General features: G+C 46.4%; 6 protein-coding genes and 1 long non-coding RNA gene across 20 annotated transcripts in view; 3 read left to right on the top strand and 4 right to left on the bottom strand.

The window, feature by feature from the left end:
* The window catches only part of LOC308403444 (rap guanine nucleotide exchange factor 1-like), a 36,800-nt gene extending 32,072 nt beyond the window's left edge, over nt 1-4,728 (top strand). The window contains exon 23 of the mRNA XM_080892859.1: nt 1-4,728. This exon is cut by the window's left edge and continues 126 nt beyond it. Coding sequence (XP_080748985.1) covers nt 1-10 — 10 coding nt within the window. The 3' untranslated portion in view covers nt 11-4,728.
* Nucleotides 4,729-15,088: 10,360 nt separating this feature from the next.
* LOC308403453 (uncharacterized protein) lies at nt 15,089-22,251 on the bottom strand. 5 transcript variants are annotated; one of them, XM_080892883.1, is made up of 4 exons: nt 22,113-22,251; nt 17,376-17,506; nt 16,876-16,938; nt 15,089-16,615 (listed from the first exon to the last, which is right to left on the bottom strand). In XM_080892883.1, the coding sequence occupies exon 4, from the start codon at nt 15,998-16,000 to the stop codon at nt 15,542-15,544; it is 459 nt and encodes a 152-aa protein (XP_080749009.1). In that variant the 5' UTR covers nt 16,001-16,615; nt 16,876-16,938; nt 17,376-17,506; nt 22,113-22,251; the 3' UTR covers nt 15,089-15,541. The 5 variants fall into 5 exon arrangements, with proteins under 5 accessions (XP_080749009.1, XP_080749010.1, XP_080749011.1 ...); XM_080892884.1 differs by lacking the exon at nt 22,113-22,251 and adding an exon at nt 17,597-20,485; XM_080892885.1 differs by lacking the exon at nt 22,113-22,251 and adding an exon at nt 18,084-20,485.
* A 4,478-nt stretch (nt 22,252-26,729) lies between these two features.
* entr1 (endosome associated trafficking regulator 1) lies at nt 26,730-31,913 on the bottom strand. Of its 6 annotated transcripts, none has more exons than XM_080892871.1 (9): nt 31,774-31,913; nt 31,569-31,696; nt 29,286-29,380; nt 29,047-29,188; nt 28,890-28,963; nt 28,699-28,810; nt 28,549-28,611; nt 28,324-28,463; nt 26,730-28,149 (listed from the first exon to the last, which is right to left on the bottom strand). In XM_080892871.1, the coding sequence occupies exons 1-9, from the start codon at nt 31,814-31,816 to the stop codon at nt 28,059-28,061; spliced, it is 888 nt and encodes a 295-aa protein (XP_080748997.1). In that variant the 5' UTR covers nt 31,817-31,913; the 3' UTR covers nt 26,730-28,058. The 6 variants fall into 6 exon arrangements, with proteins under 6 accessions (XP_080748997.1, XP_080748998.1, XP_080748999.1 ...); XM_080892872.1 differs by having other exon boundaries at nt 29,286-29,377; XM_080892873.1 differs by having other exon boundaries at nt 31,590-31,696.
* A 98-nt stretch (nt 31,914-32,011) lies between these two features.
* On the top strand, nt 32,012-41,818 carry chek2 (checkpoint kinase 2). Its single transcript, XM_080892866.1, has 16 exons — nt 32,012-32,186; nt 32,358-32,628; nt 33,147-33,271; nt 33,376-33,508; nt 33,592-33,682; nt 33,748-33,844; nt 34,222-34,275; nt 34,388-34,452; nt 35,360-35,459; nt 35,553-35,639; nt 35,790-35,953; nt 40,431-40,546; nt 40,839-40,924; nt 41,124-41,198; nt 41,277-41,414; nt 41,797-41,818. The coding sequence occupies exons 2-15, from the start codon at nt 32,367-32,369 to the stop codon at nt 41,385-41,387; spliced, it is 1,566 nt and encodes a 521-aa protein (XP_080748992.1). The 5' UTR covers nt 32,012-32,186; nt 32,358-32,366; the 3' UTR covers nt 41,388-41,414; nt 41,797-41,818.
* Nucleotides 41,524-46,642, bottom strand: gstt2 (glutathione S-transferase theta 2). Its single transcript, XM_080892881.1, has 5 exons — nt 46,382-46,642; nt 45,753-45,840; nt 42,928-43,078; nt 42,569-42,745; nt 41,524-41,946 (listed from the first exon to the last, which is right to left on the bottom strand). The coding sequence occupies exons 1-5, from the start codon at nt 46,503-46,505 to the stop codon at nt 41,800-41,802; spliced, it is 687 nt and encodes a 228-aa protein (XP_080749007.1). The 5' UTR covers nt 46,506-46,642; the 3' UTR covers nt 41,524-41,799.
* Nucleotides 46,643-47,527: 885 nt separating this feature from the next.
* On the top strand, nt 47,528-53,167 carry LOC308403455. Of its 2 annotated transcripts, XR_013972907.1 has the most exons (4): nt 47,528-48,105; nt 50,745-50,837; nt 51,728-51,790; nt 51,914-53,167. It is a non-coding gene; the product is annotated as an uncharacterized lncRNA (long non-coding RNA). The 2 variants fall into 2 exon arrangements; XR_013972908.1 differs by having other exon boundaries at nt 51,728-53,167.
* A 4,905-nt stretch (nt 53,168-58,072) lies between these two features.
* plpp7a (phospholipid phosphatase 7a (inactive)) overlaps nt 58,073-68,968 on the bottom strand; it is an 11,098-nt gene continuing 202 nt past the window's right edge. Inside the window, exons 1-5 of one of the 4 annotated variants that reach the window (XM_080892867.1) lie at nt 68,413-68,968; nt 62,465-68,076; nt 61,675-62,000; nt 60,009-60,190; nt 58,073-59,924 (exon numbers count right to left, since the gene is read on the bottom strand). The exon at nt 68,413-68,968 is cut by the window's right edge and continues 202 nt beyond it. In XM_080892867.1, coding sequence (XP_080748993.1) covers nt 59,721-59,924; nt 60,009-60,190; nt 61,675-62,000; nt 62,465-62,646 — 894 coding nt within the window. In that variant the 5' untranslated portion in view covers nt 62,647-68,076; nt 68,413-68,968 and the 3' untranslated portion in view covers nt 58,073-59,720. Of the gene's footprint in view, nt 59,925-60,008; nt 60,191-61,674; nt 62,001-62,464; nt 68,077-68,412 lie in introns of those variants that run through there. The other 3 variants (XM_080892868.1, XM_080892869.1, XM_080892870.1) reach the window with 3 other exon arrangements.

Here is a 68,968-nt window from a genome sequence, read left to right as displayed (position 1 = left end):
TCAGAGATGAGCTTTGGTGAAGGCGCAGAGGGTCACGCAGCTAATCGGCTGCACCTGTTCTGATGCTAACATGCTGTAACACAGAGAACTGAACCGGTGCCAAACTGGGGGCCGAGGCCCGAGAGCGTGACATTACTGGCACAGACACATGCAGGGTAAAACCTGCAGACATTTTACTACTGGACCTTTGCTATTTGCAGGCAGAGGTTTCCCTCCCTCGCTCCTGTTAACAGAAACATATTCAGATTCAGGTCCGGCACCCACAGATGGATCAGAGACTTCCAGATTTTGCTGAAGGAAGAAAAACTGCATCCAAACATCCATGAAACATCACTGCTGACCTGCCAGTCAACTCACCTGCCCTTACCTGATGGTGGAAACCTCACCTCAGCACCGTGTCTTCAAGGCCACAAAAATTAGTTAATCATTAAAGCTGATCCCACCTGACCATCTCGGGAATTCCAGTGGAAAGATTCCCTGCTTAGTAGGAATGATGCAAAATTTCAGCTCCTTTTAAGGGACGAGGGTCCGATTGTTTTAGATGTTTTTCTAGCACCGTTTTCTGATCTGTATTTAAACACATCACGCTCGGTCCTTCAGGTGTCCGAGAGTAACTGTGGGTCTGTGGGTCTGGACTCTGAGGGTGACTGTGGGTCTGTGGGTCTGGACTCTGAGGGTGACTGTGGGTCTACTCTGTGTCCTCTACTTTTTAATTCAGTTTTATTTATAAGGAGGCTCTGGAGGTCCCCACAGATGCACGTAAACCTGTATCAGTTCATCGACCTCAGACACACACCGTGTGGTTGAACTGAAGGCTTTGTTTCTATTGGCCACGTGAAGGTACGTTACAGCATGCAGGGGTCAAAGTTCAAGTCTGTGGCATGCGCGAGTACTCCGCTGCCGTGCTTGGTGCTTTGCTCGGCGTAGCGGTAAACCGTTATTGCGCTGCGTCCGGCCACACTTCGATGAACGCATCGAGAACAACCTTCAGTATCTTGGCACGCTGACTGGAGCAGCCAGGGATCAAACCATCATCTATGATTAGCAGATGACGTGCTCCACCTCCTGAGCTATGCCACCACCATCATGGATGATGATGAAGGAGGTGAGATCCTGTTGCTGGACTGAGGTGGAGCATGAAGGCGATCCATGAACTTGTGATGATGGTTCATGGTGTCTGAAGAACATCAGCCTGCAGCTGCATGCTGACGCGTTTGTAATGCGTGACAGTTTCAGCTGCTTTTAGAGAAGATTCAGTCGTGCTTTCTACAGACGTCCAGCTGCTACAGATCACACATCCTCCATCATCATCGTCAGTCTGAGCTCACCTGAGCTCCACATCCTCAGCAGCCAATTTACCCTCCAACACCTGAGCAGCGATGCTAAAACGTCCCGACCTTCATCCCTCAAAGTGAGAGTTTAATGTCCCACTGAGGCCAGGACACCAACCAGCCCACCTGAGTGTCAGACCACAGAGCTCTGAGGGTACAAGATGATTTCTCTAAACATACATGAATATGGAAAATCACCAGCTCACACAGTAACACTGTGGGGGTGTCACAGCTGGTCACATGATCTGTTTCCAACTCACAGCCACGGAGACGCCGTTCATCGTCCCACATCAAACACACCTGTACAGGAAACAGGAAGCATCATACAGACACACCTGTATGAATATTACACATGACTGATAAATATGTTCTTTATTTATTCTTTTTTTATTTTGCCCGTGTATATAACCAGCAGCAGCAGTGCGTCTGTTCACTTTAAATAACACAATCTTATTATAGCGCCGACCTGCCGACCATTCTCTGAATGACCAACTGATCAATGGTGAGCTGAACGAACGCCGACTAGAGCCACCGATTAATGAAACATTCATCTATAAGATGTGGTCCAGCGCTAACTTCATGGACTGTGGAGACTTTTTGTTTACATGTAATTTTGACAGAAATGAACAGTTGGCGTATTAAACAGCTGCATCAGATTCTGCTCATCATCAGCGCCTCCACAAGACGACAAAATACCGACGTGGGCAGGATCGAGAAACCCTCATTCACCTGGAAGCTGGCCCAAGAGGTCAAAGTTCACATTTCTTCACACCGCAATCGTTGCGACACCTCAGGTTCATCTGATTGACACGTGGTCGAGCAGGGGGTGGAGTCTGCAGCAGTGGCTCTCACCTCTTGGCTCAGAGAGCTGCAGGTGAGGTCGGCCGGGCGGCGGCACTGAACACTGACCGCCACAACATCTCCAAGACTCTGGACTGAAGGTCATCGAGGTCAAACTTTCAGAAAAAAGACTGATGAGATAAGTCTACATCAATCTGCATGATGAACAAAGTCACGAGATGGAAACAACGGTGTGATGAAAGCATGCTCACGTGGACGCTGTGCTCTCGTCACTGATGCTACGAACATGGTTACTGTTTGAATAAACGAGCTGTTTGTCAGGCTCAGGGAGGAAGACGGGATGAAGACATGCTGTGGAAGAGAGACAGATTAATAACAAGTATGATTCAGTGCAGAGAGGTCTGTTAGCACATAGTGAGTGAAGAAGAAACACCCAGTGCATCATGGGAATCCCCCGGCAGCCTACGTCTATTGCAGCATAACTAAGGGAGGATTCAGGGTCACCTGGTCCAGCCCTAACTATATGCTTTAGCAAAAAGGAAAGTTTGAAGCCTAATCTTGGGTTATTATAACGGTCTTTTTACTTGTCTCAACAAATCAGCTGTGGAACGCCTTCAGACTGCACAGACTTTTAACTGGCACAAACAAGAGGTCACACATTACTCCAGTTTTGACTTCTCTTCATTGGTTGCCAGGAAATTTTAGAGTTCATTTTAAAACTTTTGTCGTAACTTTTTGAGCTCTGCATGCTGAAGCTGCCCAGCGTATCTCTGAGCTGCTGAAGCCTCATGCTTCATCCCGAGCACTCGGGTCTTCAGGTCAGAGGTCACTGTTGGTCCCACGCACTGGGTTCAAACCCTGTGTGGGGATCGGTCTCCTCGGGCACCGAGGCTGTCGTCTTTACGCTGTGCACACTCCACTGTCTCCTTTAAAAAGCAGTTGAAGACATTTTTATACAAACAAGCTTTTAATCTTTTCACTGTTTTCTATTATTTTATTTATATTTCTGGATTTATTGTGAAGCACTTTGTGATTTTATTCTGTGAATTGTGCTATATAAATAAATTTTGCTCACCGTATTTTCCGCACTATAAGGCGCACCAGATTATAAGGCACATTAAGACAAACAGTCAGATAACTCGACCTTTATTAAGCTCATTCACAGTAACTCTTAACACTGTTAAGCTGTAACACATTAAATATTGAAGAATACACTCACTTTTTCCTGTACATTAACTTCCACAATTCCATCAAGTTCTTCACCTCCCGTGTCTGAGTTACGGTAAACAGCTGGGCAATTTCGGCATCAAGCATGCCCGGATCGCTCTCATCATTATCTGAATCAGTCTCGTTGCTGTTACTTAGCTGTTCAGTGATTATTCCAGCCTGAAAGCTCAGACGACACTTGAAACTGATACCTTAGCCCAAGCATCCACGATCCATTGGCAGGTAGTGGCGTAACTTGCTCCGCGTGGCCTCCCTGTCTTGGTGAATGTGTGCTCGCCTTCTGTCATCCAATGCTCCCACGCAGCTCGTAATTTAACTTTGAACAACCAATGGTTGGAGTTCTTTGGTTAATCCACCCGGAATGACAGCAAGCTCCAAATTAGTTTGCTTCACTTGGGTTTTGACAGCCTCGGTGAGATGGGCGCGCATGGAGTCGTAGATCAAAAGAGACGGAGATTTGTGGAAAAAGCCACCCGGTCTCTTGACATAAACTCAGCCACTCGCTCATCTTCTCCTCGTCCATCCAGCCCTTTGAGTTAGCCTTCACGATGACGCCGGCCGGAAACTTTTCTACTTTTCTTTTGCCAAAGTCTTCCTCTTGAAAATGACCATGGGTGGTAGTTTCTGGCCATTAGCTTGGCAGCCCAGAACTACAGTGGAGGATGACTTCTCGTTCCCTGTGGTGCATATAGATACCGTACTGGTGCCTGTTTTCTCAACAGTACGGTTCACGGGGATGTCAAAGGTGAGGAGGACCTCGTCCATGCTAGTGATGTGTTCTGGCCGGATCTTCTTTCCAGTGATCTCATTCTGGCAGTAGGTGCTGAAAATGGCCAACTTTTCTTTGGCAGTTGCTGTGAGACTTTAGTTCTTGTGCAGATTGAGAGATTATGCCTTTTCATAAAACGGAAGCACCAAGAAGGTCGCCCTCGAAAGTCGTTGATCTCCATGTCACGTGCTGCTGTAGCCTTGAGTCGAACAGAGACTGTAGAGACACTTCTGCCTGCTGTTCTCTGTTCAATAACCCACTGTTCAATTTTGTCCTCTGCCATCGCGCCGTGTTCCCTCGGAAACTCCTTTTGGTCTTCTTTACTTGTTTTAGGTCATCTTCGTGCTTCCTCCACTTGCGCACCACCGACTTATTAATGCCGAATTGCCTCGCAGCTGCTCTATTTCCATTTTCTACTGCATAACTGATTGTTTAAAATCCGCTTCGTAAGCATAACACGGTAATGTTGTGTTGAAGCACAGTACGTATTACTCCATGAGGCTCCTTGCAACGGTAACCGTAATGCTCCGAAAAAGTGGCACTAAAAGGTTTTTTTGACAGATTTTTGAGCATCGTGTACCACGTAAAATCGGTTCACGGTCAGGAAGCACAAAGCAAATTTCATACATAAGGCACACCAGATTATAAGGCGCACTGTCGATTTAAGGATTTTACGTGCGCCTTATAGTACGGTAAATACGGTACTTACTAATCTTAAAAGTAGTGTCTGTCTCCTGAATCCAAACTGGAAGCTGGTTCCACAGAAGAGAGGCCTGAAAACTGAAGGCTCTGCCTGTCACGGCCCCTCCCCTCTGTGAACAGACTGCTGTGGGAGGGGCTTCAGTCGGCCTTTTATTACATCACTTCCAGGCAGAGCGACATTTGACGGTGGAGGTTTAGTGTTTTTGGGTGAACTTTAAAGAAGTCAGATTTAAGAGGAGTCAGAGACATTGGTTCATTGATTATTGACAATCGTATTATTAGTTTCATGTAAACACTGAGGACGAGCAGACTCCCCGGCTCCTGCTTCGTTTCCTGCTCTCAGCTGAGTGAGGTGGACCCTGTAGAGCAGCAGGGTCATGTGACACACCTCAGTCTGAGCACGTCCCAGAATCCCACCCACCCGCTCACCTGTGCCGATGTCACAGCGGCTCGCGGTCCGTTTTCCCAGCATGCATCATTCACAGACACAGAACTTCAGCTGTAATGACTTCAGGTAAAACCACCTGCTGCCCCCTGCTGGCCGGAGCCTCCATTACAGTCTGCAGAGTCAGCAAAGAAAAACTGAAATAAACGTTCGGAGTCTCAAAGGCATTCAAACATGAATAAAGCCCCGCCCCCTTACGGTCACCAGGACAGTCACCGTCACCTGACCTGAAACAAAATGCAAGTACTTAAAATAAATAAGTAATGTAACTTAATTTAGAATCAGTCCTACTAACTGACAAAGTTCATCTAACATTTTCTTCTATTTCAGTTCAACTCACCATTTCTAGTATTTTCCATATTGAGTACCTGCTACTTTAAAAGCATAATTTCATTTTGTCAAGTCATCTTTGGAAGGTTTTGATTTCAGGGAAAAATTTGAACATTAAAGATATTAGTCTTTAGTGTAACTGATTCAGGTGAGAAACACAAAACAGTGAAAGTAAAATGTCTTTCATCAGTTGCTCACAGGTTGTTGCAGTGACGTCATGCACAACAGTTAACTCATTATTTTTGGTTTTGCTTCTATTTCTTTTTGAAACTTTACACAAATATTTTAAACATTTGAAAAACTAAAAACTGTGCTTTTTTTTGGAAGTCGAATTTCCCAGAGGAACCCACCCGAGGGATTAATAAAGTTCTATCTTATCTTATCTTATCTTAACTACTTGACTAAAAACAACAAATTTACTGAATTCATTCAGCTAATAAGTTAGCGCAGCCACCTGACTACGCTAGCTGACCGAGTTCACAGGTGAGGCAGACTGCTCACTTTTTAAACCACGGACAGTGTTATTTTATTTTTCCTTTTTTGACACATGCTCTCTATTGTAAGCAGACACGATGACAACGTTTTTTAAATTTAAGGGGATAGAATGAAGATTGCAAAACTGGTAAAAACTGCTGTGAGTAATTGTTAGGTAAGTGACACGAGCTGGATCAGAGAAGCTAGACAGAGAAGCTACCCTTGAGTTACACGACCTGCACGTCTGCCTAATTAGACGTTTTACAAGAACGTCTAATTAGCAGAAACCAATGTGCCGGCCTCTTCACCCACTTCACTCACAAAGATGCTGGCAGGTCAAAACTTCCCTGAGAAGAGCCAGAACTATCACGAGTTCCTCCCGTCTCCCCCTTAGTGGGTTTTTCAAATGTTGTAACATGAGTGTGAAACACACCTCTGTGGACCAACGTGAAAGGAAAATGATTGGTTCAAGTCACTCAGGTCAATGCAGCCGTTTTATAGGATGTGAGCTGGCAAGAGCAGGGCTGTGATTGGTCAACCATGTGTAGAAATTAGAGAAGTGTGAAATCACTCATAAGTTGCGTATGTGTACGTATGACATGTTCGTTTTATGTTCCATTACTGATAACTGAGTGATAATGTTTGTGATGGATTGTGAAAGTTGAATGTTTATACGTGTGTGTGTGTCTCCTGCTGCTGGGACTTCTTGATGGTTTTTACTAATAAGAAAAACAAACATAATAATACATTTTATTTGAAAGCGCCCAGAACACTCAAGGACACTGTACAAGGTAGAATAATAAAAGGAACATAAACGCAAACAGTTTACACAATCATAAAAGCATAAGACATAAAACAAATGTAAAATAGCAGAGTGGAGAGGTTATGTGGGATAAGCTGTTTTGAACAAGTGAGTTTTGAATTGGGACTTAAAGAGAGACAAGGAAGAGATATTTCTTAAATCAGGAGGTCGGGAATTCCAGAGTCGAGGAGCAGCTGAAAGCTCCCCATGGTGGCAAGACGGAGGGGACATAGAGAGAAAGGGAAGAAGAAGATCTGAGACACCGAGATGGGGCGGTGATCTGAACCAGGTCAGAGAGATATGGAGGAGAGAGATGATGAACAGCCTTAAATGTGTACAAGAGTATTTTGAAATTGATGCCATATTTGACTGGAAGCCAATGAAGCTGCTGCAGGACAGGAGTGATGTGGTGGACAGAAGGGGTCCTGGAGATGATACGGGCAGCAGAGTTCTGGACGCGTTGGAGCTTGTGGATGGATGTTTGAGTAAGACCAAAAAGAAGTGAATTACAATAATCAGTCCGGGAAGTAACAAGGCTGTGGACAAGAATGGCAGCAGCATGTGGGGAGAGGAAAGGACGGAGACGATTAATGTTGCGCAATTAAAAATATGCAGACCGAGTGTCGTTATTAATGTGTGAAGTGAAAGATAGAGTGCTGTCGAGGATGACACCCAAGCTTTTCACAGAGGAAGAAACAAAGACCGGCGAGTTATTGATAGTAACAGAGAAACTGTTGGTTCTGGATAATGTAGATTTAGTGCCGACCAAGAGGAGCTCGGATTTGTTACTGTTGAGTTTGAGAAAATAAGAAGAGAACCTGTGCTTGTCCTGCTAGACCTCAGTGCAGCGTTCGATACTGTCGACCATAATATCCTATTAGAGCGATTAGAACATGCTGTAGGTATTACAGGTACTGCACTGCAGTGGTTTGTATCATATCTATCTAATAGACTCCAGTTTGTGCATGTAAATGGAGAGTCCTCTTCACACACTGAGGTTAATTATGGAGTTCCACAGGGTTCAGTGCTAGGACCAATTCTGTTTACATTATACATGCTTCCCTTAGGCAGCATCATTAGAAGACATAGCATACATTTACACTGCTATGCAGATGACACCCAGCTCTATCTGTCCATGAAGCCAGATAACACACACCAATGAGTTAAACTGCAGGAATGTCTTAAAGACATAAAGACCTGGATGGCCGCTAACTTTCTGCTTCTTCATTCAGATCAAACTGAGGTTATTGTACTCGGCCCTGAAAAGCTTAGAAATATGGTATCTAAGCAGATTCTTACTCTGGATGGCATTACCTTGGCCTCCAGTAACACTGTGAGGAACCTTGGAGTCATTTTTGACCAGGACATGTCCTTCAACGCACATATTAAACAAATATGTAAGACTGCTTTCTTCCATTTGTGCAACATCTCTAAAGTTAGAAATATCCTGTCTCAGAGTGACGCTGAAAAACTAGTTCATGCATTTATTACTTCCAGGCTGGACGACTGTAATTCATTATTATCAGGATGTCCAAAAAACTCACTGAAAAGCCTTCAGCTGATCCAAAATGCTGCAGCAAGAGTCCTGACAGGGACTAGAAAGAGAGAGCAGATTTCTCCTGTTTTGGCTTCCTGTTAAATCCAGAATTCAAAATCCTGCTCCTCACATACAAGGTCTTAAATAATCAGGCCCCATCTTATCGTAATGACCTTGTAGTACCATATCACCCTATTAGAGCACTTCGCTCTCGCTCTGCAGGCCTACTTGTTGTTCCTAGAGTATTTAAAAGTAGAATGGGAGGCAGAGCCTTCAGTTTTCAGGCCCCTCTTCTGTGGAACCAGCTTCCAGTTTGGATTCAGGAGACAGACACTATCTCTACTTTCAAGATTAGGCTTCAAACTTTCCTTTTTGCTAAAGCATATAGTTAGGGCTGGACCAGGTGACCCTGAATCCTCCCTTAGTTATGCTGCAATAGACGTAGGCTGCCGGGGGATTCCCATGATGCATTGAGTTTTTCCTTTCCAGTCACCTTTCTCACTCACTATGTGTTAACAGACCTCTCTGCATTGAATCATATCTGTTATTAACCTCTGTCTCTCTTACACAGCATGTCTTTATCCTGTCTTCCTTCTCTCACCCCAACCGGTCGCAGCAGATGGCCCCGCCCCTCCCTGAGCCTGGTTCTGCCGGAGGTTTCTTCCTGTTAAAAGGGAGTTTTTCCTTCCCACTGTCGCCAAAGTGCTGCTCATAGGGGGTCATATGATTGTTGGGTTTTTCTCTGTATCTATGAAGCGCCTTGAGGCGACTTTTGTTGTGATTTGGCGCTATATAAATAAAATTGAATTGAATTGAATTGAATCTGTTCTTCCCGTATGCAAACTGGTGGAGATTGAATGTGGCTGGGAGTCCTCTCGAGACACTTCGAGATGACTGGAGTAAGAGCCACTGGGCAGAAATCGTTAGGCTAGCTAGACACATGAACAGGTTGGTGGTGCACCTGGGGCCTCACAGTCACCCAGCCGTCCTGTTTTCCCGGCTGCTCAGGGCCTGCCAGACATGGCTGCAGCTCACAGAGGAACACGTTCATCAGCTGGCACATTATCTGCTTACCCACAGCGATAAATCAGCTCCCCGTGTTGTGGTTGCAGTATCTAGTAGTTCCACGTATTGACAACGCTGTCTCCAGATGTTCTCGGCCTTGTTCAGAATTCCCACCTCACCAGCAGTAACCTTCATCTCCCACTGCTCTCCTCTCTTCTTAGAAACCCGCTTCTGGTGACCACTACTCCCAGTGCTTCCCTTCTATCCAAAGATCTAAACCAGTACAGAGTCCAACACTCTCTACCAGCCTAGTCCGCCTGTCACACTTTCATACTCACACATTTTATTCTGTGTGTGCTAGTCTGCTGAAACGTTAGCCCTGCTCCAGCTTCACTTTACAATGCCAGAGCACTGAGCAAAGAAATCTTTATCTTTCTTTATGTTGGTTACCCAAAATGGACAACGTGGACTTTATGAAGGAGGAAACAAGATCAGGAAAGTCCAACTCTAAAGAAAAACTGCAGTTAAACATGAATTCAGTAGATTTGTTTCATAATAAAACAAATCTACTGATTTGTTTTATTATTTCACTTTCATTTCTCATGTGAGAATTGAAAGTGGATCAGCTGTGCTGCCACAGTGCTGATCGTGCTACTTCTTTCCACTCTGTTCATTTCCTCATTTCCCAAACTTGGACTGTTTTATTAGACAGAAATGATGAACACATAAAACTTTAAACACATAATCAGTAATGTTTGAACCCTTCTTTGTTTATTTAACGCTTGTTATTTTTCCTTTTCAGTATAACTCACAATAATCATCGTCAGTCATTCCAGTACAATCCTTAATAGCTGCCCATGGTTTTTGATGACGATCAGTCACGTGTGTTGATATTGTGACTATGATCACATGTCTGCTGTGTATTTAAATGTGGATGTTTCTGTGTGAGATCAGCAGCCGTCCAGCAAACCTCATCCAGCCGACCACGTCTGCACACACGTAAGTCTGCCACCATTCACTCGGCGTCCTCATTTCACTCTTTATTTTACTCTGGTGAAAATCATCTCCCAAGACTTTGGTATCATCTTATTAATTAAAGGTGGTAATAAGCTATTTTTCCCATATGTTCCTCTGGGTTCAGTTTAATGGTTTCAGGCTCAGAGTGGAGACTGTAATATCATAAAAACACAAGGATGCTGTGATTGTGTGCAGATTGTTCTGTTGGCATTTTTTCCTTTTAAAGAGCTTCTTAGTTGGCGCTGTTGCCATTATTACATACTATCCTGATTCCCCTTGTTAAAACCTTTTTATATCTGGATTGATTCTTGATTCGTTCAACTCTGTTTGGTGCAGGAACCCATAATGTCTTTCATCGCTGAGCTCCAAGTGTCTTTGAACAAAGCCGAGGAGTTTGCGCTCCGTGAACAAGGCTTCAAGAAAATCTTTGTTAATCTGAACGAAGGAGCCGGGGGAAACTTCATCTACCTCTGGTACAAAAAAGGCGATCATGCAATTACCAGGATTCAGATTTCCTTCCACGATGAGATGTCCACGGGTCTGTCCAGTGCAGGGTTCAAAAAGATCGACAAAAACCTGAACGAGGGGGCATGTGGAGGTTCTGTCTACCTGTGGTACTACAAAGGTTCCTTAAAGTACGATGTTCCCATCAGGAAACTCGATGTCTCTGTACAAGCAGGAGATGAACCCTACAAGTATAAACTGGGCTGGGAGAGACTGGCCTGTGACCTGAACCGTGGTGCTGGAGGAAACTGGATCTATCTGTGGTTGAAGAGAGAGAACCCCACCTACATCTGTGACATCAGGGCCACTGCTAAATTTGAGGAAGATGACGACAACTTCAATGATGGCTACATCCGGGTGGATGAAGACACCAACAGGGGAGCAGGAGGGCCCTACATCTTCATCTGGTACCGTCAAACCACAGACCCCAAGGACGCCATCAGTGAGCTGGAAATCTCCTCCAGTGATGTCAAGCAAAAGAGCCTCCAAGACCAAGGCTATGAAATCGTGAACCAGGATCTGAACGAGGGCACCGAGGGAAAGGAGGTGTTCCTGTGGTACAAGAAAGACAGCGGCAGCGCTCCCATCAAGGCCGTCACCGTGCTCGCCGACCCAGCAGCTAAGCAGGCGTATGACAATGACGGGCTCAAAGTGAACCCAGAAAACCTCAACACAGGCAACCCAGGAGCTTCTCCCGTCTACCTGTGCTATCATCAGTGAGAGCGGTCATGGTAAAAGAAGTGAGCACGCTCACTGAGCAGAAACCCAGAGGTCTGATGATGTCTTTTTTCTTTAATGATGTTCAATCACTGTGATCTCAGAGGTTTGTCTGCACCAGCGATCATTGATCCTCCAACCAATCTGATTGATTAGCTGTGAATCACTTTATTCTGTTTATTGTCTCTCTTTCAATAAAGTCTGTTTAGCATCTGAAATCTCTCTGTGTCGTGTGTCAAAGCTTCATCTGTTGCTTGTTAGCAGAGTAAGGTGAGCTCAGCAGGATCAATACATGACTTCATTTAGCAGAAACCCGAGTTCACACTGAACCTCGCAGTAATCACAGCAGTAGGTACGTCCTCTTTGGACTCAGGTTCATCGTGACCAATCAAACAGTACATCTGAGGAGGGCCTTCATATGTCCTGTGTAGAAAAATGCTCAGCAGTATCTGAGCCGAAGGCACGACGGCGTCGCACAGGTGGAACCCGTTTAACAGCAGGACTATGAGCAGCAACTTGGTCAGAGAATACAGCATCCTCGACGTGTAAGTTACAGACAGATGATATGATAACACCGAAGATAATGTGGCACCCTTAACAAGCTGAATGAGATTAAAAGAGTTCACTAAGTCCCAGGAGCTTCTCTGGGTAACACAGGTGGATATTAAAATCACTGAGCAGCAGGATCTGGTCGTATCGTGATGCACAGTCAGCTAGGAAGTCACTCGGATAAAAAAAAATCCTTATTATATCTAAGAGGCCGGTAAACTACTGCACACAGCAGCGAAGGGGAGTTCACAGAAACAGAGCTGAAAGCTGGTGCATGTCGATGAGGATCGCTGCTTAAGGTTGAAGTGGGCTTTAAAAACAGCAGCTAACCCTCCGCTGCGACAAGAAGCTCTCAGAGCACTAAAAGATGCACAGCCAGCTGGCAGTTCAGAAAAGCTGCTTAACTCACCGGGTGATGTGCAGGTTTCAGTTAGACAGAGGAAATCCAATGAAAAGAAATCCTTCAAAATAAAGGTCTTATTTGCCGGGAGCTGGGTCAGAGACTTCCACGACAACCGGATCCACCGGCCGAAGGTTTGATCGATCTGCTCCCCGCCAGTGAAAGGGCGATGGTGGAGGTTCAGAGTTTTGTATGCCTAGGGGGTTCAGAGGGGAGAGGTGGATGCAGGTCTGGAGGTGGTGTGAGAGAGAGTTCAGCATCCTGACAGCCTGATGGATGAAGCTGTCTCTCAGTCTGCTGGTTCTGGCCTCGAGGCTCTTCAGTCTCCTTCCTGATGGCAGCAAACTGAAGAAGCTGTTGGACGGATGGGTGGAGTCACCTGTGATGCAGAGAGCTTTCAGGTGAGACGGGTGCAGTAGATGTCCTGGAGGGAGGGAACAGAGGTACCCACGATCCTCTCTGCTGCTCTCACTACCCGTCGTAGCTGTTTCCAGCAGCACCCAGGAGCCACACCACACAGTGATGCAGCTGGGAGGATGCTCTCCACGGTGCCTCTGTAGAAGCTGCTCATAGTGGAGGTTGATGCTCTCGCTGTCCTCAGTTTGCAGAGGAAGTAGAGTCGCTGTTGGGCTTTGCTGACCAGGAGAGATGTGCAGGAACTTGGTGCTGCCTACCCTCCACAGCAACACCATTGATGGTTAGTGGGGTGTGCAGAGTGTGAGTTCTCCTGCAGTCTGTGATGATCTCCTTAGTCTTCTCCACATTCAGGGACAGGTTGTTGTTGCTGAACCACTTGGCCAGATGTTTAACTTCAGTCCTGTAGTAGGCCTCATCGTTGTTGCTGATGTGACCTACCACAGCTGTGTCGGCTGCAAACTTGATGAAAAGGTTGGAGCTGTGTGATGGTGTGCAGTCAGTATGTGAACTGAAACGGGTCCAGGTCGGAGGGAAGAGATGTCTTAACCGTTCAAAGCTTCATGCGAGCAAATCAAAATGTATTTATACAGCACATTTAAAAACAATGTCGATCAAAGTGCTTCACAAACTAAGAGCGAGTAAAATAATTTACCATTTCACTCGCTGGGCCCACGCCCTCATTTTAGGTTTGACAGCGTTTTAGTAGGTAATGCTTTGACATCAATTGAGCTGCGGTTTGGGGAAGGCCTCGATGGGGACTGGCGACGGCTCCTGGGCCTGGCAGATCCCCGTGTTACAGAATTGAGAACAAGGAGGGAGGTGCACAGCTTGCAGAACTGGGGGCACCTATATAGATGACAACCGGAAGGAGCACGTTTGGAGGCGTGGCCCTGCTCCTGAGATTCCCATACATAACCTCCAACACAAACATAGCAGCTTGCCAAATGATGATCAACTAACTTAAGTCAAGGCCAAAGTAAAAAGAAGAGTCTTTAAAAGACTGAATAGACTCAGAAGAGCGAATGGCAGTAAGATTGTTCCACAGTCTAGGTGCTGCAATAGCAAAGGCACGATCACCTCTGTTTCAGCCTAGACTTAGGCTGCATTAAGAGCATCTGATTAGAGGATCTTAGTGCTAAAACCGGAGTCATGTGATCATGCATTCTGGCAGCTGATAAAAGGCGTGCAGCAGCGTTCTGTACTAATGCAAACGGTAGAGAGAGGAGTGACGGAGGCCAAAAAAGGGAGTTACAGCAGTCTAGTCTCGAAGTAACGAATGCACGAATCAGCTTCTCAAGGTCCTTGGGGGAAAGCAAAGGTTTGGCTTTAGAAATCTGACATAGCTGATAGAAACTTGATTTAACCACTGTGGATACTTGTTTCTCTCATTTGAAGGAGCTATCCAAGAGTCCCCCTGAGTCTCTAGAGAGGTAGCTAGCAGAGGGCCAAGGGTATCAGTTGGTTCAGAGGGATACGGCTGTAGATTTATGGCTGTCAAAGACAATAACTTCAGCTTTACTCTCATTCAAAGTGAGAGAGTTTTGAGATTACCAGACTCTGACATCATGAAGACAATTAAACAATGTGTGCAATGGATCTGTGACATTCAAGCTCAAAGGGAAATATATTTGAATGTCATTGGCAAAGCAATGGAAAGAAATATTACATTTTCTGTATATAGTGACGGAGGCGAGTGCGACCGGACGGTAGTCGTTAAAGCAGGAGTGAGACGACTTCTTCGGTACAGGAATGATTTGAGGGATGTGGGAACGACAGCCTGGCTCACTGATGTACGACCATGCAGCGTTTAAAGCGTGGAAGTAATCACATTACTTTGAGTTTGATTCCGTAAAAATAACAGAAACAGCGTCCGCTGTTCACTCTGTGGGAAGAAAACTTCTTTCTACAGCAAAAAATTAAACTTCTAATCTGAGCGAGCAGCGAGCACGCTGCCACGGGAATGTGACATTCACAGAGAAACCCACGGATCCTCCCACTGACATGACCGCTGTGGGCAGACCTCCACCCGCCCCACTCCTGCTAAACAGCTGACAATAGATTTAAGAGCTGCTGAGTCTTTGATTTCATTCATTTCTTCTGTTTTACTTGCATCTGTTTGACAGAGCAGGTTCCAAAACACATGATTTTATTTTATGCTGGAATATGCAGAACACAGGTTTCAGTGTTAAACACACTTCTTCAGTCAGAATTTAGTTTTTGCTGGATGCATCAAGTTAACAGAGTAAAACAAGTTTTAAAAAGAGACTTTTATATGATGATTATGCAGAATAAATAGAACTGGGCTGAAGGGTCTGTTGCTTTACTACATATTCAGGTGGAGCATCATGTTTTTTAAAAGTAACTAAGTATTAACGTAACTAATTACTTTTGAAAGTAAGTAATCAGGAAAGTAACAGGATTACATTCTTGAAGAAGTAATTAATAATTAGTAACTAATTACTTTTTTCAAGTAACTTGACCAACACTGTATATATGAGATACAGATATACATAATTACTCCCAGCACGCCCCTGCGGGCGGTTTATCCTTCAAGCTCGGGTCCTCTACCAGAGGCCTGGGAGCTTGAGGGTCCTGCAGTATCTTAGCTGTTCCCAGGACTGCGCTCTTCTGGACAGAGATCTCCGATGTTATTCCCGGGATCTGCTGGAGCCACTCGCCTAGCTTGGGAGTCACCGCACCTAGTGCTCCGATTACCACGGGGACCACCGTTACCTTCACCCTCCACATCCTCTCGAGCTCTTCTCTGAGCCCTTGGTATTTCTCCAGCTTCTCGTGTTCCTTCTTCCTGATATTGCTGTCATTCGGAACCGCTACATCGATCACTACGGCCGTCTTCTTCTGTTTGTCTACCACCACTATGTCCGGTTGGTTAGCCACCACCATTTTGTCCGTCTGTATCTGGAAGTCCCACAGGATCTTAGCTCGGTCATTCTCCACCACCCTTGGGGGCATCTCCCATAACCATTTAATATGGAGGGCCAGGAGTCCCAAAATGAATCAAACACATCATTAAATAATCTTTTAAATGTGTCATGAATTTAAATTGTAAATCAGTAATTTATTCAATGTTCAGTTCATTTTTATTTCGAACATATACATTCACCAACAGTCCATAACATCATCCATTCAGCTGTTTGAAAAGCAGTAGGCAGAAGTATACACTTATGTTTATACTTATTTAGCCCCCCTCAGGTTTACGTCTTAATCATTTCCTCGCCAGTCTATTTAAATTTGAACAAGTGTGTCAAATTAATAGAACTGTAATTTAATCATTCATATATTTAATAATTTATTTCCAGTTTTTTCATTCCCATGCATAAATAAATATACTGAACATTAGTTTGCAGAGTTTTGATCAGTGTGAGATTTGCTGCATTTGGCTGTTTAAAAACATTTAAACAGCAAATTAAAAACAAATTGTCCCAAACTGGCTAGAACGACACAGCTGGGAGAGTCTGGATCAGAGCTCACAGACCGCAGAGGCGCGTGATCAGAACTCCTCCTCTTTACTGCGGCACAGCCACAGACCATCCCGACACCGCGCTCACACAGGACGCCGTCAGGAAACTGCAGAAGAAGAAAAACAGGAAGTTTGCTGAACATGGGAATAAAACTGTCACGGTCACGTGACCCAACCTGCTCAGTCAGCTGTCTGGTCACGTGACGTTCTGGGATCAGACGAACGCTTCGGTCGATCTTTGTCACGGCGCCCCGCTCTGAGAACACACTGCCTGGCGGGGGCGCTACAATTCGGCCTTTTGTTCACATCATCTCCCAGAAGACCCGCCCACCCTGCGACATCACCACACACTCACATCAAACCTCACCTTTGTGGCTGAGGCGCCACCGATGACATCACAGCTCAGGATCAAATCAGAGAGCAGAGCCACCTGCAAGAACACAAACTGATGGTTAGATTGTAGCCGTGGACTCCGTGGAAGTCGTGGACGCCACGTGCCGCCTGGATCAGAGTACGCTTCAGTCCGGTTTTGTCACGGCCCCTCCCCTCTGTGAACAGACTGCTGTGGGAGGGGCTTCAGTCGGCCTTTTATTACATCACTTCCAGGCAGAGCGACATTTGACGGTGGAGGTTTAGTGTTTTTGGGTGAACTTTAAAGAAGTCAGATTTAAGAGGAGTCAGAGACATTGGTTCATTGATTATTGACAATCGTATTATTAGTTTCATGTAAACACTGAGGACGAGCAGACTCCCCGGCTCCTGCTTCGTTTCCTGCTCTCAGCTGAGTGAGGTGGACCCTGTAGAGCAGCAGGATCATGTGACACACCTCAGTCTGAGCACGTCCCAGAATCCCACCCACCCGCTCACCTGTGCCGATGTCACAGCGGCTCTCGGTCCGTTTTCCCAGCATGCATCATTCACAGACACAGAACTTCAGCTGTAATGACTTCAGGTAAAACCACCTGCTGCCCCCTGCTGGCCGGAGCCTCCATTACAGTCTGCAGAGTCAGCAAAGAAAAACTGAAATAAACGTTCGGAGTCTCAAAGGCATTCAAACATGAATAAAGCCCCGCCCCCTATTTTCTTACTAGTCTTCATTTTGAGCTTCAGCTTCAGCAGGTTTCCAGAGTGGCTTTTCATTCGTTTGTCTTTTTTCCAATATCACTGTATTTATGACAAACGCCAGATTTATAAAACGCAGCAAAGATATTCGAACACAATAAACACGCCCATAAAGGAATTTTATCAAATTAACAAATAAAAACAATAAATGTAGTTTAGCTGAGTCCACAATATGGTTTCAGTTGTTAGGGAGCTACAGTGTTTGTGTTTGTGAGGGCCTGAGACGCTGAGGCAGAACTGCACCTGACAGCAGCTCCACAGCCACACCTGCTGGACACCTTCGCTACTGTCACATCTGGATTACAGTACACTGTGACACAGAGACCCACGGGGTCCTTTTTACATCTGTAACCATCAATAATTCTGATCAGCAGTCTCCAAAACACCTGCTGAAGGCTGAGCCTCAGTGAAGTGCGGTAACATCGCAAGGCTGATCTCTTTTAGGAAACTCGCCTCTCCGTCAGCCTCCACTCAAGCCATCTGCCTCCCGGCACCGGACGGTAATCTGGCATACCAGGCAGATTACCCGCTGTGAGCCGGACAGCCCGTTGGTTCATTTCCATTACTGACGCTGGACTGAAGGACAGAGATCAGGGCGGGAGAAGCGACGGACAAACAACGCTGAACTGTGACAGTAGGGCTGGGCCAGCTCTGTTCTAGGAGGCCCTCTGGACCCAGTGGAGGTGGTGAGTGACAGGAGAACGGCGGCTAAGCTGTCATCCCTGATGGACAACATCTCCCACCCCATGCAGCAGACTGTGACAGCACTGAGCAGCTCCTTCAGTGGGAGACTGCGGCACCCACGGTGTGGGACGGAGAGATTTCGCAGGTCTTTCCTCCCCACTGCTGTCAGACTCCACAACAAAGACTTTAACTGATCAAACACATCCACACATGTGCAATACTTTTCTGTCATCGTTGTATTTTTACTCAGTTGTATATAGCATTTGTATTCTATTTTTATCTTATTGTATATTTTATTCTATTTTATTCTAATGTATATAGTATTTATTCTATTCTATTCTGTACAGTTGTGTACTGTATTTATTCTTATTGTATTCTAATTTTTGCTTCATAACTTTTGCACTGTCCACTTCCTGCTGTGACAAAACAAATTTCCCACGTGTGGGACTAATAAAGGTTATCTTATCTTATCATACCGCTCACGGTAGCACCGGTGTAATGTTGGGCAATGATAGGAAAATGAAACATGGCGATAGAATATGGGTAAAACGTGCATGCGCAGTGCCTTTGTTTTCATACGCACACGGCGGAAAAATCATGGCGGCGACGCAGAATGAGGAGGACGAAAGTGGATCGTTGAATGAAACGGATGAACCAGAACTGGTTTGTAAAAATGCTGCAGCTTCACTGGTGTGGAACTGGTTTAGCTTTCGTCCGTCAGATACACAACAAAGCACTATTTTTGGTAGCGCATGCTAGCGGGCCGTCGTTATTACCGCGTTGTTTGGAAAATACGGCGCACTTAAAATCATCCTTTGATTTGTCTGAAAGTCGACAGAGCCCCTTATAATCCCGTGTGCCTTATGTATGAACTCTGGTTGTGTTACTGACCTGGAAACGATTTTATGTGCACGGCGCTCGAAAATCTGTCAGATGTTTCAGTACGACTTTGCTGAGCTACGAAGCCGCACCGCTTGATGGATTGTTGGAGCGTTACGGCTATCGTAGGCGGAGCCTCGCGGAGTGATACGTAGTGTGCTTCAACATAATATAGACTATGTGCACGTTAGCATATGCTACTTCCGGTGTGGAAACTCCTGTGGGGAGCTTTGTTTCCGGTGTCCTATTCGCGCCTTGTTTACGGTCCAAAACAAGTTAAGCAAATGAATCAAGCGGCGATTTACATTTCTATAGACGTCTCGGGCATTTACCCAACATATCTGTAAATGATGTTCATCGACTTGTCGATATTTTCCCCCGCGCCTCAGAGCAAAAGAGAAAATGGATTCAAATGTTATATTTCTCAGCGGTCCCTCGTTTATCGCGGGTGTTATGTTCTAAAAATAACCAGCGAGAGGTGAAATCAAGCAGCCGATTTTATTTTTGACGGTGCAAAACGTTTGGTGGACATCGTGGACATACAGCACTGCACTGCAGAGTCACACTGCTAGCATCGATGCAGCGATTCTGGACTGTACAGGAGAGACGGAGGAGATCGTCTGCAGCGATCAGGACGCAGGACACAATGTGACATAAAAAAAAAGCAGCAAACTTGCACTAAAAAAATCTGAAACAGCGAGGTGAAAGGTGAAGCGCGTTATAGCGAGGGACCGCTGTAATTTTGAAGGTAAGTCACAACATACCCTTCGTACATACTAATGTATAGAAACCATTACCAGCAATCATTCGTTTTTTGTGTGGCTTTTTTCACGGTTTGTTAACATGCTGTGTATCAGAATCAGAATCAGAATACTTTATTCATCCCGAGGGAAATTAGGGTTACAGCAGGCAGCACGCTAATGGCGCATGCGCACTCACAAAGGAACCTTCTGACCAACTTTACACAAACATCACATTGGGCAGACATGTCAGAAGGTAGGCTGATAGGAAAAAAACAACGAAAATACACTACATGAGGTAAGAGGAGGAGAAAAAAAAACTCCACTCAGACTGAGCTCCTGGTGGGAGAACAGTTTGATAAAAGAAAAAACACCTCAGCACAAAAGCACATGACTATCAATACACCATAGAAACACGAGACAAGCAACAGGGGCGGGTAAAGGGTAAGAGAGAGCCGGCGTAGACAGCGCATCCGGTCCTGCAGCATCTGTGCTGGTCCAGTTGACTGCTATCATCCCCGGTAGGGCACAAGCATCGAAGGCGTTGGAAAGGGAGGGGGGATGAGTGAGTGCTTATCAGTGTATATGTGTGTGTGTGTCCATAGTTTAGCTGAGACAGTGTCCTTCGGCCTATCAGGCTAAGTAAACAGTCCTCCAGCCAATCCAGGTGTCCTTCATGGGGCGGGAAGAATAGTCATCACACAGTCGTTATCAGGGAGTTGTTTTGGTGGGCTCCAGCCTTGGGCCTGCAGCTGGGGCCGTGGTGTCCAAATGTTGAATATTGTTGATTTCTCCTTTGTGAGCAGCTCGAATTCTAGCACTCCGAGGCTGGTCTCTCGATCTCCCGTTGAAGAGCTGCGAGCCTCCCCATGATGGTATCAAACTTCTGTTCCGTGGTGTTGTCAGTCTTTTGATCAAATCCATAATTCTCTTTTAGGTTTAGAGAACGACAGTGAGAGACTGTTCCAGGGAAAGTAAATTCACACAAGACAAGACAAGGACATAGAGGCGAAGCAGGGAAGATAAGGGTGAGGAGGAGAGGAGAAAGTGCGACCGCCTTCGCTGAGAGCTCAAGAAGAAGGTGTAGGTGTGTACTTGACGAGCTGATCTCGACATAACGGGAAACATCTGGTTTGACTGTTCTTCACCTGTAGTTTGAATGCTGAACATTTGCCTGTTTAGATCATAAGACCAGTCACTATACAGAGATGTGCTTCTGCATGTGGACGATGTGTCTTCTGCTGCAGCGATGCAGCTCTGCTTGTGTTGAGTGATGTAAACAGCTAATCGATCTAAACTCTTTAAACTGATCATTAGATTTTTTTATGACACAGCAGCGGTGAGTGTTCCCACCTTCTCTTTGTAACTTAACACCATCTTTCCATTTTAGAGTTTTGGACATGATTGTGGAGGATATATCTTCGCAGTAGCGATTGACCGCAAAGTAAAGCTACCGGAAATGTACAACCCCACATCCGGTCTCAAACCAGGAAGTTAGCATTGTCTCGTGCACAGGGTCTATTACTGTATTGTGTGTGTAGAGCCTCTTTTTAAGGTTTGTGGATGTTGTACATGGTTATGCTGAGGATATGTCGGCCGGTTTCCACTGGAAATGCCTTTTGGTTAAACTGTTAGCGAGCAATTTGCACTGTTAAATGTTTATATAACTTTAATGCAGATAAAAAACAGCTGGTTGATTAAGTGAACATACATTGATGGTTTTGCACTAATAAAGTTGAGGAGTTGTAAAGTATTTTGTCCAGTGTCAATTATATCGTCAGTTATATCGTTATCGCACATTTTCAAATGTATATGGTGATAAATATTTTATCTGCCCTGCTCTATGTGACAGAGAAAAAAACTAAAACACGAGTGTGTCAAATACACCCAGGTGTTAGCAGCAGACAGCAGGGTGGGACGCGGTGACCGTGGACCACAGGCGGAGCCGCACAGCAGCTGTTGTAGATCCACGCACGGTCACTGAGACATAAACGCGACACTTACACAACGACACTAAAGCGACCGGAAGGATTATTTATGATGTAGCGCCGAGTCTGTGAATGACGTCACGCATGTCCTGACTTACATCATTTAAATCTGCAGAATATTCACCAACACGAGCAGAGAAATAAAACACACAGAAACACCGGAAGTGGGTCCTGGGAACCCTACGGCTCACCTGGTCGCCCCGCGGACACGTCCGCGTGGAGCGTCCCGTCGGGTCCCGGTCCACGTCTCAGGCGCACGTGGAGCTCTGATCATGACTGATTATTGAAGAGTGATCTGATGAGAAGCCGCGAGTCCGGTCCGCCGACCAATCAGCGCCCACCACCCCGGCTGCTCGAAATTTATTGGTGGATGGAAAACAACGACACGGTGCGTTACCGCCACCGGCTGGCGCGGAGTGTGAACTGCAGCCCTCAGACAAGCCAAACATAAGGCTCGGGGCCAGAACCCAGCCCACTGGACAGGGTCGGGAGATGTGACGCACCACGGGGAGCGTACGCTCACATTTTGATCTAAAATGCTCTGTTCCCAGCTCTGTTCTGGGATGCACCCTGGACCCAGTGCAGGGGTGGGAGACAGAAGGACTCTGGCCAAAATAACATCTCCGATGGACAGAGTCTCCCAGCCCATGCATGTAGATGTTGTTGAACTGCAGAGCTCCTGCAGTGACAGGCTGATGCATCCTCGATGCATGAAGGAGCGTTTCCACAGGTCCTTCCTCCCTGCAGCTGTCAGACTGCACAATCAGAACTGCTCCCAACAAACACAGATGTTTACATCTGTGCTGTAACTGCAATAAGTTAATTAACCGATTCGCACTACAACCTGGTTTGCCTCTTACCTGTAGTTATTTAATTTAATTTAATAACTGTACAGTACTCTGTTTATAGTAACGATTGTCCTTAATGTAAATATGTAAGAAAAATTGTGTATGTTTCTGCTCTGTGTCCTGTTTGTTTGTATATGTGTCTTTTTGGCTGCTGTTACAACCAAATTTCTCCTTGTGGGACAATTAAAGGATTATTCTAAAATCTGACAAAATCATAAAATTAGAGAAGAAAGGTTTATTCTTTATATTTTTAAACCCACCAACACGTTTAATGAATCATTTTCTTGAAATACAAAAATGAACGTATGCACAAATTCTGGAGCCTATCCTGGCTCTGCGAGGGCGAGAGGCGGAGTCCACCGAAGGCGTCCGCTATGCACCAACTCCAACACTTCCTCACACGTACTGCGATGATGATAAGCTGGACTCTGCAGGTTTGATGTGAAGCCAGTGAGCCACATGACCTCGGGGTCAGTGTGTCTGCCAAACAAAGATTTACATTTTAAATGAAGGTTTTCCACATAAATGAGTTAAAACTACAAATTTGACCCTTTTGAATGATTTTTCTTTACTTCATAAGTCCAGAAAACTTTCAGGGCTGAAAAACTACAAACACTGTAACACCCACTGCAAAACTCACAGTGTTGTTGATGCAGTGATCATCAGTATGAGGGCACATATCACAGTTTGATGTCTTTGACTTAGAGGGAAAATGCATTGTGGGTAAATTTTCAGCGTGGAGCCTGTGGGACAGGTGTGCGTTAACCTGATACCAGGATGGTCTCCTGGCTGGGACTTTCAGTCTTATGTGGAAACAGCCTGTGATTTGGTGCACTGGTGTATAAATATGGTGTTTCTTGTGGTGGTTAGCTGTGGCAGGAAGTCAGCATGAGTTCTGTGGAAAGTGACGAGTGGGTCAGGGTACCGAGTCATACGCTCACTTTTTCCTAAGAATCCTTCGGGTCACATGATCAGTGTCGGGTATATAAAGGCTGCGTTTCTGTGAGGTCAGCAGCTCTCAGCCAATCAGACACCGTCTGCACGGTACGACTCCTCCCTCAGCACACGGGATCTACACCCATCTTAGTTTAGTACTTTCCAGTGTTTTTAGGATCTGACTGAAGCTTTAATCCTACTCACAGCACTTTGATCTGTATTTTAATGGGATTATAGACCCTGGCTCCATTCACATTAACAGCTCTGACTCCTATTATTACAGCTTATTGGAGTTCTGTCAGTGTTTCCTGTTGGAAGTTCACATTTCTGTCACGATATCGCTTTAAAACTCTGTTTGCGCACAAATCTTTCAACTCAGTTTGATGCAGAATCCCAGAAAGTCCCACATCAGCAAAGTGTGTCCGTCTCAGGCCGAGGACAAACGGGGTCCACTCAGTCCAGGCTCGCAGTGTGCTAGTCCACCCAGAAGCTGTGAAGAAGAGTATAAAAAGGCTGTGCCAGTGAGAGCTGCCATGGTTGTCATGGTAACAGAGCTGAGCATGCTCACTCTGAGCAGAAACCAGACTCAAGCATCCTGATTTTCTTCAATCCCTGTGATCTCTGAGGTTTGACTCCAGCAGCGATTATCGATCCTATCATCACTCCAATCAATCTGTTTGATTGGCTCTGTTTCAATAAAGTCACAGCCTTTCATTAGAGCTGGGCGATAGAACGATAACGATATGTATCGTGAAATAACCTTTTCTCGATAGAAAAATTAAACTATTGAGATAGGCCTCACCGCTCTTGTCCTCTTAAAAAAAAAAAAAACAGCCAATCCAAATTAAGTAGCGCAGAGCCGAACCAATCACAGCCGCAGTGTCACGTCACGTGACTTGTTGCGTACAGCACAAGTGCCAAGCCGCACATGTGTATTTGTTTGGGAAGCAGCCAGCCGCCGTGCCGCCGGGTAACGGAGGAAATGAGTGTGCCGAGAGCGCGACCGAAGGTTACCGAGGAGAAAACAGACGATGGTTCCAACGCCGGAGAGATTGTCGAACGGAAGAGCCACAGAAGCTCCGTAGTGTGAAGGTATTTCTGCTATTTCAAGTCTGACAAAAACAGAGCAGCTGCACTGTAAATGTGCCGAAAGCAAGTCTGGAAATACAATAAAGCGGTGCAGCTCAGTCTCTGACTGGAAGCGCTGATTCGTCATTCGGCTTTTGTCAGACTAGTAACTGTTACAGCTGTTTGAAAAGCTCAGCTATACAACAAGGAGAGGTCGAGAATTTCCTTTTAGTTCTCAGTTTATTTGATGTTGACAAAAGTTAGTCAGTTTTGTCTGATCTTCTGTAAAACAAACTAAGATTTATTTTTAGAATTAATATTTTGTTTCTAAGTGGAATTGACAGTTTAGTCTGTTTCGTTTGTCCTATTTTGAAACTTAAACGCTTTAGCGGCTGCCTTTTGTGTAGTTTGCAATATTTGCCTTTATTTATCTGAAAAAGTCTCGTGTTCCTTAAGTACATCTACCCTGTTGAACTTATTATGGGAAATAAATATTTAAAAACAAGCTGCTGATTATTTCACATTTTACTTGTGAGCAACGGCACATTTAAATCTTACAAATATAGTTATTTGGCTGATATCGTGATAGATATCGTTATCGCCTGAAATGAAAAAAACATATCGTGATATGAAAAAATCTCATATCGCCCAGCTCTACTTTTCATGTGTCAAAGCTTCACCCTCTGTTGGTCTTCCTTGGTCTCTTGTGTTCTGGGGGCCTCTGGATGTCTGGAGTTTTGATCTCCTCCATACCTGCTTCATGCCCTGGAGGACGGGGCTGTGGCCCCCCCACACCCTCTAGCAGATCATTACATGAAGGAACCTTTTAAAAACAAGCGCGTCCATGCTCACAGGTGTACACACGGGTGATCACACCCACAAACTACACCCTTTTTGGCTCCTACCTCAAAGCACACTGTGTTCTGTTGATCTTATGTGCTGCACAATAATGTTTAACATTTAGTATTTACTGTCATATTCCCATATATCATTGTGATGTTGTTTATTCTATTACTCTTGTTCTCTTCTGCTTGTTTTCTTTTTTCTTTCTCAGCAGGTGATCCAGGTGATTGATATATGCATTTTTTTTCTCTGCCCGTTCTGTTGGTTTTTGTCTTTTGCCCTTCTCCCCCGTCCCTCTTCTCAGCTGTTTCTCTTTCCCTCTTTCTTTCTCCCCTTCTTTCCCCCAGTCGAGTCTGTCCCGTATTCAGTAAGTGAAAATAAAATAAACAATAAAAGGTGAATCAAATGGACCATTACAGCAAGGCTGGGATGGTCAGTTTGGTAAAGTAAATCCGTTGGGCATCTTTCTTTGACTTTAGACAACAATTCTGATGCAAAAGAGCCAAACGGGACAGGCAAAATAAAAAAATAAATAAAAATCCCAATATAAAGTGAGAGAACACTCTCGATCGTCCCCACAAACCCTCCACACCACATCAGGCACAAAACGAGACCTCGGATCAGGCGAAAAGCAGGAAGCGAAGCCGTCCGTTAACACCGGCACGCCATATCCATCCACTGACATTTTGAAATTCATATAACTCTGTTATAATTCAAACAAAACATTTTCATGACTTTTCCTGAAACGGACTTTTTCATCAAACAGGGAATTTTGAGTTGTGTGTGATCAAAAGAAAAAGATTAAGACCACCTAAAACTGCCCGATGTCATTTTGACTCCTTGGGAATGGATGTAAAACTATTGCCTAGCAACACTTACCGTTTACACGCATGTTGATATGAAGGCGGCTGTACCATGAGCTAAAGCGAGCAGACATTCATCCTTTTAAGTACCTTAAATAAATAAAGTAAACTTCATTTAAAACCAGTCCTAACTCACAGAGCTCCAGTTCATCTAACATTTTCTTCCATTTCACTTTTACTCAGTGCTACATCCTGGACTCTGTTTGGCTGCAGTTGACACTCCACACCAGCAGGTGGCAGTAACACACCATTTCTTATTATTGAACATTTTTATTTAATCATTATTAAACATCAGGTCTCTCTGTTGGTACATATTAGTTGGTCTGCCTGGTTACAGCAGGATGTAAGTTAGCTTAAACGAGTCAACAGTCCCGAGTCAGTCGAACGATCGGAGTCCTCGAAGCGACGCCAGCTCAGTTTAGGCTTTCTGTGTATTTCTCATGGCTTCATCTGCTGTTCTGTTTTCTGTGGCTCATATTTTTCATCCATTCTCTTCCTCTCATCCAGGTCAGGGTCACGGGGGGTGGGGCTAAAACTTTCCCAGGTGCCTGTGGGTACAGGGTACACCCTGGACGGGTCTACCACAGGGCACACACAGACAGACACACACCCAGTCACCTGTTTTATATTGTGTATCATAGTTGGTTTTGTATATGTGGGTAATGACCTGTCTGATCGACTGTATCAGACATCATGCTTTCTCTTATTTACTTGTTCTTGTTTCCTGGTTGTCTCTTTAGCCAATCGTGTTTTTCTCGATGAGACGCAACAAATACGAAAGCTGCACTTCTGCACGGGCGGTGAGGATGTTCCCCTGTTTTATACGAAGTAGAAGCTGCAATCAGTTTTGGAAAAAGTCACGCATACATCCTTATTTATCCAGGTAAACACTCTGACACGCCCCCTTGGAGCTGGGACATACAAGATGGCATCTTTACCTTATGTTACACTAACGCTGGCGATCAGGATACAGCCGGTTACAACCTGCCAAGATAACCCAGGATTTGATCTGCGCATTGGGGGGGTGGCGTGTGCCACATTACAAACCTGACACGAGCTCAGCACGAATACATGAATGTTTACAGAACAATGAAACCGCTTCAACTTTGTTTTATCCTATTTTATGTTTTCTGCTTTGACTACTTTTGTCAACAGATGTGATATATAAATAAACTTGAACTTGCTGCCAACAGGGGGGAAAAAGACTATTGAAGCTCAGCGCACGAAGCCCCCAGACCCTCCCGTTCTCCCCGTAGTGGTCCGAGGGATCCTCCAGGAATGGTGACGCTACGTTCAGGACAGCTGATTGGCCTGCCACCTTCAGGAAACCGACGTTAACCCTGAAGTCACCCGGATCAGCCAAAAAGTCGTCTTTGTGGTGCACACCTCCGATCATCAGAGCGCTTTACTATCACAGAGTTTATGAATCAACATGATGCTCGGCCCTCACACAGTCACAGTCCACCAATCAGCAGTCAGCATAGCTGGGGCCTTCCAAAATAAAATACCTGCTGACCTCTGATCTCACAGACAGACCTCTCCTGGATGTTTCCATGACAACCAGGAGGTCCGAAGGAGTTCAGGACTCTGAGTTCAGGGAGGAGATTTTATCGATGGACTGCAGCAGCTGAGACACCAAACGCAGAGTCTCTGCTTCCCCCAGCAGCTGCCTGCAGAGACAGGTGAGACAGAGACAGGTGAGACAGAGACAGGTGAGAGAGACAGGTGAGACAGACACAGGTGAGACAGACACAGGTGAGACAGACACAGGTGACAGGGAGAGAGTAGCAGCATTAACAGCTTGGTGTTATGGCTGATGGCTGTATGTGTCTGCAGGTACTGACCTGATGGAGGAGTGGGCGTGGCTCGCCATCTTGTTCAGGTAGTCGGATGCCACCTGAGCATTTTGCCTCATCGTCATGACGACCTGAGACTCCATCGACTTCAGACCGTTGTTCTCAGCCCGCAGAGAATCCACCTTGGCCTCAAACACACACACACACACACACACGCGCTGATACACACAGCCAGCAGATTATCAATAATCAATGATTCATTCTCCATCTCACCTGCAGCTGCTGTAGCTCCGCCTTCAGTTTGGAAACGGCGTTCTCCGCTTTCACCGCTCGCCTCTAACATGGACAGACGTAGAGTATTTTTACACACACAATCTCACACACACACACACACGTTCATGCAAACACTGTGTTTGTGTGTACCGTCATCAGGTGGAGGTTCTGCTCCACAGAGTGAACCATGCTCTCCAGGTCCTGGGCCTCCTTCTCTTCCTGACGCCTCCTCTGCAGCAGCTCCTCCGAGAGCTGCGACGCCCTGGGAGACAGAGGCATGCTGGGTAAATGATTGGTCAGCGACATATTGCGGCGCTGTCCTGTGATTGGTTGGTACAAACCTGCGTTCGTTCACTTCGGCTCTCCTCTGCAGCTCCCTGACGGTCCTCCTCAGTGCTGCGTTCTCCTCCTTCAGCTGAGACAGAACAGGAGCTCGTTAATACGCCTGTTCTGCTTTGTCCCACGCTCCCTGAACTAAGCGCTCCGTGGTTGGGTTACCTGCTGCGTCTGGCTGCTCCTGGCACTCCTCCTCCTGCAGAAGGTGGCTGGCTCAACCATTGAGGTCTCGTCATCTCCTTCATAGTTCTCTCCTCCTCCTACTGCACCTCCTCCTGCAGCTGCTTCAGGTTTGGAGGAGAACCTGGTGACACAGGTGAAGGTGACTTCACGGCAGGTGCAGTTTCATCTGCACAGAAGCTGCTCGGACATTTTTACGCCCCGCCCTTCATCTGACTCACCTGGTCTCCTCCTCTTCTTCTTCCTCCTCTGTGCACAGGGAGGAGGTGCTGCCAATGCCTGACTGGAAGCTCCGCCCCCACTCCTCCTCCTCCTCCTGATGAGACAGACAGAGGCTGTGTGAGGCGGGTCAGGTGTATCCTTCGTAGTCCACGCTATCCCAGGATTCACTGCGAATCTGAGGTTGAAGAAATGTTTTGGAAAAAATGGCGGCCTGTCGAAGGGAAGCGGTCCAGAAACGGACGAATGTTAGCATAACGAAGAATCTGAAAACATGTTAAACTCAGCTAACCTTCGGCGAAGTTAGGTGACGTTAGCGATATCTAACATGGCTCGGGTCGTACGAGCTTTGGTCTGTTTGTCGCTGTGAAGCCAAACGTACGTCAACGTTTACACCGAGCAGACGGTGTGTTTACGGGGACCAAACATCTGGCCCCTGGACTGTGCTGAGGACACAGACTCAAGCATGCTGCGCTGAAGTTCTCATCCTGTATAAGCTACTAATGATAGACAGACCGTGTGCTTAGAGGAGAAAACTGTGTTTTCATCTGTTAACAGATATTTGATCAAGTTTTCTGCCTTTGTTGTTAACGGCGAATCAGTCGCAGGTATTGAATTTGAACTGAAATGTACGAAATTATATTCCATAACCAACACGCTGCTAGTTTCACGCTATTATGGGTAGGCGGAGCCTAAAGAAGCACAGGCTCCCGGTGTGATTGGTCCTTTTGATGGACACTTCAGATTACACTGTGGCAGCGGCAGAAACACTGTTTTTAACTGTCCAGCCGTGGAAATACTGACACCTGTCAGTGGGTTGTTGATGTCGAAGCATGAAGGAGGGGCCTAAGGGAACACCTGTCACCATCTTACAGTGACTGCAGCCATTCCCCAACCCTCTGTGAGTGGGACTCATCAGTGGGTTAGAGTGGGCCCATACTGCTGTGTCAGTCGTTATGCAGATGTGCTGTTTATAAGGTTGGAACCTGCAGTCAGCTGACACCGAAGGAGTCACCTGATGATGAGACTCCCACTGAAAACGTCCAGATGAACACAACCAGCTTTTTGGGATTTTCCTAACCTTGAACTGAACGTGAGCAACACCAAAGAGATGGTGGTGACCTTCTCCAGCAGGCAGAGGGATCTGGCTGCTTCAGTCACCACCACCATCCACGGGAAACCAGCGGAGGTAGCTGAGGAGTACAAATACCTGGGAACCATCTTTGACAAACACTCAGGAGGTGCCACCAACGGCTACACCTCCTTAGGAGCCAGCACACCCATCATGATGACTTTTTACTACGCCTTCCTGGAAAGCATCATGACCTTCTCCATCAGCTGCTGGTTCCACTCCCTCAGCCTTCATACAGGAACAGACTGCAGCGCACTGCATCAGTGTCTGGCAGGTTTTCAGCCAACAGGCCTCAGACAGGCAGCCAAAATCATCAGCGACCCCGCTCACATTCTTCACCCTCTGGGCGACGCCGCCGCTGCATTTCCTGCAGGACTGAGAGGAGGAGGAGCGCCACCTTTGTCCCCAAAGCAGCTCTGCCTTTTAACTCCAGCAGATAAGAACATTTCCCCCACCAGAAACAGGAACTACTCTCTTCTTACACTACTGACACTTTATTCACTTTTAGTCACTTTAATTTTAAAACTGTATATTCTGTGTATTTATTATCTCACTCTTATTGTCCTTATCATCAACGTTATGCTGCTCTGTTGTTTGTTACTTGCCCCTTGGGGATAAATAAAGTCTTTCTGATGCTGAGACTCGTGTCTGCTTAACGGCGTGACGCCGGAGCTGGACTACAAAAACGCACATCTGACTCCACGCTGTGTTGTAACCTCGTTGGTTTGTGGTCGTTCCGAGGAGGAGCAGGTGGGGTCAGATGACGTCACAGAGCATGTGTTGTGTCACTGCAGGCGCTCAGCGTGGTTCTGTGCTCACAGCTGTGACACGCGTGTGTTTGTGACGGAGACGCTGTTTTCTGCAGATTTTGAGAAACAGCAGCTGAGCTCAGGTCACCTCTGCAGTTTCATGAGAACAGTTACAGCAGCATGACGTGGGCTGAACACTCAGCGTGGGGCCGATGGACGGTTTGAGTCTGAGCTGTGAGCCGATTACACGCTCGGCCCACAACGATCACATCCACGACCGCCACAGCGCGCAGCGGTTTGAAGTTTGTGTCACTCTTTTAAATATGCACATGTACACGCGTGTCACAGCTGTGAGCACAGACCCACTCTGTGTTTGTGCTCGCTGCCTTAGGACAGAGGTGCACCTCCAGCTGTGCAGCTCTGACCTCAGTGCGTGCCTGCTCCGGGTCCGGGTCCTGGTTCTTCCAGCGCAGAAACTCTCTGAAGGAGAACGGGTTGAGCTCCTCCGCCTCCACCTCCTCCACCTCCTCATCTGCACACACAGAACAGCTGGAGCTGTGACGGAGGCTCACATGGCGACTGCAGACCCCCTCCCCCCCGGACACTCACCGTCTGTGATGATCAGAGTCTTGCCGCCTCTCTGGTTGGACATGTCGGACTCGCAGACAGACACGTGGCTCGCTCCGCGCCCTGACTTCCGTTCACGTATCGATCATAACTATCGATCAGCCTCTGAATCTCCTCTGCGGGACCAAACCAAACCCGGAAACACCAGCCGACGGCTCCCGGTGCACGTGATCCACATTCACACTTATCATTGGCTGGAACCACTTCGTGACGTCAGAGAAAAAATAGCCCACAAGGAAGCGCGTGTCCCGCAAGGTCCCGGTCAAGAAATCGAAGCACGCGTCGCGGTTCGTGGACGCGCAGAGACCCGGATGCTGGTTCTGGCTCTGCTGAGTGCAGAGCTCGCTGAGAAGGCGCGCGCATGCTGACAGCACCGGCGGGGTTCCGGTTTCACGGTGAGTGTGAGTCTCGGACACGCGGTCTGTGTTTGAACGCTGCCACAGTGGGGCGTGGGGATGTTGCACTGTGTGCTCTGGGGCTCCGAGCCCACGGATGTCCACGATCCTGCGGCAGAAACCCAAACTCTTCTTCTCTTGTTCTTGATTTTGTCTCTCATGTGTCTGCAGAGCTGAAGGATGTCTGAAAAGGGGACTCCTGAGGGGGAGCGTCCTCAGTCCCAAACCCAGTCCACCCTGTCCCCGTCCCAGGCCAAGTCCCAGTCCCAGCCTGGTTCCAGTTCATCCAGTGGGCCCAGCTCAGCCAGTCAGTCGTCGAGTGGCTCGGGGACTCTGAGCAGCGTGGACACCATCCCCGTAACGCTCGCGTCCGTCCCAGAGGAGCCCGAGCCGCAACCCTGGGGCCGCCTACTGCCCATGGTCCCGGGCTTCAGGAGCCACGGTACCGCTGCTCACAACACGCCGGCTCGTCCTCTGTTCACTCTGTTCTTAATCAGGTTCCATTAAACTGAACATATTGTGCTGTGTCTGGAAATAGTAATTAGTAGAATTAGCAGCAGAATTAGCATAATCAGCCAGCCGAGCTCTGCTGTTCCATACTTTAAATAACACATGAAGTAATCAGGATACTTCTGTTCAGCAGACAGTGCTTCAGGTGTGACAGATCTTTAGACTGTAGATAAAAGATGGACGTGGCATCCTGGTTTTTTAACACCTCTTCCTGTTTCAAGCAGTGACCAAAGGATGAGCTAGCTGCTGCTGCTAATTAGCAACCAAATAAAATCCCAGAATTGCAGGTTTTGTAATTCCACGGGGGGATAGAAGACTGCATAGAGGAGCACTTCCTGTTTCCTGTTTGTTTGTTTACAGACTGCATAGAGGAGCACTTCCTGTTTCCTGTTTGTTTGTTTACAGACTGCATAGAGGAGCACTTCCTGTTTCCTGTTTGTTTGTTTACAGACTGCATAGAGGACCAGTACCTGTTTGGACGGGACTCCAAGTGTAACTACGTCCTGGAGGATCCAAATGACCGAAATTCCAGAAAGTTCCGAATCTACAGCAAGAAACACTTCAGGATCTACAGAGTGAGACTACTGCAGTACTACTACCACTGATATTAGCACTGATCGTACTGTGAGTACTGCGCTCACGGGGCTTTAACGTCGCCCTCTCCACCTGTGTGTGTCAGGAGGGCTCGGAGGTCTTCGTGGAGGACCTCAGTAATAACGGCACTTTTCTCGATGGGATTCCGATCGGGAAAGACAAGAAGCTTCCTCTGGTCAATAACGCCGTCATCTCTCTGGCTGAACAACGAAACCGAGGTGACTCCGCCCACCAGAACAGCACCTGAAAACACCTGGACACCCTGGTGCCGGTCTCACCTCCTGCTCATGTCTCTCTGCAGTCTTTGTCTTCATCGACCTGATGTCGGACGATCAGTCCAGCCTACCCAGAGACCTGCAAGACAAATACCTACTGACGCGACGCATCGGCACGTGAGTTGTTTCGTGGCGTTGTGATGTCATTTCCTGTGCCACCCTGCTGACTGTGTGTGTTTCAGAGGAGTGTGTGGCGAGGTCCGGCTGGCTTTCGAGCGATCCACCTGCAGGAAGTTTGCAGTGAAAATCATAAACAAGAAGAACTTTCAGTCTGAAGGGGTGAGTCGCCTCATCTGCTCTCTGATTGGCTGAGACCCGCTGCTCGTTTCTTTCGACTGCGTGTTTGTCAGCAGGTGTGATGGTGTCAGTTCATTTATGAATTTTAATAGCGTCAAAAATGCAGACACCCCTCTCTGTCAAACTAACAGTGCACTGCATGAAATCACCACTAGGGGGGCGGGAAACTCTCAGTACACTGCTTAATTTAAATATTTCTGGTGCCAGCCAATCAGGTATTGAATTGAACTCAGTTTAACCCAATGAAATGTCAGCAAGGTGTGAAAACACAGATACCTCCCAGAGAACTACAAACATGGCGTCTCAACCTTATTTTGAGTTGAAGGGGAACAACAACTTATTTTTCTGTCCAATCACAGACGGCGACACGAAACGCAAAGACGGAGATTGACATCCTGCAGAGGGTCGACCACGTGAGTAACACCAACGAAGAAGAAGAAAAAGCACAAGTACAGGAACGCTCCTTTATCGCCAGTAACAACACTCATCCTTCCTTTCCTTCTCTTCACTCCTTGTCTCCTGCAGCCTTGTCTCATAAAGACGGAGGACTTCTATCAGACGGAGGAAAGTTTCTACATCGTGTTGGAGCTGTGCGTGAAACTGCACCTGTCTCTCTCACCCGTCTCTCAGGCCACGTCCACACTAATACGTTTTTGTTTTTTTCTCTCCGTTTTGGCCTCCCGTCCAAACTGAGACGCCGTTTTCGCTCAAGGAAAACGCCGCGTTTTGAAAACGGATACATTTGAACACGGTGCTTTTCCAAAATGAATTTCCAAAGAGTTGCCAACACTGGTGTGACCCGAGTGGACAAGGCCAAAATTGGCCTTATTCAGTTCTGTCTGTCCCCTCCCAAGACTGATATGGACAACCAGATCGTGGTGTCAGACTACGCCCAAATGGACCGCGTGTTGCAGGAGGAGCGTGCTTACATCCTCAACTTGGTAAAACAGATTAAGAAGGCTTATCACATAGTCATGTGATGCAGTCATGTGACCAATTAAACTGAGATAGCGGAGGGCGTTACACAGCAGTTGTTTTGTTTGACAGCCCTATTAAAGATCAACATCAGCCTGTACATGCTCCTGAGAGCTTTTCTTCAAATTCTTTAATTCTCACTCGCTTTTGCAACTTTGTACTTTTGTGTTACTTGCAGCAACGACTCCACCTCATTGTGAGTCCATTTAAAAAACTCGGTGCTTTTCCTCCACATTTTGCCGACGTGTCAACGAGCCGGAACGTAAATAAACGGCAGACAGAAATGAGGCAGGTCGAATCTTCTTGCGTTTCACGCATGTGCAGGACTGGAACGGAAGCGTTTTTGGCCGTTTCAATGTGGACGCACAACTCTGTGAACGCTAGTGTGGACGCAGCCTCTCTCTCACCTGTGTCTCTCTCTCACCTGTGTCTCTCTCTCTCACCTGTGTCTCTCTCTCACCTGTGTCTCTCTCTCACCTGTGTCTCTCTCTCTCTCACCTGTGTCTCTCTCTCACCTGTCAGGATGGAGGGGGGGGAGCTGTTCCACAGAGTGAAGTCGAAGCAGCAGCTCAACGAATCTGTTGCCAAACTTTATTTTTACCAGATGCTTCGTGCTGTGGAGGTTAGCTGGTGTTGCTATGGTAACGAGCACACGCACACACACACAAACACACACAGGTGCAGCGACTGTAACTGTGTGTGTGTGTGTGTGTAGTATCTCCACAGTAACGGGATCATCCACAGAGACCTGAAGCCGGAGAACATCCTGCTGTCCTCACAGGACGATGTGTGTCTCATCAAGGTACGTGCGCTCACCTGCAGCATCACCTGCAGCATCACCACCTCCTCCCTCCTCACTGAGTGTGTGTGTGTGTGTGTGTGTGTGTGTGTGTGTGTGTGTGTGTGTGTGTGTGTGTGTGTGTGTGTGTGTGTGTGCGCACGCGCGCGTCAGGTGACGGACTTTAACCAGTCACGGATCCTGGAGGAGGCGGTGCTGATGAGGACTCTGTGTGGGACTCCATCTTACCTGGCTCCGGAGGTGTTCACGCACGCGTCCACCACAGGTTACGGGCTCGCCGTGGACGCCTGGAGCCTCGGCGTGCTGCTCTTCGTCTGGTAGGCTCCGGCCTCCTGCTGCAGGGTGATGATGGATGATTTGTGTTGTCAGGGAAACGCTTTCGTTCATTCACCTGTCGCGCCGCCTCGACTCGTGCGCTCGCTCGTTTGCCCGCCTGGTTACCCTCGGCACATGAAAACAGAGCCGCTGCCGGCACGCCAGAGTCTGTTTCTACTTCCTGCGTGGAGCCATTGACATCGATCGCACAATTGATCTATATTCAGACGAAAAAAACTTCAGAGTAGAAAAACTTTATTTTTTTCTGTAAAGCCCACAAACATGTTTAACGAATCATTTTCATAACTTGAAGTGCAAAAAGAAATTTTACATTTCTAAATAAAACAATTACAACACAACACTCTGACCGCACTCTGACCGCACTCTGACCGCACTCTTCAAACTTCCCCCTCTTCCTAAACAACCAAGTGCCACATGTTGCCATATCATTTTTTGATTGGTTGACATGGTACACAGTAACACCAATAGGGAAGTGTTTGCTAGCACTGCCCGTTCTTCCTGCTGTAAACACAGTTTTATTCAGAAAAACGTGGCGTGTACTTTTATCATAACCCATTCAGACTCTATCAGAACTGGTATAAAGTTTGAAGTCCGCACCTTCGACCCAGGTTGAAACGAGACTCTGGGTCACTGGTTGCTGTGTCGTCTTAAATTGGTCGTGTGATTTTGACGCGCCGGTACCTCTGTCGACCCCAGAGTGTTAAACGTGCTCGTGGGCATCGGCTGCTTCAGACTGAAAGTAGGCCCGCTTCTTGGCCCGCGCCTCCCTCGGTCATCTGGCTCACTCCTCGCCATGCCGGCGGCGGCGTTCTCCTCTGGTAGGCGACTCTCTGCCATCTCCGGCCCACGCCTGGTGTCTGCTCCCTTCCTGCGTGACTCTCCGGGTCCGTCGCTTGCTGTTTCCGTTCCGGGTCCTCGGTCATCGGCTCTCCTACAGCCACGGATCCGCAGATTTGGTGCTACAAACTCTAACCTACGCCCACTCACCCGCATATCAACCCCGATGACAGCTACTGATCTCACCTTATCTATGGCTTTGATCAACACTCGATCCCTCTCCAATAAGACGTTTCTGCTCAAGGATTTTTTCTCTTCTTACGACCTGGATTTTATGTTCCTGACGGAGACCTGGTTACGCGCTGGTGAGACTGTGGCTTTCTCTGAGCTTCTTCCTCCAGGCTGTTGTTTTTTAAACACTCCCAGGTCCTCTGGCAAAGGCGGAGGCCTCGCCTGTGTTTTTAAATCTGTTTATGACTGCCATCAGATTTCTTTTTCCAGCTTTGAACTACAGCTTTTTAAACTAAACTCATCCACTCCGTTACTGATTGCAGTGGTATATCGTCCTCCCAAATTTAACAAGGACTTTATCAGTGAGTTTGGGGAATTTCTTTCAGGGCTTTCAGTAGATTTTGATCATTTTCTTATTGTTGGTGACCTGAATATTCATGTGTGCTGTCCATCTAAACCCCTGGTTAGAGACTTTGTTTCACTGTTGGATTCCTTCAACCTTACTCAGTGTGTGTCTGGCTCCACACATGAGAAGGGTCACACTTTGGACCTTGTCATGTCTCACGGCTTGGGTATCCACATCTCTGAAATTTGTGAGAGTGCGTGTATCTCCGATCATTTTCCTGTTCTATTTTCTGCCACTGCACATTGTTCTGATGCTGCAGTTAAACCTCCTTCACGCCGTCACCGGATCATCAATACCCATGTACCATCTCAGTTTTCTGCTGCTTTTAGCAACTCTGAGCTCTCCACGGTGGACTGGATTGATTCCTTGTGTGCAGAAGATTTAACTGCTCTTTTTAACTCAACATGTACTTCTATTTTGGACCTCATCGCTCCCTTAAAAACACTCCGTCCCAAAGCTCACGCTGAACCCTGGATTACAGACTCTGTTCGTGCTCTCAGGCGCACCTGTAGGTGTGCTGAGAGAAAATGGAAAAAGGACAAGCTGCACATTTCTTTTAATATCCTCAGAGACTCTCTTTCAACCTATCAGAAAGCCGTTAAAGAGGCCAAGTCCTCCTACATATCAAACCTGGTTAGCAGTAGTGTCCATAAACCTCAGACTCTGTTTCGTGTTTTAAATTCCATTGTAAATCCTTACACATCCACCAGCCTCACACCTTCTGCCACCCTCTGTAATGACTTTCTAAAGTTCTTTGTAAACAAGATTTCCTCCCTGCAGTCTGTCATTCCATCTCCACCTTCCAATCCCTGTGTTTTTTCTTTGTGCCATTCTGCCTTTAATCAGTTCGAACCAATCTCTCTCTCTCAGCTGCATGAAATAGTCTGCAAGGTTAAGACTACCAACTGTTCCACCGATGCTATCCCCTCTCGGCTTCTGAAGCAGGTTCTGGACTCAGTCGGACCTTTCCTTCTGGTCCTGATCAATGCCTGCCTCAGTTCTGGTTGTTTTCCAACACCCTTCAAGCACGCTGTTGTTCAACCTCTCCTTAAAAAGCCTAATCTAGATCCATCCCTACTCTCTAACTATAGGCCCATTTCCAACCTCCCTTTTCTGTCTAAAGTACTGGAACGAGCCGCCCTCACGCAGCTCCAGCTATTTCTTGACAACAACAATCTCTATGAGAAGTTCCAGTCTGGTTTTAGAGCTCGGCATAGCACAGAAACCGCCCTACTGAGAGTTTTTAATGATTTGCTTTTAACTGTTGACTCTGGTTGTGCTGCTGTCTTAGTAACCTTGGACCTGACAGCAGCCTTCGACACTGTAGATCACAACATACTGCTAGCCCGCCTTCAACATTGTGTCGGTTTAAAGGGCACTGTCTTAAAGTTTTTCCAGTCCTATTTGAATAATAGGAGTTTTTCTGTTCACCTTGGTGAACTGTCATCTCCCAGAGCTCCTTTAACCTGTGGCGTACCTCAGGGGTCCATACTAGGCCCCCTGTTGTTTATTCTGTACTTGCTCCCTCTGGGCGATGTGCTCCGTAAACATAATGTGTCCTTCCACATCTTTGCCGATGATATTCAGATCTACCTCCCTCTGAGGTTGAACTGCAATGTTTCTTTGCAGCCGCTACTCTCCTGCTTGTCTGACATTAAGACTTGGATGACTCTTAACTTCTTACACCTTAATGAAAGCAAAACTGAAGTCATTGTGTTTGGGCTTCCTAAAGATCCCAACTTCTCTCTTGACTTTTTGGGACCCCTAACCTCCGATTGCACTTCTTCCATTAAGAGTCTTGGAGTTATTTTTGACAATGCTTTTAAACTTGATAAACAAATCAGCTCTGTAGTTAAGGGATCTTTTTATCATTTACGGATTTTAGCCAAAGTCAAGTCTTACCTTTGCAGGAACGATCTAGAAAGAGTGGTCCATGCTTTTATTACTTCACGGCTAGACTACTGCAATTCCCTCTATGCTGGCCTAGATCGTTCCTGTCTACATCGCCTTCAACTGGTGCAGAACGCTGCCGCTCGCCTGTTGACCGGTTCAAAAAAAAGAGACCACATCACTCCGGTTCTCTGCTCTCTCCACTGGCTCCCAGTTGCTTTTAGGATTGATTTTAAAATCTTACTGCTGGCTTTTAAGGTTTTAAATGGCACTGCACCTTCTTACCTGTCAGAACTCCTTAGTACTTATCGCCCCAGGAGATCTTTGAGGTCAGCCGACCTGATGCTTTTAGATGTTCCCAGGTATAAATTAAAGACAAAGGGAGAGAGGGCGTTTGCTGTGGCTGCACCCAGACTGTGGAACAGTTTACCTCCTCACGTCAGATTCTCCAAAAGCCTAGAAACTTTTAAAACTGCTCTTAAAACTCACCTCTTCTCATTGGCTTTTAGAAAGGTTTAATTTTTTGTTTATTTATTTTTTATTTGATCAGCGAGGTGTTTTACGAAATTGTGTTCTATTGTATTTTTATCTGTATTTACTGTACAGCACTTTGGTCAGCCTTGGTTGTTTTTAAATGTGCTCTATAAACTTGACTTGACTTGACTTTACACCCATGTTCGGTCCCTGGTCACCTGACCTTTGACCTCAGAAAGGCTCCTCCCTGGGATGAATCCGTATTACATACAGACAGAAAACGCTGGCTGTCAGCGGCAGAGTCTGACAGAAACGGCATTTCTGCAGCGACCGGCTGATTCCCGAGACCTCGGCACGCGTCGCTGTCCGAGGTGTTCACAGCGTCCTACACCTGCTCACACCACCAACGAAGAAGAAGCAGAATACGCGTCCGCTTTTTATCCCTGTAGGACTCGGTTTCCATAAATGACTCGTGGTTTACGAGTCATTTATGGAACTTCGGCGGCGATGTCACCTGGCTCCTGCAGGCGTGTGACTGTTGAGGAAGCCGCAGAGAAACAGCCAGGGTCAGAGGTCAAACATCTCCACCTGAAAGCTGTGAAAATTTCTATGTAACGTTTGATGATTTGCTGAAACTCCAGCTTCATCACTGAGTCCTCCTCTCTCTCCTCCCGTGTCAGCCTGGGAGGTTACCCTCCGTTCCACGAGAGCTTTGGTCATCAGTCGGTCACCGATCAGATCATCAGAGGAGAGTTCACCATGGTTCAGTCCAAGTGGACGAGCGTCTCTGATCAAGGTACGAGCTGCTTCAGTTGAACTTTATCGATACTGTTAGTGATGACTGGCTCGCTGTCGGGCGCTCGCTGAGATTTTTCTAGAAATGAGCAAACGAGAGCCACTCACACCGCAGAGTCACCGTCAGGCTCACGGTGTGTTCAGGTGTGTCAGTGAGTCACTGCGTGTTCCACAGTGCGTCGGGGGGCTCAGGACTTTTGCACAGCACTGTTTTGGGTCCATCTTGTTTGGAACCTGAGGGTGAAAGGCGGAGCTTCCTGTGTTTGGACTCATATGACCCGTTTGTGTTTCAGCCAAAGACGTGGTGAGGAAGCTGCTGGTCGTTGATCCGATGAAGAGGATGAGCATCGAGGAAGCTCTGCAGCACCCCTGGCTACAGGTAACGCCTCACCTGACGCCCCCCCCCCAAATAACCACACACCAGGCTGTGTTCAGTGTTTTTGTAGTGACTCCGCCCTCAACGATGGCGGTTGGCTGTCTGCAGCACAGCTGACGCCACAGCAGCAAGTCTTAAGAGGGTTAAAGATGTTCAGGTGCATTGTGGGAAGTGTAGGCTGCTCACTCTGTGATGGTTGCAGGACCAGAAGATGTTGGAGACGGCGCACAGGCTCATGTACCCGTCTGCAGAGGGAGGGGGGGCTGCTGTTGCCATGGTAACCACACATACACAACCACACACACAGTACAACCATGACTCTGCCTCATGATCCATTGAGCTCCTCCCCCTGCAGGAGGCGGAGTCGACCTCAGGAAGACACCTGAGGAAACGAGGACGAGAAGGAGATGGCGAGGAGCAACATCCTGCCAAACGGAGCCAAGGCCCGCCCTCTTCCTCTGTGTAGTCACATGTCTCTGCTGCTGAACCTGGTGTAAATAAAGTTTTCTAATAAAGATTTTTACATTTTTGCTGAGTCTCTTTAATGTGCTCGTTTGAACACGCCTACAGCGCCGCAGCTCCTCCTCCAGCCTGCGGGGGGCGCTCAGTCACAGACACTCAAGGGGCAAAGTACAAGCAGCTTTTTTTATTTTCATTTCAAAGCTCATTTCCTGTTAAAGTGCTTCAGCTGATTCAAACATTGAACTCCAACATTGATTCATCGATAGATTTATTGATTCTGTCATCGATCAGAGTCCAGGAACTCTGTGACGGCTCGAAGGCCTCTGAGGTTTTTAAAGCAGAGAAATCAAAGTGAAATTGAGCCACTCCTTCATCCTCCTCACACCCTCGACTAACTCCTCCCCCTCATGCAGATGTCACAGACGGGCTCGGCGGCGGTCTCTGAGGGCATACAGGACGCTGTGAGCTTCGTCAAATGCCTCACCGACGGCCGACTGGACTCGACTCCTCCACCGCTGCAGCTGAGGACGCTCCTTCAGGACGTCTCTGCCCCCGCCCAGAGGCTGCAAGGAGACACACTGAGCATGCTCAGAACCATACAGACACAAACAGAGGGTACGTTCAGAGTGCCCGCTCCTCTCGGGAGCGTTTCTAATCAGCTGTCAGTCCTCAGAGTAAGGAAAGGAGCTTCAGTGCTTCCTTTAGCAGAGGAGACAGTGGAGCATCCTTCATGAGAAGAGAAGCAATAATCTGAACTCAGTCTGTGAAGGTTCTCAGACATCCAGCTCATTGTAGTCTGAGGAGCTCAGAAAGAAAAGCTTTGGGACTTAATCAGAGAAGCTTCTTCAGTTCTAAGAACAACAACTGGAGAGTCCCTAAGAGGGTCGTGGACCCCCTATTGATCCTCTTCCTCATCACAAGAGTATCATGTCTGTAACTGCTCGCTGGGGCAGGGACAAGTTAAAAAGTGCAACACAAACAGACATGCTCTGCTTTCAAAGTAAAAGCTGCACTTTTGTTGGCAGCAGTGCAGAATTACAACTTTTACTTTGAAGGGGAAGCATCTCCATTTCCTGTTTGTGTCTCAGTTTCACTGCAGCTGTTTGGAGACTAGCTCTCTGAACATACCCAAAGAGACAAAAAGCTTCTCTGAGGGGGGCGGGGCTTGAGCATCCAGAAACTGACCTGCGTGAGCTCGCACGCCGCGAGCAGGTCGGCCACAGTGATGTCATCACCGCAAAGGAAAGGCTGGCGGCGAAGAAACATGGACTCCAGTTTATCCAGCGTGTCGTCGAGGTCGGAGAGAGCGCGATTCAAACGGGCCTCATCCACCGGAGAGCCAGACTGAGCTGGGAGCAGCACCTGAGGTGGGCGGAGACACAAAGCACACCTGAGCTCCTTCATGGCATTACAGCAGCTTTATATTCCTGATGATGTCAGAACAGGTGCGGCGTCATCACAGAACCCCACGCTGCCGTCTCCTGATCAGCTGATTTCAGATATTTGAAGACGTGTTTTACAAAATCAGGATTTTGGCTCCATACCTCCAGGATGAAGACTTTAGCAGCGTGCGGTCGTGTGTTGGTGTGATGCCACGCTGTGTACTCGTCCACTCGGGCTCGTCTCTCTGGTTGCCGTGGATACCAGTGCTCTGGGACATCGTACTTGGTGGTGAGGTACTTCAGGATGGCGTCGCTGCAACACATGACACAACCTGACGTTTACACTGAGCATGTGATTCCAACGTGACCCGTCCTGCCTCACAGGAACACACTTTAAATGAGTGAGCATGTGTGTGTTTTAATCTCTAAAGTTAATTCAATTCCATTTTATTTATATAGCGCCAAATCACAACAAAAGTCGCCTCAAGGCGCTTCATAGACACTGAGAAAAACCCAACAACCATATGACCCCCTATGAACAAGCACTTTGGCGACAGTGGGAAGGAAAAACTCCCTTTTAACAGGAAGAAACCTCCGACAGAACCAGGCTCAGGGAGGGGCGGGGCCATCTGCTGTGACTGGTTGGGGTGAGAGAAGGAGAAGTTAGAAATATCCTGTCTCAGAGTGAAGCTGAAAAACTAGTTCATGCATTTATTACTTCCAGGCTGGACGACTGTAATTCATTATTATCAGGAAGTCCTAAAAACTCCCTGAAAAGCCTTCAGCTGATCCAAAATGCTGCAGCAATATGGGCAGAAATCTGTGCCATCAGAAACTGAATTTGAATAAGTTCAATTTGAATTGCTCAGATTGAATCTGAATTGTAACTTGAATAAATGCTTTTGAAAACTGAATTTGAATTAGTCTAAATTGAAATTGAATTTTATATTTTGAAAATGAATTGATTTGCTTTGAAACTGCATTTTATCCTTTAAAAATTCAGCTCTCGAATAATTTCAGTTTCACTTCTCACCATTCAATTTCTGTTCCAAAATTCAGTTTTTTGGAACTTACATCCGGTTCCGGTTCAAGCGCAGATGAATAGAACTACGTTTTACTAGCGGACCGAAAGTGTTACTGACGGGAATCTACAGCGTCTTGAGCTGAATTAAGACTTCAGAAGTCATTCGTCATGTCGAATGACCAGCGGATAAACTCTCAGGTTGGTAATAAATATTACATGTATAAGAACAAGCGTCATGTTAACAAATGATAGCCGTACAGTAACTTTTATGCTTATTGTAGCTGCTAGCTAAAAACGCTAATTTAGCGTAGTTTGCCTTGAATTCAGCTTTGACAACAAATATGATCGACTGTTTCTAGTAGAATTCCAAAGTTGTCATCTTGGACCCTCTCAGAGTGCCCCTCTGTATGCTTGCAGAGACCCCTACAGTAGGGAAACATGCAAAACGGTGTCCAAACCTTTGTGTTTTAGCTTTATTTATGTCTTACACAGCATCCCAACTCTTTAGCTAACTTAATAACTTTAGCTAAAGTGAGTAGTTAGTCTAATTCATTAGTGCAGCATTACTGGATCACCTCTGTTTGAAGTGATATATTTGTTTGTCAAAGCTGAATTCAAGGCAAACTACGCTAAATTAGCGTTTTTAGCTAGCAGCTACAATAAGCATAAAAGTTACTGTACGGCTATCATTTGTTAACTTGACGCTTGTTCTTATACATGTAATACATTTATTACCAACCTGAGAGTTTATCCGCTGGTCATTCGACATGACGAATGACTTCTGAAGTCTTAATTCAGCTCAAGACGCTGTAGATTCCCGTCAGTAACACTTTCGGTCCGCTAGTAAAACGTAGTTCTATTCATCTGTGCTTGAACCGGAACCGGATGTAAGTTCCAAAAAACTGAATTTTGGAACAGAAATTGAATGGTGAGAAGTGAAACTGAAATTATTCGAGAGCTGAATTTTTAAAGGATAAAATGCAGTTTCAAAGCAAATCAATTCATTTTCAAAATATAAATTCAATTTCAAATTAGACTAATTCAAATTCAGTTTTCAAAAGCATTTATTCAAGTTACAATTCAAATTCAAACTGAACTTATTCAAATTCAGTTTCTGATGGCACAGATTTCTGCCCATACAGCAAGAGTCCTGACAGGGACTAGAAAGAGAGCAGATTTCTCCTGTTTTGGCTTCCTGTTAAATCCAGAATTCAAAATCCTGCTCCTCACATACAAGGTCTTAAATAATCAGGCCCCATCTTATCTTAATGACCTTGTAGTACCATATCAGCCTATTAGAGCACTTCGCTCTCGCTCTGCAGGCCTACTTGTTGTTCCTAGAGTATTTAAAAGTAGAATGGGAGGCAGAGCCTTCAGTTTTCAGGCCCCTCTTCTGTGGAACCAGCTTCCAGTTTGGATTCAGGAGACAGACACTATCTCTACTTTCAAGATTAGGCTTCAAACTTTCCTTTTTGCTAAAGCATATAGTTAGGGCTGGACCAGGTGACCCTGAATCCTCCCTTAGTTATGCTGCAATAGACGTAGGCTGCCGGGGATTCCCATGATGCACTGGGTGTTTCCTTTCCAGTCACCTTTCTCACTCACTATGTGTTAACAGACCTCTCTGCACTGAATCATATCTGTTATTAACCTCTGTCTCTCTTCCACAGCATGTCTTTATCCTGTCTTCCTTCTCTCACCCCAACCAATCACAGCAGATGGCCCCGCCCCTCCCTGAGCCTGGTTCTGCTGGAGGTTTCTTCCTGTTAAAAGGGAGTTTTTCCTTCCCACTGTCGCCAAAGTGCTGCTCATAGGGGGTCATATGATTGTTGGGTTTTTCTCTGTGTGTATTATTGTACGATCTACTGTACAATATAAAGCACCTTGAGGCGACTGTTGTTGCGATTTGGTGCTGTGTAAATAAAATTGAATTTTGTGTGTGTGTGTGTGTGTGTGTGTGTACCTCTCTGTGAGGACAAAGCCGTCGTCCACCATGACAGGAACCTTCTGCATGGGGTTCAGCTTGGTGAAGGTCGGAGTCCGATGTTCTCCTGCACACACAAGAGAAGCTAAAAACAAAGTCCACTCAAAACTCAGGTCATATAAAGCGGCCTGCAGCGTGTGCGCTCTAATGCAGACAGAAGTCTGAGCAGCAGCTTCATTCAGAACTCCGATGGGAAACCAAGTGATTTAAGATTCCCAGAATAATGATCTGTTGTTATTTTTTGTTTCCGAAACATGTAAACTGTGTGAAAATCGGACATTCGGTGAGTTTAAGAGCGCCGAATGTCCCCGACCAGTCTCATGACGTTTTCTATGAGGATCAGCTCGGTTCGGATGCAGTTTCCTCTCACGGGGTCAGAGAGAGCATAAATCCGGAGATTTTGAGTGAGGTCTGGCGGGCTCTGTGCACCGCTCGGATGTAGGTCAAAGTTCTTCGGGTCGGAGTTCAGCTGAAGTTGTGTGCCCACAAACTGCTCTAAGTGCGCCGAGTGCGTACACGGGTGAGCAGGCCGTCAGAGGACTAGTTAGCCGCTCGGCTAGTCGGTTAGTTAACCGGCTGGTTGGTTAACCAGCCTGTCAGTAGCTCACCTTTCCGCAGCGCCACGGCGCGCACTCTGTGCGGGATTTTGGTGCAGGTGAGCAGGATGTGCACCGCCCGGCAGGGCTGCGATAGAAGGTCCAGGTACACCTCCACCAGCCGGCCTGTTGCCATGGTGACCGAGGCGTTTTTATCCGTTAAACCAGCGAAAAAAGCACAAAAAGCGTGAGCAGGTAGCCGTCCGTCTTCCCCTGAGGTTCTGCAGCCTGACAGCTGCTCCACAGCGCCCCCTGCAGCCGCACAGACAACTGCAGCCCAGAAAAGGTTACAGCTTCCTGGGAGGACACTGCAGCGCCTCCTTGACACCTCCTTCAGAGGAAACACAGAAGCATCATGACAGGACGACCCTCTTCCTCTGTGTAGTCACCCAACAATCATAGAGGTTTACATCAGCACTGCAGCAGCTTCTACTGTTATAACCTCACATTGCTTTTCTCAGCTTAAATATGTAAAAATTGTGTTTTTTGTTCTGTGTCCTGTTCTTTTTGCATATATGTGTGTTTTTATTGCTGCTGACACAACCAAATTTCCCCTTGTGGGACAATTGAAGGATTATTCTGTTCTCCTGTAAACTGGGAGCGTGTCCGTGGCGTGTGCTGTGTTCAGACTGCATGAACAGCTGCTGTGCTTATCTGTCGTCATTAATAAACCTTCTCTCTCAAACTATTTCAGAGTCGAATTAGTTCTAAAGAAAATGAGGAACGCTTCACGAATTTGCGTGTCATCCTTGCGCAGGGGCCATGCTAATCTTCTCTGTATCGTTCCAATTTTAGTATATGTGCTACCGAAGTAACACGACCACCCCGGCCCGTCTGCGCCTTATGAGCCCGTCTGCGCTGGAGGCGCTCACGGTCACGGTGAGGCGCCGAGCCGAGGCCCAGACCGCTCCGAGGCGCCGGGAAGCGGCACCTCCAGCGCTGCCGGGTCGCTTTCATCCCCGCCATCAGTCCCCGCGGATCAGCGGACCGGGCCTGGGTCCGATTCCCCCCCGCTCTACTTCAGGCTGCGCCTCACAGAGGCACAGGGGCATTGTGGGAAATTTACACAGGCCGGTTTACATCAGCAGGTCAGGATTGGACGGCTGAAGGCGCCATAACAAAGGCCGACCCAACGCCCTCCTCCCACAGTCCCAGCCATCCACCCAGCCCCCACCCGCCCTGCAGGTCAGAGTCCGACACGGGGGGGGGCGCGGTGTGACGTCGCCCTGCTGCCTGTGAGCAGGGTTAGACACGAGGAGCTCAGAGAGACTAAGGCTACGTCCACACGTACACGGGTATTTTAAAATCTCCGTTTTAAAAAATAATCCCGTCCACACGTAAACGCAGAAATGAAGGAAAACGCTGCTAGGAAGCAGGGGCGGATCTAGAAGTGTGGCATGGGGTGGCAAGTGCCACCCTAAAATGATCCCTTGCCACCCCAAGTGCCACCCCAGTTTTGCACATGACAGTGTTGTTTATTAAAATAAAACAGCATTAACAGTTTGAGCGTAGTTACAGTCAGCAGTGAATATAAATGCTAAAACTGAATATATTGCATAGTGTCCCCCCCCCTGCACCAGTAACAAATGGTTCAGCCCATAGCAGGACCGGCTTTTTTCTTGTTTTCAGTAGCAAGCGATGCTTATGATTGTGCCAGAGCACATTTTGAACAACACCATGGGAATTTCGCTTTTTACACAGGTGGGTGGATGTTACACTGTGGAAATGGAAGGAAGGTGAGTGTTATTAACCCTCTGTGGTCCACGGACACGCTGCACCTCCACATCACATGACTGATGTAAGCTGACACAGCAACAAGCTGCAGCCTATTTCAGCCCACACTGAAAGTTCCAACTTCAAAGTTTTTAAATTTTAATTACAGGCCAGTAAATCCAGAGTTATGATCATATATATCAGCCACGCTTCGTTCTAAATACTGTCGTCACGTTTGTGTGTGTGTGTTTTAAGCGTTTTGTAAAGACAGCGCGAAAACAGTAAAGAAAGGAAAAAAGCCACCTCTTTCTTATTGGTGGAAAAATGCACCATGTCGACCAATTAAAAAAAAGTCAACATGTGGGATTTGGTTGTTTAGGAAGAGGGAAAAGTTTGGGGAGTGACGGTAACAGGGCGAGCGAGACAGAGCGAGAGCGAGAGTTTAGATGTGGCAGATTTGTGACGTTTAGTGTGGAGTGTTTACTTAGTGTGTTGTGTTGTGTAGTTGTTCTGTTGTGTAGTCATTTTGTTTTGTGTGTCAGTGAGGGCACTAATGAATGTCACAGAGGCACATTTGTAAACACTGTCACTAAGTAGAAAACCAGCGGAGTGATACACCAGCTGTTGTCGGGCCTGCAGGTTTGTCCCTGTGCTCTTCTGTCTTTTGGTGGACAAACTTGTTTTTACTGGCACACATCATTTGTGGGGCATCTTATTGCCACACCTGATTGTTCTCTCATTTTAGTTTTAGTAAGATTTTTAAATGGTTGTACAAAATGAAAAACAGCAGGTGTATCGGCTGCATTTTTAGATAAATAGTTGTTTATGTTTACAAAATGTACGTTTTATATTTGCATTTCAAGTTATAAAAATTTACTGTTTTTTTTTTTTTACAGTAAAAAATACTACTAGGATCTTAAGTTCTTTGTGTGGTTTCAGATCAGTAACACTAATGCAGTATGTCAGTGAAAAAAACAACTAAATTCAGTTGAGCTTAAAAGACACCAAACAAGGCAACGGGGGAAAAAATAAAATGAAACAATCTGAGGGTGAAATACAAACGTAAACTCAAAAGGAGTCACAAATGGCCGGTTGTATTTCAGACCTCAGAGGGTTCATCCAACAAATCATGAAAAATTGGGTTTACATGTTTGTTCATGACGGTGCAGATTTCTGACATTTTGTGTAATTTAAGCTGCAACAATGTGACTGTTTTCTAACAAAAACAGTGAAACTCAAGTTAGACTTGTGTTTGTAAATGAAGCGCCCCATGTTGTGTAGCTTTCTGGAGTTTATACTTATTGGGCAACATATTTATTTATCATACAGGCTGTACAGTACATAGCATCAAAACTCACATGTTTTATGTAACTAGTGTGTAATTATGTGGGCTACAGACAATAATTAAGTTATCAACTATATTTATATGAAAAACGTGCATACTTACTGCATTTGAATCATGTAACCATATGTAACCACCTGCATGAGTGTTTGAAAAAAAAAATGCCACCCTCATGCCACCCTAAGAAAATTTCTCTAGATCCGCCCCTGCTATGAACATGCCAAAGCAGCAGGTGGCGCTATAGTCCTAACCGTGTAGAAATGTTGGCCAATCAGAAGACTAGAAGCCTCGGTGGGAAATAGTAAACAAGGATGGGGCATAGAAGCAGAACCGAGTGGTATGTGTGGAGGGACGGTAACTGTGTGTGTGTATGTAAGCATTTAAACACTGCAGAGAGTTCAAGTAACAGTAACAGTATTGTAGAAATCCATTTCACCGAAACAATAACGTGGCGCACACTGTGACGTCAAAAAAGGCGCACACCTTTGACGCTGCTTTTTCTCCGTTTTTCTCGTCCACACTTAAATGCAAAAACGGAGTTTTAGAAAATATCCACCCTGGCAGGCGTTTTTAGAAATCTCCGTTTTCAGTGACCGAAAACGCCGTTTACGTGTGGACGAAAGGTGCAAACGCATAGAAAAATCTGCGTTTTCAAAAATACCCGTGGACGTAGCCTAAATTTCATAACTCATCAGTTTTAACCAGAGGCGGCAAACGTACACTTTCTTTACTCAAACAGAAGTACAGATACATGGGTTAAAATACTCCAGTTGAAGTACTGAAGCAAGTTTTTTACTCAAAAGCTGTGAAATGTACCAAAGTAAGAAAGTATAAAGTAGCTCTATGAACAGTTTTTGTACGAAGGTAACTGAACCTTTTGTTGTATTGACATAATATTAGCACATGACAATATAAAATGTATTCAAAGTTATTTAGAACTTTCTCATTCTAATGAGTGTACTTAGTTTAAATCTGTAGGACACAAGTAGTGAAAGAGAATTTTAAAAACACCTGTTTTCTCTCTCCACATGTTAGCGGGCGACTTTGCCTCCACACCTAAAAACTACAATTTTCAGGGTCCCAGGGTCGCTCAGACCCAGGGACCCTGAGCAGTTATGGACTAATATTATGTATTATGTATTAAGTATGTATTTTGTATTGCTGTCCCTCCTTCTCCCTGCTTGTAGACGTATGTGCATGTAGGGGTGTGTGTGTGGGTGTGAAGACCTTGACACACCTGCAGCTGATCAGGCCGGGAGAGCACGGGATTTATTGTCATGTTTTTCCATCACTGTAAATAAACGCACTGTTTATACACAGAGCACCGCGCCTGGGTCCTCATTCCCCATATCCCCACGGTCTGCCCACGTCACAACAATGACAACAGTTGGAGGTTAAAGTGAGGATTAGCAGGTGAGGGGACACTGTGTAGTGGCTCAGCACACCTTTAACACTAAGCTCTCTTCTTCCTGTCCTCTCCTGTCTTCCTGCATGTCTGAGTGAACTTAGCTCTCTTTCTTTTCTCTCCCTGTCAAATCCAAGCTCTGCTGCACTGAGACAAACCGCACACAGACACTTTACTGCCTGTCACGGCCTTTTAAGTGTCAAAACAAAAAGTACTCCAGTAAAAGGCTGAAGGTGGCAACAGGTGGTTTGTGTCAGAACGCACTTCCAACTTGATTCTTTAAAAAATATGTGTTTATTTTGTTCTAAATCATAAACCACAAATCAACCCAATGCTTTCTTACGACTTCGATGTCAACAAAAGTTTACTTAATCTGATTCCACAAGTTCAAAAAGTGGTCAGAAAATTGTCGTGGTTTTAGGCAAGGATTCAAGCGACACCTTGTAGAGCACTCAAACTCCGACCTTTATTGTCTACTTCCTGTTTCAGAACCCCCTTTCACAATAAAACAGGTTATGCTCAAACAGATTACACCACATCCTCCTTTCGCTGAAAACATCAAACTTACAAGAACATTTAGAACCTTTCATAGAAACTTTTCTTTCTCTTCAACCTTTTTTCCTTTACTTTTAAACCCATGTTTATCTTTTTTGTTTTGTTTATTTTCACAAGTCCAGTGTTTGTGGTTTTTTGACAACCCTGCCAGCCCATTAAGGATCACTGACATTCTACGCTGAAAATGTTCTGGGGCTGACGCTATTCCAAAGGGAAGTCTGTTAAAGTGGAAGCGCCCAAAGGGTGTAATGAACGTTGTGTAGTGTGCTGACTCTGGTGACAATGGAACCTGCCAGAAGCCTCTGTTTGCGTCTAACTTACTGAAGACTTTTGCTCCCGCCAGGGATCCAAGTGTCTGTTCAACCGAAGGCAGGATGTACTTTTCTCTGCACGCTGCTTCATTGAGGTGAGTGAGGTCAACACAAATACGCACAGAGTCGTTTTTTGTTGGCACTGGGACCATACCTGCACACCATTCTGTTGGTTCTTCAACTCTGCTGATTACTCCCATGGACTCCATTCTTTCCAGTTCCTGTTTCACCTTTCCTAACAAAAGGGATGGGGACCCGTCTTGGTGTGGCCAGGGAAAAAGGCACAGCATTGGGTTTCAACTTAATCGTATAAGGTTGTTGCATTAAACCTAATCCCTGACACAGCTTTGGGTAGTTCTCATTCAACACATTCATGTCAATACTGTCAGCTCTACACACAAGGTTCAGCTTGACACTTGCTGGCCTGCTTAACAGTGCTATGTGCAAATCTTTGATAATGTACACATTTTCCTGTATTCCCTGTTCACCTTTGCAAATTGTTTCTCTGCTCATACCCAACACATCAAGTGGAGTACCCCCTGGACCAAACAATGGTCTATCTGGTTTACATAACTCTGTCTCATTTTGGTTTATGCAGTAATACATCTGGGCTGGGATAACAGAGACGTCAGCTCCTGTGTCTATCTTAAATCTAACTTTGTGGTTTCTGATAGTGAGATCTGCATACCAAGGATCTGAACCTGCGTCTACAGAACCAAGAAACACGGGTGTATCATCACTTTTCTCTGTTTCTATCACATGCACAGATTTAACAGATTTCCACACTTTACTGAAGTGTCCTCTTTTACCACATGAGTGACATGTTGCATCTTTTGCTGGGCATTGTCCTTTACCATGCGCAGGGGTTTTCCCACACCTGTAGCATGATCTCCCATTTGGTGTTTTGTCCTTTGTTGTGCATTTACGTTCTCTTCGGGGTTTGAATGTTGAATGCTTTTGTTCCCTGTGCTTCGCTGTCACAGCATCTATTTCCATCTTATTTTCCCCTCTGATGTCTGTCTGTTGTTTTTTGATGACTTCAGACTGCCGGGCCTGGTTAACTGCTTTCTCCAACGTCAAATCTTTGTCCATTTGAAGTCTCTCCGCTAAGCTGATGTCCCTCAGACCCACGACGAGGCGATCTCTTATTAACTCATCGTGCAGTGCACCATAACTGCAGTTTTCAGCTAAAGCATAAAGTGCGGTGACAAACGAGTCAACAGTCTCATTAGCTTGCTGTGTTCTTTGATTAAAGCGGGCTCTCTCATAGATAATGTTTTTCCTGGGAACAAAGTACGTATCCAAAGTGTCTCTTACTGCTTAGTACGGCTGCCTTTGTATGTCCGATAAAGCTTGCCCTCGGAGGATATCATCTGCTTCATCCCCCATGCAGTAGATGAGTGTGTTTACCTGGTTAGTCTCTGAGCTAAGGTGCAGGTTGCTTGCAAGTCGAAATCTTTCAAACCTCCTTATCCCACTTCTTACTGCAATCCCGCTTCTGACACCATGTGTCAGAAGCGGGATTGCAGTAAGAAGTGGGATAAGTGGCAAGGATTTTAGGCAAGGATTCAAGCGACACCTTGTAGAGCACTCAAACTCCTACCTTTATTGTCTACTTCCTGTTTCAGAACCCCCTTTCACAATAAAACAGGTTATGCTCAAACAGATTACACCACAAAAATCATTTTAAACCTTCCTGTTGTCCCACTTGACATTTGACAAACAAACAAAAAAAAATAAGTATACCTAAGTCCTTATTTCACTTCCCACCTCTGGTTTTTACAAGGATCTCCAACACCACTGGCTGACATGCAGCTAAAACCACGATATCATGACTTCAGGCTCGGGTCCTCTACCAGAGGCCTGGGAGCTTCAGGGTCCTGCGCAATATCTTAGCTGTTCCCAGGACTGCGCTCTGCTGGAAAGAGATCTCTGATGTTGTTCCTGGGATCAGCTGGAGCCATTCGCCTAGTTTGGGGGTCTACCACCACTATGTCCGGTTGGTTAGCCACCACCATTTTGTCCGTCTGTATCTGGAAGTCCCACAGGATCTTAGCTCGGTCATTCTCCACCACCCTTGGGGGCATCTCCCATTTTGACCTCGGGACTTCCAGGTTATACTCGGCACAGATGTTCCTGTACACTATGCCGGCCACTTGGTTATGGCGTTCCATGTATGCCTTGCCTGCTAGCATCTTGCACCCTGCTGTTATGTGCTGGATTGTCTCTGGGGCATCTTTACACAGCCTGCACCTGGGGTCTTGCCTGGTGTGATAGACCCCAGCCTCTATGGATCTTGTGCTCAGAGCTTGTTCTTGTGCTGCCATGATTAGTGCCTCTGTGCTGTCTTTCAGTCCAGCTTTGTCCAGCCACTGGTAGGATTTCTGGATATCAGCCACCTCCTCTATCTGCCGGTGGTACATACCGTGCAGGGCTCTGTCCTTCCATGATGGTTCTTGCTCCCCTTCTTTCTCAGGTTTCTGTTGCCTGACATTTTCAGCAAACACACAGTCAGTTATGGCCATCTTCCTGATGTACTTCCATATGCTTCCTCAGGAGGCTGAGGTCTTTTAACATCTGCAGGAAGCTCCTGAGGATGTTTTACCAGTCGGTGGTTGCTGGAGTACTTTTCTATGCTGTGGTGTGCTGGGGGAGCAGCACAGCAAAGAAGGACTCATCCAGGCTGGAGAAACTGATCAGGAGGGCTAGCTCTGTGGTCGGCATGAAGCTGGACACTCTGGTGACAGTGGCAGAGAAAAGGACACTAAAGAAACTGCTGGACATTATGAACAATGCTGGGCATCCTCTGCACACGGCCATAAACAACCAGAAGAGTCTGTTCAGTGACAGGTTGCTTCTCCCCAAGACAAGAACTAACAGACTTAAAAACTCCTTTGTCCCACACGCCATCAAACTGTTTAACTCCTCTCTGGAGGGGAGAGGGAGGGGAAACAGGAGGACAAAGGAGGGAACAACTAAGCTGTAGTGCCTCTTCACCTCACTGTGCAATACTTTTGTGCAATACTTTTGTAAATAGTCAACAGTGCAATAGACTCAATACTTGAAATGTGCAATTCACTTGTATTTTTATTTTTATTCCTATTTATTCTATTTATCCCCTTCGTATATTTTATTTATATTGTCTCTGTATTTATATATATGTGTGTGTGTGTATAACTCTGTAACTTCTGTCGGTGCTGTGCTTTTTTGGAAATCGAATTTCCCAGAGGAACCCACCCGAGGGATTAATAAAGTTCTATCTAATCTAATATGCTGTTCCAGTATTGCTCCGTCTCCAGCCTTGGTGGGGCTGGTTTTATATTGTCCCCCTGTCACTGCGAGTACACCTTGGATGGTTCAGTGGAGAACATCTAGTTTATTCTCCTGCCTTCGATCTCTCTGGTGTACCTCTTCAAGGCCAAGGCTGTGAGTCTTTCCATGGCAGTTTCCGAGACCCTTTGTACTTAGGTATCAATCTACAGTGGTGGGAATTGTTTTTGTATATTTGTCACCCTTAGATGTTTCAGACAAAAAAATGTAAATGTTAGACAAAGATAACACAACTAAACACAATGCAGTTTGGAAATGAAAGTGCTTATTATTAAAGGGAACAAACCCAAGCCTACATGGCTCTGTGTGAAAACTTGATTGTCCCTAAACCTAATAACTGGTTGGGGCACCCTTGGCACCAACACCTGCAATCAAGCGTCTGAGATAAGTAGCAACGAGCCTTTTACAGCTGTGGAGGAACTTCAGCCCACTCATCTTTGGAGAATTGTTGTAATTCAGCCCCACTGGAGGGGTTTCGAGCATGAACTGCTTATTTAAGGTCATTCCACAGCATGTCAATCGGAGTCAGGTCAGGACTTTGAGTAGCCCAAAGTCTCCAGTCCCTGACCATCACACTACCACCACCATATTTTACTGCTGGTATGATGTGCATTTTCTGAAAAGCTGTGGTAGTTTCATGCCAGATGTAATGGGACACACACATCTGTCCCAAAGGTCTTGGGGATCATCCAGATGTTTTCTGGCAAACTGAGACGAGCCTTTATCCTTTAGCTCAGCAGTGGTTTTCTCCATGAACCCTGCCATTCAGGCCATTTTGCCCAGTCTCTTTCTTATGGTGGAGTCATGAACTCTGACCTTAACTTCAGTTCTCTGGATGTTGTTCTGGGGTCTTTTCTTCTTTTTGCTCTTTGGGTAATTTTGGTTGGCGGGCCACTCCTGGGAAGGTTCACCACTGGTCCATGTTTTCACCGTATGTGGATAATGGCTGTCACTGTGGATCACTGGACTCCCACAGCTTTAAAAAGACCAGATAAGAAGTTTGCGTACATAAGATTTTCTGGAGGAGGACAGACATTTGTTTAGAACTCTTAAAGATGTCAAAGAAACTCCTTTAAGCAATTACTTTGGTGTTCCTCCACCTCCAAAGAAATATCAGAAGGAGTCCGAACCGCAAAAGAAGCACGCATTCTCGGAGAAGTGGTTGCAGGAGGTGAGCTGGCTTCAAACAAACAATGAACGCACAGAGATGTGGTGCGGAATATGCTGTGAAAATCCCACTCTCGCAGACAAAAACAGTGCCTTTTATATGGACGCAAACGCGGTTTGCAACTTCTTATCTGGTGCGCGTCTTTTATTTTGACAGCGCGTGCGCACCTGCGGACCACTCATGTGCACCCCTGATTATAACATAAACTAACTGAGGTGTATCACATCTTTGAAAAGCTGAGTTCAATCTCTCTGGCCTGATTACTGCCACACCTGTTCTCAATAAGGGCATCACTTAAATCTTTCTCAACACTTCCTCTAACGTCCAGCAGAGGCAGCAGTGAGTCAGCCCCCGCACACTCTCACGTTAAAATTAACATGTTTAAAGCCTCAGAGACTGTTTTGATAATTTTCCCCTCAGAGCACCTGTACAGGAGACGGATGACTTTAGAACTCACATTAAGGGTTTTAATTTGCATTTTGTGAAGTTTTCTGTGAACGGACAATAGCATGGCGCCGTTGTCTGTTCTCATCAGCACGCTGACGCTCTGGGACAACACAAAGGAAAGGTACGCTCTGTCTCAGTGTGTGAAGATGAGAATCAGAAGTACTCCGTCTTCGCCAACTTGTCTGTCACAGGAAGCAAAGCTGACCTTTGACCTCTATGTACCCCTCACCTGTAATCTGTGGCAGGGTTTAATGATGAGGATTATTCCATTTTGGGAATTCCAAAACTTCTTCCCGGTAACTGTCTGTGCAGTTTTCAAGGAACAGGTCATGTGACCTGCAGTGTGCGTTTGGTCCACCACGGCGTGATGACTCATTTTGGACGCTGTCTGCACATGCCGAGGAGAGACATGCCGTCTGTTGTATTAGCAGCTTCGCAGCTGAGACCGGATGATTTCAGACGTGAGTTCATCCCTAAATTCAGACGGTCAGTGTGAGAATAAAAGCTCGACGTCAGCTCGGTTCAGCCCTCACAGGACGCAGGCCCTGACCTTTGACCCGTGTGTTTCAGTGGATCGTGTCTGACTTGGACCTTCAGACCAAAGACATCATTAAGAAGCTCACAGGTTTGACCTTCACCCTTTCACACCGCTTCACTGATGCTAGCTACACAAAGCGCTTCATATGTGGGCGGGGCTTAGAATTTTCTGTGACTGTCTTCACTATGAGAACTCTGTTTAGGAGGAAGCTCTGTGGATTTGTCGCTGGTCTTCTGGTTTTTGGTTCTGTTTCCGTGTCTGTGGATACGTGGTGACCTTAACCACCTGTCATACGACAGAAAACATCATCACGTTTGCCGCACTGGAAAACCACAAGATCATCAAACTGTGTTCGCCGCAGTCCACAGCCTGACCCTGACTGGTTTAATTCACCTGGAAGACACACAGATACAACTAAACCAGGTCCAGACTGGAAACCAGTTCAGTTAAAGGGCCAATTCAGTAACTCTTTGATCCACAAGAAAAGCCTTAAACTTTCCAAGGACTGGAAGCACTTTAAACCTGCAGATGAAGAGACTTTTATTTTGAAATCGCTTCAGGTTGTCAATTATTTTGGTGAAAAGCTCCAGGCTGTGTTTGTCCTTGACTCTTCATCATGGACTTTTTCCATTTCTGGGGAGCAATCTTCACTTCCTCTCCCCTCCCTTTCATAATAAAAGTCCTCCTGTTGTTCAACAGTAAGTCACTTTGTTCCCTAAAGGCTTTTATTGTTTAAGATTATTATTATTATTATTATTATTATTATTATTATTATTATTATTATTATTATTATTATTATTATTATTATTGATAGAATCATTTAAAAAAATCATGTTTTAATGTTTTACAGGTTTATATTTTTTTTTTGCTTTTTCCATTAACAAACCAGTGTTACTCAAAAACAACAACAGGACTACTTTCTGTCCTAAAACACAATGTGTGTCAGCTCAGACTGACAGGATCACAGTCAGTCTGAGCTGAAAACATCTGGCCTTCTCTGATCAAAGGCTTCAAACAAGTTTCTGTAAGCGATGCAGGTGCAGATGGGGGTCATGACCCTCACCTACACATGAACCACTCCCACCACAGTTTAGGCAACAAACAGGTTTTATTTAGCAACTCTGAACAGATGCATAGTTTAAACTTGACATGTTTCGTCATCTCAGCTTTAGGACAAACTAGCCAATGTAGGGGCAGAAAAACTACAGAAACCTTCAGATGAAACATGGTGAATTCTCATTTCTTCATTTTCATCTAGAATCATGAACTCTCTGTATTTGAGCTTTGAAGAGTTAAATATAATGTTTTTAGCTGAAATACTGTTTGACAGACACTAACAAAAGGAAAAGGGAAAGCTCAAGTTTAAGATCCGGGATGTTTTACACAGAGAAACAGAGCAATACAGATCAGGGTATAATCTGCATAAAGACGGCGCTCCGGTAACAGCGTTTAGAACAGAAGAAAAACTTGGACAATTTTTTGTTTTAATAAAAAGTTTGTCTGAGGAGGCGATGTTGGGCTCACTTCCATTCTTTAAATCTATACTTGAAGTCTAATAAAGCAGCTTTGCATGAGTCACAGTTCACACTAGGCATGGTGCAGCCCCTCCCTTCATCCCTTGTCCTAAACAAGCTGATTTAGCTCCTCCCCTTTAAGGTTCTTCTGATTGGACCGTTTCTGGAAGACTCAGGCAGGCCTGTTCTTGTGGAGATTCTGAAAACAAATTGTAAACCTGCTAAACCACAGCAGTGCAAACAGAGACGTGGATGCTGTTAGGGGTTAAGATCAAAGTTCATGTCTTTGATAAATATTGCCCTCATTGGCTGCTTGTTGTGGGACACGATGGCAGCCTTACAGTCGCGGCGTATTTCTGTGAATGCTTCTGTAGGTATTCACCATGCTGACAAACACTTATCGAGCTGATGCCGACTCATCAGGAAAAGAAAAGAGTTTGAAGGAGTCTGAACCTGAGAGGTTTGTTTGCACTTCACGAGTCAGCCTTTCTTATACAATCTGGCATCGTCACACTTTCAGATACATAATCAGCACCTGTTCGAAAGTTTCTGAGATTTGATGAGACAGTCAACACAATCGTTTTGGGAAAACTTCCCCGAAAAGAGAATCTGTAGCGCCAGTATAACACCCGAGCTTTAGCTCTGAGGAGCAACCTTCAGCTTTTGTTGTGAACTCTGTTCTCAGTGAACAATGCAAAAACTATGAAGCTTCAAACAGCCGAGGACGTTCTTCAAATAAAATTCAACATTAGCAGAATGAAAGTCCAAACTCGGTTTCTGACATGAAAAAAAAATTCAACAAAATTTTACTGAAGAATCTGAGATGGTGGCAAGAAAGAAAAGCCCACAGGACGTGGGACTGCAGACACTTCCTGTTTCAGTACCTGTGACTCAAACATTCCTCCTCAGGTCCTCCACAGTTGGGACCACATGGCCCCTGCCTCCTGTCAGCAGCACTGAGCTGATGGAGGGCAGAAAAACCCAGCGAAGCTGGACCCGAGTCTGCAGCAGAACCAGTCTGGACCAGGTCAGACCAGAGTCCAGCCCAGCGTGCCGATGGAGATGAGCGTCTGGCAGGTGGCCGAGTCCAGCCACACCGACTCCACCAGGCTGAAGTGCAGGAAGCCAAGTGCAAAGCCGCAACCTACGTCTGACAGGTGGTGTTTCCCCAGCAACACCCGAGACACGCCCACCAGGAAGGCCCACAGACAGAGTAGGATCCTCAGAGGCACCTGGAGGACAGGAGGCGGACACACCTGGATCAGGTTTGTAAACTGTTCCAGTCTTTGTTATCTGTGAAGCAGCAAGCTACTCACCGCCAGCACCAGGTGGTTCAGCAGAAACTTGGACACCATGACGGCCCGACTGGCGTGGGCTGCTGGGAACGAGTACATATCCATGGCAATGTAGTCAAAAAAGGTTGGCGGGAAATCCCACGGTCCCCGACGTTTGACCAACTTCTGCATCCCAGCAACCGTCATCACATCTAGTATCAGCGCTGCAGATAGACAGGTGAGAGACAGGTGAGACAGGCGAGAGACAGACAGGTGAGAGACAGGTGAGACAGGCGAGAGACAGACAGGTGAGAGACAGGTGAGACAGGCGAGAGAGGTGAGAGAGGTGAGAGACAGGTGAGACAGGCGAGAGAGGTGAGAGACAGACAGGTGAGAGACAGGTGAGACAGCAGAGAGACAGGCAGGTGAGAGACAGGTGAGAGAGCAGAGAGACAGGCAGGTGAGAGACAGGTGAGAGAGCAGAGAGACAGGCAGGTGAGAGACAGGTGAGAGAGCAGAGAGACAGGCAGGCGAGAGACAGGTGAGAGAGCAGAGAGACAGGCAGGCGAGAGACAGGTGAGAGAGCAGAGAGACAGGCAGGCGAGAGACAGGTGAGAGAGCAGAGAGACAGGCAGGCGAGAGACAGGTGAGAGAGGCGAGAGACAGGCGAGAGACAGGCAGGTGAGAGACAGGTGAGACAGGCGAGAGACAGGCGAGAGACAGGCAGGTGAGAGACAGGTGAGACAGGCGAGAGACAGGCAGGTGAGAGACAGGTGAGACAGCAGACAGACAGACAGGTGAGAGACAGGTGAGACAGCAGACAGACAGGCAGGTGAGAGACAGGTGAGACAGCAGAGAGACAGGCAGGTGAGAGACAGGTGAGACAGCAGAGAGACAGGCAGGTGAGAGACAGGTGAGACAGGCGAGAGACAGGTGAGACAGCAGAGAGATAGGCAGGTGAGAGACAGGTGAGACAGCAGAGAGAGAGACAGGTGAGACAGCAGAGAGACAGGCAGGTGAGACAGCAGAGAGACAGGCAGGTGAGACAGGCGAGAGACAGGCAGGTGAGAGACAGGTGAGACAGGCGAGAGACAGGTGAGACAGCAGAGAGACAGGCAGGTGAGAGACAGGTGAGACAGCAGAGAGACAGGCAGGTGAGACACAGGTGAGACAGCAGAGAGACAGGCAGGTGAGAGAGACAGGTGAGAGACAGGTGAGACAGCAGAGAGACAGGCAGGTGAGAGACAGGTGAGACAGCAGAGAGACAGACAGGTGACAGGCAGGTGAGAGACAGGTGAGACAGCAGAGAGACAGGCAGGTGAGAGACAGGTGAGACAGGCGAGAGACAGACAGGTGAGAGACAGGTGAGACAGCAGAGAGACAGACAGGTGAGAGACAGGTGAGACAGCAGAGAGACAGGCAGGCGAGAGACAGGTGAGACAGCAGAGAGACAGGCAGGCGAGAGACAGGTGAGAGAGGCGAGAGACAGACAGGCGAGAGACAGGTGAGAGAGGCGAGAGAAAGACAGGTGAGAGACAGGTGAGACAGACAGGTGACAGACAGGTGAGAGACAGGTGAGACAGCAGAGAGACAGGCAGGTGAGAGACAGGTGAGAGACAACAGAGAGAGGCGAGAGACAGACAGGTGAGAGACAGTTAAGACAGCAGAGAGACAGACGAGACAGCAGAGAGACAGACAGGTGTCTGACCCAGCAACAGGTTGACAAGCACTTCCTGTCCAGCCAGCGTGCTGCTCCTCCACAGGCAGATTAGGGTGCCACAGATCCAGGGGAGGGCGTGGCCAGTGAGGGCCAGCAAGGTGATCATGGGGCGGAGCGGGGCCCCGGAGCCGCGGGCTCCCACGCAGACCCCTAGACGCTTTGAGAGACTGATGTCAATGGCGAGCAGAGAGCTGATGGCGATACCTTTGAAAGACGGGTTAAGCTGCATGCAGTCCTGCTCCGGCCAGCGGGAGGCATCCTTCGCACCGCCGCTGTCAGCAGTTGGACCGCTCTCGGAGGACTCTCTGGCCCCCCTGAGGACAAGACCAGACTCCATTAGAAAAACCCACATTTTATGTGGGTAAACAGACTGTTGCATGAACACAACTACACTTCCCATCATGCTTTTGTTTACAGGTGCTCAGACTGGCCCAGTGAAGGAGCATCAGCGAACACTGAGATCACCACCTAAAATCTGATTGTCAGGCAGCTTCCTCTCTGCATGTTAATGCTGAGGGAGAGGAGCTCCCACAGTCTGAGGAGGAGGTCACAGACTGAGCTCTGAACTCCTTAAAAATAACTCGGCTCTTCTCAGGCGTCGTGTTTCAGAAGGTTTTATTAAAGCACCGTTACGTTTAAAGGTCACATTCTGATTTTGCATTACTGAATTTAACTGAAGATGATCCAGGATCAGGTCACAGAAAAAGTTTGAGCACCTAAATGAAACTCTGGTCTCGGTCCAGGTCCCGAGTCTGTGGGCGGAGCTTGTTTGTCTTACCTCCCCCCTGTGCTGTCCTGCTGACTCTGCTGTCTGAACACAGGTCTCCTCGGACCTCCGCCCCCCCGTCCCTCCCCCACCGCCTGTTCCCGGCGGGATGGCTGGTTCAGGGACAGAAACTCGGGCCGGTTCAGGACATTGTTGCGGTCTCTGGCCCGGAATTGGGCCTGGCTGCCGGGCATGGTGGTGGTGCAGCGGTGGAGGACGTGCTGGGCCGGGTCTGACTCTGTGGGATCTGCTATTAATAGACCTGCTGGCCTTCTTCTTCTGCTCTCAGCTGTTATTGTGTGTGTGTGTGTGTGTGTGTGTGTGTGTGTGTGTGTGGGGGGGGGGGGGTGTTAAAGGGATACTCTGTCTATTTTACTGCGTCTCACCAAAGGTATGTGGACACTTGAATCATAATGGGGGTGGCAGGTCAAAGGTCAAAAGTAAATAGACATGAGGCTGTAGCTGTCCCAAAACGTCGGCTGCATCCTCCAGAGGCCGCATTTGTAGACAATTACGTCACAGCAACGCGAAGAAGGCTGTCCCAATTCACAGACTCCTCTGAATGCAGCCGACAAATGCGTCCTCCTTTTCCCCAGATTTGAAGGATGGGTCGGGTGTGTCCTTTACTGCCACCATATCCCAGAATTCATAGCGCAGCCCAGGCAATTCCAGTTTCCAACAATGGCGGCCGCTACTAAGTTTTAAAATTACTCTTACTAATCTTTCTGGGTCACAAAATAAACTTTTAACATATTTTCAGGCGAGAAAGTAGCTGTGTAAACTTCAAATATCTGCTCGGTTTATCAAGATATCGCATATTTGCAAAAGTGCTTCGACGTTTTCGGAGACGTCTTCTACCCACCAGCTCGACAGCGAGCCGGGAGCTCGAGGGTCACTGAAGCCGCCGAGAACGGCACAACTCCCGGCACATCATTTTCAGATCACCGCGGACTTTTGCTGCTCAGGTTAAACGTGATATATGAGTCACTTAGATAACTTAAACATGTTATTGTTGGGCTTTTTTCAGTGTTTTGTTTGTTCGTGAGTAAATCGGTTTGGCTGAGATTAAAGTTATTAGATTAAATAAAACTTTATTAATCCATCGGGTGGGTTCCTCCTTTGTTTTCACACAGCTGATTAAATGTCAAGCACTGATTACGTAGAGGCGTTGCAATATTGATCCATAAAAATCTACCGTTCACTCTACATACTATTGTGAGGGATACGGATGATTTATTCTGATTACTGGGCTTTTATATGGGGAACAGATTCTATTAGGAAGTGTTTATGCACCAAATATTTTAGATAGATTGTTTTATTCAAACCTTCTGGCAAAAACCTCCTCTGTGTGTCTGAATCACGTAATAATTGGTGGGGATTTTAACTGTGGTCTGAGTCCTGAAACTGATTATGATCCACCAGAATCTCAACCACCTTCAAAAATGGCAAAGGCTGCAGTGGACTTCTGCTCAGATCTTGGTCTTTTTGATGCCTGGAGAGTTTGTAATCCACATGTGAAAGACTTTACAGTTTTCTTTTTCCAGAATTGATTACATGTTTGTTTCTAGATCTGTCCTTGACAGAACTCAGGGTTGTTTGATCAACACATGCGCTCTCTCAGACCACTCATCAGTCTCAATGGAGTTATTACCACCTTATTATGATCCCTTGTTTACACACTGGCGGCTAAGCCCAGCTCTCCTTAGTGACCCTGAATTTGTCAAATATTTAGAAGATCAGTGGGAACTTTTTCTTTCTACAAATGACTTACCAGGGGTTAGTGCTTCTACTCTGTGGGAGGCGGGTAAGGCATTTCTCAGGGGCTCTATTATCTCTTTCACCTCAGCGAAAAAGAAGAGCACCTTAGCCAAACAATTAGTACTTGAACGCGACATTACTAACTTGGAGAGGGAGTTTAAGAAATCCTCGTCTGTTTCTGTGCTTAAAAAACTGGATGCAGCCAGATCAGCCCTGGACCAACTACTAACTCAGAAAGCAGAAACTGCAATATTCTATGCAAAGCATAGATTATTTGAATCGGGCAACAAACCTGGACGCTTACTTGCCCGACTTGCACAGGGGAAAAAGGGCTCTTATGCAATACCCTCTCTAAAAGATAAGAAAGGTGTTTTACAATTCGAGGCTAAACTTATCAGCAAAATAATGAAAGAGTTCTATCAGGATATTCCCCTGAGTGTCAAAGTACTGTAGATCAGGGGTGTCAAACTCTTTTTAGTTCAGGGGCCACATGGAGAAAAGTCTATTCTCAAGTGGGCCGGACTGGTAAAATCATTGTATACATAACAACTTCAGATTGTTTTCTTTGTTTTAATACGATCAACATAAAAATAAAGCTAGAGCCTGTGGACAGTATGCCCAAAGTAGTACAGGCACAACATGCTATTAATCATAAAACATCTCAAGTTATTTGAAAACTCTGAGGACAAAGAACAAGCACACAGTGCCTCAGTGATTCACAGAACTGTTTCACAGATCACAGAACTACATCAGGGTGTCACTTCGCAGGCAGCAATGTAGATAAAAATAATGAAATGCTGTTCCCCAAACAAGTACAAGAACCACAGAATAAGTTAAATATATAAATCAAATATAATCAATTAGAAACACTCTCACATCAACATAAAAACATATAAACATAAAGCTGGAGCCTGAGGACAGTATGTCCAAAAGCACAACATAGCTATTAATCATAAAACATCTCAAGTTATTTGAAAATTCTGAGGACAAAGAACAAGCACACAGTGCCTCAGTGATTCACAGAACTACATCAGGGTGTCTCATGCAGCACTTTCAGTGGGGTTGCATCGTTTATGTGACTCCTGATACCTGCTCATCAATATCAGGCTTCACATCCTGAGCGGCAGCTAACTTCAGGATGTGATTCGAGTGCCTGTGCGTGAGCCTTGAGTGCAGTTTTGTTTTATTTATGCTCATTACAGAGAAACTTGCTCACAAAGATACGTGCTTCCCAACATGCACAATAGTTTTGCAGCGAGGGCGTCAAGTTGGGGTAACCTGGCAGGAGATTCTGACAGAATGTGTTCAAGTCAGCTGCAGCAAATTTTCCCTTCAAATCCGAGTCACGCTGCAAGTCTGTTATTTCAAGTTGGATCCGGACGGGCAGATCAGAGGGATTCACGGTGAACGGCGAGCACAAAACTTTGAAGTCTTTCTCCAGTTCACCAAAAATCTGAAATCGTTGCTCAAACTCTAGTAATAGTCCTGTTATTTTATCTTTGAACTGCTTCATATCCGCCACACTTTGGATCGTGCACACATTTTTCAGACAGGGGAAGTGAGCTGCATCACCACCAGCGAGCTGCGTCTCCCACAATAACAGCTTCAACTTGAAATGCTGTCATAATACTGCGTGACAACTTTGTTGCGTCCTTGCAGCTGTTTGTTCAAGTTATTCAGGTGCTCTGTAACATCCACCATAAATGCAAGGTGCTGCATCCATTCTGCAGAATGAAATTCTAACACTGGTTTCCCCTTTTCTTCCATAAACTGTTCAATTTCTTCTCGTAAATCAAAGAAACGCCTCAGCACAGCACCTCGGCTCAGCCATCTTACCTCAGTGTGGTATGGCAGGCCATAGATGTGGTCTTTCTCTCTGAGAAGACTGTCAAACTGACGCTGATTGAGGCTTCTGGATGAAATTAACAGTTTGGATGACCACCTTCATGGCGTTATCCATTTTCAGTGACTTGCAACACAAAGCCTCCTGGTGCAAAATACAGTGAAAAGTCCAAAAACCACGTCCTCCATTTGCAGATTGCACTTTATCTCTGAACCTTTTTACAACGCCTGCTTTCTTCCCGATCATTGAGGGCGCACCATCTGTAGCCAGGCTGACAGCGCGGGACCGGTCCACTCCGACCCTGTCCAACGCGCCGACGAGTGCGGTGAAAATATCAGCTGCGGTCGCTGTATCTGTCATCGGTACCAACTCCACGAACTCCTCGGTGACGGTCAATGTGTCATCAACTCCGCGGATGAAAATTGCCAGTTGTGCAACATCTGTAATGTGCCTTCATCAATTGCAACTGAAAACACAATAAATGACTATTTTTTGTCCAAATCCGCTGAAAGATCAGAAATCCTGTCGGCAACTGTGTTTCCTGTCGGGCTGATATTTGCAAAGGACTGGCGCTTTTCGGGGCACACAATCTCCGATGCCTTCATCATACATGTGTTTACAAATTCACCCTCACTAAATGGTTTTGAAGCTAGTGCAATGTCGTTGGCAACGAGGTAGCTAGCTTTCACTGCAGCATCACTGATGCCTCGGCTGTGAGTAAACACAGACTGCAGTTTCTTCAGACCCGCCAACAGTTCATTCACCTTCTCTCTTCTCCGCTGTCCTTGAAAGTTGTCATATTTGTCGGCATGAAGACTCACGTAGTGGCGACGAAGGTTATATTCTTTCAGCACTGCAACATGCTGGGAACACACCAAACATACAGCTTTCACTTCCGTGAATAAACAGGAGGATGACCATTTTTCTTGGAACACTCTGCACTCTGCAGCCACTTTTCTCTTTTTGACAGAGACATATTGGGCCAATGAGGGTGCCAAAGCACATCGGGTTTAAATTTCGCGGGCAAAACAAAGTAGCTCACAATTGCTATTGCGCCATCCAATGGACACAATTGGAACAGCAGTTTCTTTATTGAAAAATTGCTGCTCATTTTTATACTTTACAAAATCATCTCACGGGCCAGATTAGGCCCGCAAATGGGTTTAATCCGGCCTGCGGGCCGTCTGTTTGACACCCCTGCTGTAGATGCTAGGATATTGTTTCTTGATAATGTTAATCTCCCTATACCATCAGAGGAAAGTCGATTAGATCTTTGCAGTCCTATTAGGGCGCAGGAAATCTTAGATGCAATCAAATCCTTACAGAGTGGAAAAGCTCCAGGCCCTGATGGGTTTGGGCCAGAGTTTTACAAAAAATGGCCAAACACATGGTGGGTCCTTTATTAAAAATGTATGTAGAATCTCTTGAGAGGGGCACACTTCCACTCACCTTAAACCTTGCCCATATATGATCTTAAAGGATAAACCTGCAGATCTGTGTACATCTTACAGACCTCTAAGTTTACTCGGTGATAGCAAGGAGCAGACGGCCGAGTTTAATAAACTCCACCGACACAGCGGTGACGCAAATCTGAAGGGCAGACCGTCCCATTTCACAGACGCTCACTTCTCGGTCTTCGGAGGACCCGGGCCACGTAGAACGCGAAGGCCGGGTCCTCCGAAGGATGCGGCCTAGGTAGCTGATGCTCTGTGTAGTTGGATTGGCTCTTTGCAGCAGGGACAAAAACAGCTGTGTAATGGAGGAGGTCACTGTAAGTGGGATGGACTTGACCTCCTGACTATGACTGATGTAGATGATAAGGTGCTGACTCTAAGAATCCACAATCTCAACAGGGTTGTCCGATAAGAACAGATGGCATATCCATAAAATCCACTGCCACTCAGGTATCTGTCGTTCACTCATTTATTTAGCAAGAATCCGAAGCACACATCCATAATGTGAGTGAGGGGATTTAACAGACTGTAAAATGCTATATGCCGTGTGGTGAGTGATGGTGTGGTTTCTGTTGGAAAGAACATAAAAGTCTTCCATAATTAGGTGAACAGAGTGAATTAAATGTGTAATACAACAATACAAACAATACTGGATAGTGGAACATTCAACCAAAATAAGGGAGTGTCAACAAATGCTAATTTTACTATTTACATAAATCCTAACTAGGCACTTTACATTAGAGCTAACATGAGAAATTAGTGACGGTCCCTTAATGACCGCACGGCAGAGGCTGCTTCGCAGTAAACGGCAGTAACAATCGGTAAACAAAGTGTGCGCCAAGGATTAAACAAGGGAGGATAATGGCCGCAGCAAAGAACAAACACGATAAAACACAGAAACTTACAGTCTCATGGACGCACACTGCTAACAGCATTAGAGGAATGAAAATCCACACGGTGAGTAAAACTCTGCTGACTCTTCCCACCTGCAGCTCCGACCGAACTCTCTGCGTCGACATGTGCGTAATGATGAGGTAGAATTGTGTCTTCTGATTGGTGAAGAGAATGGGTTGCCTCACCGCTCATTGGCTAAACGGCAGCCGTATGCTGATATCTTACTCCGCAGATGCGGCTCCGTTCGTGAGTTCTGCGAACTGGCTGGCCTTTTGTACAAGCTGCCATAGCAGCCTCCGTTTGGCCAACTTTCTGAAAAAGTTGAACAGCTGAGCTGGTTTCAGGTGAGATCTTTGTCCCGGCAGGTGTCAGAGCAGCGGGGACTAATTAAAGGACTGTGAGCACCTGGGGACAGGTGTCCAATCAGCTGACAGGAAAGGTGACTCGTGTTTGCGCATATACTGGCTGTGTCCCAATTCAGGGTCTGCACGCTTGAAGTACGCGCACTACGCGTACTACGTACGGTGCGTACTATAAGTACGAGAAGTGCGGAAGTGAGAGGCTTGT

Source organism: Rhamphochromis sp. 'chilingali' (genome assembly GCF_963969265.1).
Source record: "Rhamphochromis sp. 'chilingali' genome assembly, chromosome: 10".
In the NCBI taxonomy this organism is placed as follows: domain Eukaryota; kingdom Metazoa; phylum Chordata; class Actinopteri; order Cichliformes; family Cichlidae; genus Rhamphochromis; species Rhamphochromis sp. 'chilingali'.
The sequence above is the reverse complement of the archived record's forward strand: the minus strand, read 5'-3'. Positions and strand labels throughout refer to the sequence as shown.

Coding starts and splice junctions, on each gene's coding strand:
- LOC308403453 (XM_080892883.1), bottom strand. CDS start 16,000: ATGCCCCCAAGGGTGGTGGAGAATGACCGAGCTAAGATCCTGTGGGAC.
- entr1 (XM_080892871.1), bottom strand. CDS start 31,816: ATGTCCAACCAGAGAGGCGGCAAGACTCTGATCATCACAGACG. Junction 31,697..31,773: donor GACTCTGATCATCACAGACG/GTGAGTGTCCGG, acceptor CTGTGTGTGCAG/ATGAGGAGGTGGAGGAGGTG. Junction 28,964..29,046: donor GGAGCAGCCAGACGCAGCAG/GTAACCCAACCA, acceptor GTTCTGTCTCAG/CTGAAGGAGGAGAACGCAGC.
- chek2 (XM_080892866.1), top strand. CDS start 32,367: ATGTCTGAAAAGGGGACTCCTGAGGGGGAGCGTCCTCAGTCCCAAACC. Junction 34,276..34,387: donor TCCTGCAGAGGGTCGACCAC/GTGAGTAACACC, acceptor TGTCTCCTGCAG/CCTTGTCTCATAAAGACGGA. Junction 34,453..35,359: donor TTCTACATCGTGTTGGAGCT/GTGCGTGAAACT, acceptor CTCACCTGTCAG/GATGGAGGGGGGGGAGCTGT.
- gstt2 (XM_080892881.1), bottom strand. CDS start 46,505: ATGGCAACAGGCCGGCTGGTGGAGGTGTACCTGGACCTTCTATCGCAG. Junction 45,841..46,381: donor CGCCGTGGCGCTGCGGAAAG/GTGAGCTACTGA, acceptor TTGTGTGTGCAG/GAGAACATCGGACTCCGACC. Junction 43,079..45,752: donor GGCTTTGTCCTCACAGAGAG/GTACACACACAC, acceptor CATGTGTTGCAG/CGACGCCATCCTGAAGTACC.